The sequence below is a fragment of the Tiliqua scincoides genome, chromosome 6 (assembly GCF_035046505.1).
Source record: "Tiliqua scincoides isolate rTilSci1 chromosome 6, rTilSci1.hap2, whole genome shotgun sequence".
Taxonomy (NCBI): Eukaryota; Metazoa; Chordata; class Lepidosauria; order Squamata; family Scincidae; genus Tiliqua; species Tiliqua scincoides.
The window spans coordinates 69,429,534-69,499,537 of record NC_089826.1 but is presented as its reverse complement, the minus strand read 5'-3'; the positions used below and the strand labels follow the sequence as shown (position 1 = coordinate 69,499,537).

The following is a 70,004-nucleotide window of genomic DNA, read 5'->3' as shown; positions in this document are numbered from 1 at the left end:
CAGCCCAGCCCTGCCCTTCCCAGAGCTGTCAAACAGCTGCCAAAACATGGAATCGCTGTCAAAGCCACCTGATGATCATCCACCTGATGATCTTCTGATCTTCCATTACAGGATTGGACTGTGAAGGAAGGGAATTCTGCCTCTTGTTTGCAATAACCTGTTCGTTAACTTGAGTGCTGACAAAGACTCTGAAAACATTAGCCCCAGATTCAGCGCTGACCTAACCCATTGATCCTCAAAATCCTTTTCATTTTGCCCTTGCAAACCTATTCCTATAGAAGCTGCTGCTCAAATCTCTGCCTTCAACCCTAGAGAAAACTGAATCAAACCTGCTTGATTATGTGCTGATTATCTCCACGAAGCATGCTATAGAACCCCCTGGTATTAACATTGGCTTGGAACAAAAGGTGTCCTTCTACTGGAACGTCTTTTTTACTCAGAAAAGATTTAGTGGGAGAGCACTGCAGGACAAAAGTGACCCCACATCCAGAAGCATTCCTCCATTTACACAAGCTCTTTTCTACGAGATGTGCTTACAGTCTGTTTGATTTTCTGAGTAGCCGCCTGTATCTTCCTCATTTACCATGTTTCTTGTACTGTAACATAACCTCCAGCAGGGACATGCGGTCCAGAAAGGCAGGGGAGGCAGAGCCTCACCTGTCATACAAGGAAAATAGCCTCAGCCTTCCCTGTGATTGTGCGTGCACTCCACCCACTTTCTGAGGGACTGTGTGATCACAGGGGAGGCTTACTGCCGCTAGAATGGAGCTGCAGCAGTAGCAGCGAGAGTTCAGCCTTTCCTGAAATTGCACGTGTTACATAAAAAACAATGCAAAAGCTAGGTGACTCAGATGTTTGGTGGAGATGTGATGACATCATCACAGCACCAATATACTTCTGGGTCACCAAGCTCCATGCGCAGTGCCTCCACAGCCTTGGACCTCACCATACGTCACTGACCACCAGCGCTTTGTGGCTCTGCACTGTGAGTCATCTTCTGCTAGCACGTGTGCATGAGCTCACAGAAGAGCATGAAGGCATTTTTCTTTTTTTTCTACTAGCCTATGAATCCAAGCCACAGTGTTTTTCCTGGTAGGCGCATACTTCCTTTTGTGCACACAAAAGTACCATTCACTTTTAGCACGTACTCTCAGTCGGATTTTGAGTAGGCATTTTGGTGGCAATTCGCAACATAACTAACATGTCAAATGCTTCTGATGATGACAATAATTTGGTCCAACTGGAAGCCAAACAAATATTACAGCTGTTGGTGTGTAGAAACTAAAATCCTAGCAGGTTCTCAGTTAGAAGGCGCACCTGCCTTTATCCATCAGCTGTCACTTGAATGACTACAGTGGCAGCAAAGTCTTAATTGATTGTAAATAATGCATAGAATTACTTTGAGTTCCTTCATTCCAACAACCATTGACAGAGCTTTCAATTTTCCATCGCTGTACGACATGAAACACCTGCCTGCCAAAGGATCGGAGAAATGAAATCAATTCATATTTGCATTATTGTGCCATGGGGCTAGATATCACTTCTTAAATGCACTGGGTTTCACATTTAAATTTTAGAATATCAGAAAACAAAACATGTGCCTGATCACATGTTGCAAGTTTCGCCCTGTAGTGCATTTACAAAATGTGAAGCAGAAAAGACACACACACACACACACACACACACACACACACACACACACACAAAAACAGGGTAGGATGTGCAAGCTGCTGTGCACATTTATTATCAAGCCATCAAGAGGATGACAAACAACTTCAGATCCTGGTCAGTTGACTGTGATCCCCTGAAATCCATATTCTGGATAGTTCTGCTGTTCCAAAACCACCTTTCTCCCAAATGGTGTTATCTCTAGTCATGTTAATAAAACATTTTGTGGCCTTATGCTGCAGAATCTGCAACCCGGTGCTTGCCTAACAGTCTCAGCAGTGCCAACGCACATCTATTATGTGCCATAGCAATACAGAAATGGATGTTGTGGGAGCAAAGTGGTTACCGATGATCCCTTCATCAGGTTCTCATGCATTTAGCCTGATTCTGGCAGAGTGTTGCTCCTTGCAGTTGTGTCTTATTCAAAGTTCCTGCTCTTCTTACGACGGAATTTTCTAGAAGACTTTTTCCAATGGTTGTAAAGTGTATTGTTTGACATTTCTGGCCATTCTCTTGGGCAGACACTTTTACAGAGTAATTTGCAGGTCTTCATAAAAACAGGGGTATAACACACTGTAACGCTGATTTGTTGGTGTTTATGGGAATATTTTTATCACATTCTTCAGAGGCGCTTTATTCTCTGATGTGGTGCAACACATCATTCCCCACATTGCATTTCTAAATTGCATCATCCTGTCGTTAAACTCATGCTCAAGTACCCTCAGTAATGAATAAATCACTACTTGAACTACCTGACAGTTCTTGGGGGAATATTATATCTGACTTCATAGCCCAGATAAAGTCATAGTGTTTGCAGGATTAGCAGTGGACTAAGAAATGAATAAACTAGGCAGTCAAAACAACTCATGTAAAGACTCATTCCTGGCTGCAATAATGACTGCATTAGCTTTTAGAGTTTAATAAACATTTATACATGAAAAACTAAAATTCCAGGGAGGAAAGGGGACTGTCACTTAGTAGTGGAGAATGTATTTGATACACAGAAAGCCCTAGCATCAATTCCTGGAGTCTTGAGGTCGGGCCATCCTGTTTGAGTTCAAGGTGGTGGGAGAGGAGGAAAGGGTACAAATGCTTCCCGTTACCTGCTCATAGGCCAATCTCTGCTTCGCCTTTTTCCACACCAAGTTGGAAAAGTGGGGAAGAGAGGAGTGGGGAAGAGAGTGTCTCTGACATTCTAGCTCACCACTCTTCAGCTCCATTCCCCTCTTCCAAGGAAGTGTAGCAGAGGAAAGTGGGTGCATGGAAGTGTAAACCCTTCCCCAATAAATTACTGTGACTTAATGATGAATGGGCTGGTCCTGCCTCCAGATAAAAGAATCTCAGATAGTGGTTGCTAAGAAAGACCTTTGATTCCAACCTTAAAGAAGCCACTGCTAGGCAGAGTGTGTACAGCACTATCCTAGGAGGACCAAATGGCAGTTTCATAAGATCCTAGCCAAGCCAATTCCCTGCTGTGCTAATCTGCAGGGACCTTTCCTTGAAATATGGTGGACAGAGCAATAAAAAAAGTCATCTCTTGAGACAACAGCCCATCATCTTGTGCATGTGTGTAGACTAAGCACATACACATTTGAGTTGCACAATCTCCAACACAGTCTGCACAGCAAGAATAGTTCCTGCTCCATCCTATTCACTGAGCAAGTTTTTGGAGCTCTTTGCTCTTTGCACCTGCAGCTAAGATGTTGCCAGATAGACAATTCTTTGCCACAGATATTAAGCCAACCCCCTGTAGGAAAGCTGGTTATATCCGTGCTTCTCAACCAGTAATACTTGTACCGCTGGTGGTACTCACGGGACCCCCAGGCCCCTGCTGCCTGATAGAAAAACCAGTAATGCAATGGGACAAGCAGCACTAGGAAGCTCAGCTCAGCAGGCAGAGCTCCAGCATGCACTCTGCATGCTTGAAAAAGCCTCCCATCTGCCTTGAGCCTTCCACTGGTGTCTGTCGAGTTGCATCTAGTCTCTGATGATGGTGATGACATCATCGCCAGTTACTTCCAGTGGTACTTCCAATAGGTGGACGATGTGAAGTGGTACAGGAAGGAACAACACTGTTGTGTTGAGAAACACTGGGCTATATCACAATTACTGTATACTGCTTGGTGAAACCCTGTCCTTTCCTGCCCTGGAAGACTCAGAGGCAAAGGAACACACAGGGACTGTGGGAGGGGTTTGTGGAGGAAGAAAGGGACAGAAATGAGTCAAAGTGGGCGGTGCAAATAAGCGATGATCAATGACAGATACTTGCTGCTTTTTGAACCCAGAGATAAGAAAATATATGGACTGACAATTCAATTGGCTCTAGATCGAACGTCTGGGTTAATTTTGAGTCCTGCTTTTTTTCTCTCCCTGGACACAGAGCAGTGGCAGACCTGCCATTCAGTGAAAGGGGCAAATGCCCCGGACGTGGAGCCTCGTGCACCTCTAGGACCACGCACAAGCTTCACTGAGGCTCCTGATGTGTTTAGAAACTGTGCTTCCAGTTGGCCAGAAGCACAGGTTAAGAGTACGGGGAAGCCTCAGGAGGCTTCCCCGGTGTGTCATGGAGTCGCACGAGGCTCTAAAACAGGGGTGTCCAAAGTTTTTGGCAGGAGGGTCACGTCATCTCTCTGACACTGTGTGGGGGGGCCGGCAAAAAAAAAAAGAAAGAATTTTTTTACATTTAAAATTTGAATAAATTTACATAAGTTTACATAAATGAATATATTAAAGATGAGCTTATATGAATGAACGGTCTTGCAGTAGCTCAAGGCCTATAAAAGGCCTTGCAAAAAGCAAGGCTGGCCTTTCCTTTGCTGCTGCTACTGCCTCACAGACGTGAAACAGCAAACAATGGAGGGAGCCCTCATCCCACAGCTCACGTGAGAGGTCAAACTGTCACCCTCATGCTGAGAGCAGTTGCGTTGGGCCAGTGTGGGCTCCAACAAATCTCTGGAAGGCCCATTGGAGACTGGGGGCTCCCTGAGGGCCGCATTGAGAGGCCTTGAGGGCCGCAAGTGGCCCCAGGGCCGGGGTTTGGGCACCCCTGTTCTAGAATGTTGTGGTGAGTGGGGGGGGGGGTGGATTCGCGTACGGGGTGGTGGCGGCATCCTGCAGGGGGAGCCATTGCAGACCTTTGCCCCAGGGCATATGAGGCCCACCACAGACACAGAGAGGGAAAGACTGGGGTCAAGCACACGGCCTAATTTTTGGCGTGCTTTGGAATTGTCATCTTCTTTCATCTTTGTGAAGGAAGATAAAAGCAGATTGTGTTTGCATGAAAGTGAAGGGCACCCAAGGCATATGCACTCAACTGAGCACTGGCTTTGGGAAGGGTGGTTGAAGAGGCAAGTTTACTAGGTTAGATGTCTTGGCTGCGGACTGATTTCTCCATTTTGTTTTCCAGTTGACAGCTCTCAGTTCTGTTCCTAGCTAGACCACGCTGTGTGGCCCTTTGCCTACACATATGCAAAGCCTTTCAACAACACAAACCCCTACATCTGTGATTTTCAACTTTTTTCATCTCATGGCACACTGACAAGGCACTAAAACTTGCCACCCCATCGGTTTTTGGATAATTGACAAGGCACACCAACTGACAGCAGAGGCTTGCATCCTACAGCGGCCCTAACGAATTACCCTCCCCAAACTCCCACTGTACACCAGTGGACCATTCGTGGCACACCAATGTACCATAGCATACTGGTTGAAAATAGCTGCCCCACATGCAAGCAGTTTATAGTCAACAAAACTGAAGCTTTTCCAGTAGGCAGCTTTAGGGGCAAAAGAAGCCAGCGTTTCCATAAGTTTTTTAACAAAAATCAGCCCTAAGAGGCTGTTTTTAAGACCAAAACAAAAACTAAGAGATGACATTCCCCCATTAATCGCATATTTATAACAGGGTGCAATTGGCTACAAATTGGGTCAGATTTCAAACTTCTCCTGTGGGCTCCTCCCCTCTTATCCTTCCTCCTAAGCAGATAGAATAAAAGATCAAGTAAAAACCACATTCACTGCTCTCTATCCTACTTGCCACATGCAAGGGGTGATGGATGGGTCCCCTTTAAAGGGGAAAACAAGAAGAGCTGGAGTGAAGAAGGGCTCCCTGGGAGGTCAGTGGTTCTTAATCTTTTTAGTACTGGGACCCACTTTTTAGAATGACAATCTATTGGGACCCACCAGAAGTGATGTCATTAACCTGAAAGCGATGTCACGCTCAGAAGTGACATCATCAAGCAGAAAATTTTTAACAACCCCCAAACTACAAAATCAAATTAAGTAAATTGAAAGTTTACAATTAGTATAAATTAAAAAAATTATTAAAATAAATGATATGTGCAGAACCTGGGCTCAGCTGACTGCTGTAAATTGGCCTGAGGGGATTGTAGCCTGTGCCTTTCATGAGTCAATACAGTCAGTCTGAGTTTGTCTGAGGAGGACCAAATGGAAAACTGCTGCAGGAGAGAAGGCTGCAGTACCAGTGGAGGAACGGTTGAGGCTGCTGTGTGCAGAGGAACTGAGGCTATAAAAGGGGCTGCACCAGCAAAGAGCTCAGGGATCACCAGGGAAGCTCTGCAGAGAAGAAGCTAGAAGAGTAAGCTGAAGGAACCACCAGGGAAGCTCTGCAGAGAAGGGGCTAGAAGATAAAGCTGGAAAGACCACCAGGGATAGAGCTGCAGAGGAGCTGAACCCTGAGCTCTGCAGGAGAGCTGCTGGAAGGAGCTCTGGTAGAGAGTGCCCCTTGCTGAGAAACCAGAGGGAGACTTCCATCAAGCCTCCAGCCCTTGGCCTGCCTCAAGTCCTGCTGTCTCCTGCCTGCCTGCCTGAGGTCCCTTCTCAGTTGGGGGAATCTGGAACAAGGTGGTTTGGTTTGGTTTTTGGTTTTTGGTTTGGTTTGGTTCCTCCTAATAAAAGCCTTAAACTTAGTTTGGTGTCAGTGGTCTCTTTCGATCCTGCATAACATAAAGAACACTCCTAACCTTCCCAAGCAGTTGCTGGTCTATTTAAAAAAATTCCTCCAACATCCCAAAGGCTGTAATCCTATCCACACTTACCCAGGAGTAAGCCCCATTGATGATCATTGTTAAAAGCATATACATTGTAGCCTGTTAAAAGTATAGTTCTGTAATATTTTCCCCAAATGCAATCACATGGTAGAATCAAGTCTAATATATTAAAAATAAAATAAATGCTGAAATGAATGGAAACCCACCTGAAATTATCATGCGACTCACCTAGTGGAGCCCAACCCACAGTTTGAGAAACACTAAAATTTAACAAATTCACAGATATTGAGACTGTTAAGAATCATATTTTTTTCTTTATCGTTGTTTCTTCTGTTCTTGCCATGCCCTTATGTATTGGCAACCTTCAGTCTCGAAAGACTATGGTATCGCGCTCTGAAAGGTGGTTCTGGCACAGCGTCTAGTGTGGCTGAAAAGGCCAATCCGGGAGTGACAATCCCTTCCACACCAGGAGCAAGTGCAGTCTGTCCCTGGTCTGTCTCCCTGGCTATGGGCCTTCCTTCTTTGCCTCTTAGCCTCAGACTGTTGGCAAAGTGTCTCTTCAAACTGGGAAAGGCCATGCTGCACAGCCTGCCTCCAAGCGGGCCGCTCAGAGGCCAGGGTTTCCCACTTGTTGAGGTCCATCCCTAAGGCCTTCAGATCCCTCTTGCAGATGTCCTTGTATCGCAGCTGTGGTCTACCTGTAGGGCGCTTTCCTTGCACGAGTTCTCCATAGAGGAGATCCTTTGGGATCCTTTGCCATGCCCTTACATCAGCCATTTGCAACCACTCTGCTGTGGCACACTGGTGTGCCATGAGTGGTCTGCAGGTGTGCCTTGGGAGTTTGGGGGAGGGTCACATTAGTAGGGCCATTGGGGTATGTGAGCCCCCCATCAACAGCATGGTGTGCCTTGTCAATTATCAAAAACCTGATGGTACGCCTTGACAATTTTAGTGCCTTGTCAGTGTGCCACGAGACAAAAAAGATTGAAAATCACTGCATTACATTATAATCATGAACCATATAAAACTTGCTGCCAGACAACATCACTACCAGCCTTGACAGCTCTCTGTTGCTCAGCCTCTCCAGTGCATGCCTATTGGAGACTGGGATGGGGGGCTTGTGTTTGGCAGACCACAGCCCTACGTGTAAAACTTGCCCAAGGTTGCAATCCTGCGCCAGTTGTAGCAATTGCCCCCTTTATATAGGTGGGATTAGGGGTTGTTGGTCCATACTTTTTACCCCCCAAAAGAAATAGGTTCAAAAAGATCTGACAAAAAGAGAGCAGGTTCCCTATTTAAAAAAAGGGAGCTACAGCCTCTTTTGCTTTGAAAGCCCTCTAGCGACGCTGATTTAACAGTCTACCATTTCCGGATCTGTATTTGAACAGGACTTCCGGCTTTGTGTCAACACCAACAAGTTAGTAGCATAGAGAAGCTCCTTCCTTTTACACTTCCAATCAAAGACTTTCAAAAAGTCTAGAGTGACCGTTGAGTTAGTTACCCACGGGACTGCAGGATTACTTAGTCTTGCCAAATAATGTCCAAGGTGGCTTTTTGTCTCATTTTTCTATCTATTTTGATGAACTTTAAAAACCATCCTGAAAATGTTTTTACATTGAAGTGTGGGGGATAAAATGATAAGCCAACAAACCAGTAATTTCTGCATCCTCCCCTCTCCCCCCATCAAGAGGCAAACATTTACCTCTGACAATGTTTTGTTATACAGCCCTTCCTCCAAGGAGCTCAGGGTGGTGTACATAGTTCCTCCCCTCCTTTTGTCCTCACAACAACCCTGTGAGGTAGATGGAAGGCTTCTTTCTTACAAGGAGCTCAGGGTGGTGAACACAGTTCCCCCCTCCTTTTGTCCTCACAACAACCCTGTGAGGTAGGTGAGGCTGAGAGATAGTGACTGATTTAGACTCACCCAGGACACTTCATGGCTGAGTGGGGATTTGAATCTGGGATCCTTCAGGTCTAACACTTGAACCACTAGACCTGGCTCTCATAAGAAGCTCTGCTGCTCTCAGCTATTAGACTGCTAGGCAATGACAGGCAAGAGACAAACCACCACATAACAACTGTGCCAAAACATATAGAAGACACAGAGAGGGAAAGGGAGAGAGAGTATATGTTCTGGCTGGTAAAGGGATAATAAAAGCCTGAGGTTGGAGAGTTTCAGTTCTAAAATATTGTTCTAAAGCAGTATTTCTCAAACTGGGTTGGGGCCCACTAAGTGGGTCACAAGCCAATTTCAGGTGGGTCCCCATTCATTTCAATATTTTATTTTTAAATATTAGACTTGATGCTATCATAGTATGTGATTGTATTTGGGGAAATGTTACAGACCTGTACTTCTAGCAAGCTACTATGTATATTCTTTTAACAATGATAGTCACTCCTGGGTAAGAGTGAGTAGGATTGCAACCTAGGAGTGTTAAAAATGTTCCTGCTTGATGATGTCACTCTGATCGTGACATCACTTCTAGTGAGTCCTGACAGACTCTCATTCAAAAAGTGGGTGCTAAATGTGTGAGAACCACTGTTCTAGTGTGTTTTTATCCCATTCGCTCTTCCATACAATGGTTATCTGTCCCCCTTCCTATCTGGTATTCTTATCCCAAAAACTGCACCGGAAGTTATACCCTCTTTCAGGGCCTCTAAGAGGAATTGTACAAACTTTCCTATAGGCCCTTCCAAAGGTAAGGAGGGCAAAATGGGGAGAGGGGGAACAGTGCTCCATCTGGGTGCCCACCAGGCTTAGTCTGTTTTCCAGACTTTCATTACTTTTGAAAATGCTTCATAGAAGCAGGCCCCACCTGCTTAGTCCTAAGGAAATACTTTCCTAAGGAAAACTGTTTTCCAATAGTGTAAATTAACGCTGTAACCTCTTGAGAGGAAACAGGGTGTTGGGCTTTGTGGAGAAGAAAGTATAACTCATTGCGGTGGTGCACTTGCGCTGCTGATAAAGCAACACCCATACGATACTTACTGGGATCCGAAGATGAATGACGTCTGTAACTGTCACCTGCGAATCAGCCTCAAACCCCTCCCTCTCCCTCCAAAGCAAAAACTTGTGGCAGCCATCAACACAGAGTAACAAAGAGGGAGGGGGAGCAGAATAAAAGACAGGAAAGGCATGTATTTAGGGGAAGTTAAACTTACAGATTTGCTAAGCTTATCACTAACAGACCCTTTCTTTTGACAGGCTGAAAAAGTGCCTTACTAACCGCAGACAGACACTAGATGGAAATAGAACAGCAAGCATCGCGAAACGGTCAAAAACAAGACTTCCCTTTGAGAAAGTGGGGGCAAGTGCAAGAGAGAGTTAAGAGGGCGGGTGCATAAGAAAGACATTTTGCAAAGTTAAGGGGGGAACTTCCCCCTTTTTGGGAGACGCTTTGTTTGAATGACAACTGAAATGTATAAAAAGGTGTCACACCCCACTGGAGCCCGCCTTCTGGATTTGAGTGTGTGTCTCCCAGGGGCAGCAGGCTTGCCTTGCTGAACCAAGAAACAGCTTCCTAGCCTTCTACCTTTCAGTATCTTGCATATTCGTTCTCAGCGGCACTGGACAGAACCCACCCGTCTACCAACTGGCTATGCCCTTCCGGGCAGGGGTACAACATAACCCTTGCCGGGTGACGTAAGTTGGCTCTCTGCTGGTCCCTGTTCTAGGGCCAGATGTAGCAATGAGTGGGAAGCAACCAGGAGACAAAGTCAGGTTGCTTGATGTAGGAAGGAGCGAAGCAGCTTGTCTGCTGTCCCTGGCTGTTCCAGAGGGTGCCTGTTCCGGGCGCCAGATGTAGCAATGATGGATTGAAGCAATGAGGAGACAGAGTCAGGGTTCAAGATGGAGTGCAGGGAACAAGGCTGTTTCTTACAAGCCAGCAGCCTGCTTTATTGGCTTCTCACATGAAGCAATCCAGTACAATACAGAGGTTACTAACGGTTACTGATAACAGCATCCCTGGCAACACATTCCTAAGGTCTGAGCGCTTCTTCATTCTAAAATACTATCTCATCCTGTTTACCAGGTCTCATGCCTTGGCAGAGGCAGGGGCCCGCTCAAGGTTTGCCTAGAGTGGGGGGACAGGTGTACCTGCCAGGTTGCCACGTCTGCTAAGGCACAATGGTACTATACATAATCACTACAACCCACCCCCGTGCATGTCACCCAGTGCAGTCGGCACTACCCAGTGACACCACTGGATTGAACCCAGGAGTTTCTGCATTCAGAAACTACTACTGAACTATGCCCCACCCCTCCAAGTTAAGGTGCATAAGTAGGCTGAAGCCATAGACAGGAATGTCATCAGGTATTACTAGACCCAGGGAATGGCCTGCCCAGTAGACACAGGATCGGGTCCTGGAAGGGCATTGGTGGGACAGGGCGCAAGTTGTCAGCCCATTTAGCAGAATGCTTCTGCATATGTTGGAGCAGCAGAGGAGCAGCAAGGCATGGCACCAGCCTGGTTGTCTTCTGTGTCCTAAGCCCCCATCTCCCAAAAGTTGGGTCTCAGGACTCAGAAGGCAACCAGTTTGGTTGGGTATAACCAGGAAGGAGGAGGGACCAACCAAGGCCAGGAGACTAAGGTCAGGACTAAGAAAGGGTTGGAGACCAGCTGGACCAGGTGCCAGAGCCCTGTAAGGCTGGAGAAAGCCCTAAGGCTAAGGTGGCATAGGGCAGGGCCTCTGAGAGGAATTTTACCAGGGGGTATGAGGTTTCTTTTGGGCCCCATTGCAAAGGGGGAAGTGTGAAACAGAGTGGGGGATGGTGGTGATGGGCAAGTAAATGGGGGCAGGGAGGGTAAAACATAGTAGTGGGTGTGTGGAGACAGCTGGAAAAGTCCAGGTCTACCTACTCTTGTGGTATCGGCAGCTAGGTAGAGTAATATGAAAAACGAAACATACTCCCTAGTCTCTCTAAAATCTTTTTAGTATAGAAAATCATGTAGAAAATTAGCATCATTTAGGCTCATACTAGAATGGAAGTGTCCTGCGCATACCAAAATGTGCTTCTGCAGCAGCTGTAGCCCCGCAGCTGTGTCCCTGAACTCCTGTATGCTCCTTCATGGTAAGCAGATCCACAAGCCAAAAAGTTATTGTTGCAAGCCAGTTTCCTCCCAGTTTTGACAGTGTGTTCAGGAGTGTCATGTATGCATTCCTTGGTGCAGCATATATGGCTTGTCAATAGCTGCAGCCGCAAGCTCGTGGTATCCCCAGCATCCTGTGCGGGCAACAAGTCTGAGTAGATAGGAAAGTGTAAGATCCCAGGAAATTTCTGGGCCCCCTCTATTGACTCCTGGACCCCCTTTTTGACCCTGGGCCCAGGTACCAATTATCCCTTTTACCCCCTCTCCTAGGCCCTGCCCTATCAATTCCTGTTCATGTGCCCATTCTTCTCCCTCCATTTTCTATTGATGCCTGTTTTGGATTTCCAGCAATCGAGACCCTGCATGCACCATTGCAGCAAGCAATCAATGTAATTCAGTGGTTCCCAAACTATGGGTCCGGACCCACTGGTGTGTGGGGACCTGATTTTGGGTAGGTCACCAAAGGGTGATAGAAAGATCAGATAACTAATCGCCTCCAGCCCTATTCAAAAATCAGAAATTGTAGCTGTTAATTGCCCTGTAAAGAACTGAGCTCCTGCAGTTTGCAAGGATGTTTACATATTGGGAGATACACGTATGTGGATCTTTCTTTCTGGTTATTATTATTTATTTCATTTTTTTAAAGTCTGGAAAACCTAAGAGGGTCCCAATAGAGTGTCGTTTTAAAAAAGTGGGTCCTGGTGCTGAAAAGTTTGGGAAGCACTGATGTAATTTAATTGCCACTTCCCTTTGCCAGCAGCGAGCACCAGAATCAGGATGCTGCTTTGCTCTATGCCAGTTTCAAGCAGAGACATTCTTGCACCATCACCCCTTTAAGAGCCTGAAGCCTACAGTATGTGTCAAACTACAGTAGCCTACAGTATGTGACAGCCCCAGAAGTCAAACTGTGCGTGCTTCTCTAGTCATCTTCTACCTCTATGCTTCCAAGTCATTTCCTGTGTGCCCCCCACGTGCTTCCGTGTTGCAGATCTAAGTCCTGGGAGGCTCTGATGCTCCAGCCTGCATGTCTGCTCACAAGTAAGACCCATTATAGGCATTAGGGCTTACTCCCAGGCTGGGGGGGGGGGGTGTAGGAGTGCAGCCCCAGAGCCCAAGCCTATCCATGTCTACTCAGATGTAAGTTCCATAATATTCAATGGGGCTTACTCCCAGGAAAGTGATAGCCTTGATAGGCATGGGAGCTCCATCCCATGTACGCCGGCTCTAGCTCCCATTACAGACTCTCCCATTACAGTTAATGCATCTTCCTTCCAGTTAATAAAGGGGTGGGCGAGGCACCCTCGGGCCTAGTGAGGTCACAGGCGCAGCTAGAGCCGAGCAGCACCAGAGCCGGCTAAGCAAGCAGCAACTGACAGGCAAGGAGGAGACCGGCCTGTCAGTCAAGGGACAAGAGAGCCAATGAGCGCGCGGAAGGGGCGGGAGGAGCCTGGGCGCGGTGAGCGGGCCCCGCCTCTTAGACGCCCTGGCGAGCGCTGGTCCTCGCCGGGCCGGTGGCGGAACCCTTCGGGCCTTCGCGGCGGGTTCGAGGCGCCAGTCATTGCGGGCCGGCCCAGCAGGTCCTCGCTTCGCTGTCCTAGGGTGGCAAGCGGGAAACGGCCCCCGGGTCGTTTTTCGTCCCCTCCCGCCTGGCCCCGGCTGGGGAGCCTTCGAGCCCTGCATGCAGGTCTCCTCGGAAGCAGTCGCAGCACATTCAGTGGGCCTTACTCTCAGGAAAGTGTGTCCAGGAGCCTCCTGGCAGGTCTCCTCGGAAGCAGTCCCAGCACAGTCGGTGGGCATTACTCCCAGGAAAGTGTGTCTAGGATCGTCTAGGCAGGTCTCCTTGGAAGCAGTCCCAGTGCAGTCAGTGGGCCTTACTCCCAGGAAAATGTGTCTAGGATTGCTCAGGGGCTGATTGACCCTGGTTGGTCTGTGCAACTCCCTGCCACAGGAGGTGGTGGTGATGTCACCTGTTGGCCTAGATCAGTGGTTCTCACACATTTAGCACCCGGTTCCACTTTTTAGAATGAGAGTGTCAGGACCCACAGGAAGTGCTGTCATGACCGACAGTGGTATCATCAAGCAGGAACATTTTTAACAATCCTACAGTGCAATCCTAGCCACACTTACTCAGGAGTAAGTTCCATTTGCTATCATTGTTAAAAGCATATACATAGTAGCTTGTTGGAAGTACAGGCCTGTTACATTTCCCCAAATGCAGTCACATCCCATGGCAGCCTCAAGTCTAATATATGAAAAAAGAAATATTGAAATGAATGGGAAACAACCTGAAATTGGCTCCCGACCCACCTATTGGGTCCCGAGCCACAGTTAAAGAAACACTGAGCTAGATGTCTTTCAAAGGGGTGCTGGATGGGAAGGCTGGACAAGGGTTGCCTAGCTCTGATGGGTCTGCAGAATGCCTGCCACATGGAGTGATGGTTGTGGCACATGATGGCCTAGTTGTCTTTCAAATAAGTGCTGGATGGGAAGGCTGGACAAGGGCGGCCTGGTTCTTATTGGTGTGTGGAACTTCCTGCCACTGGAGGTGTTGGTGTTGGCAAGTGTGTCCAGGAGCCTCCAGGCAGGTCTCCTTAGGAGCAGTCCCAGCACAGTCAGTGGGCCTTCCTCCCAGGAAAGTGTGCCTTGGAGCCTCTAGGCAGGTCTCCTGGGAAGCAGTGAAGGCACAGTCAATGGGCCTTACTCTCTGGAAAGTGTGTCCAGGAGCCTCCAGGCAGATCTCAGTAGCAGTGAAGGCACAGTCAATGGGCCTTACTCGCAGGAAAGTGTGTCCAGGAGCCTCCAGGCAAGTCTCCTCGGTAGCAGTCCCAGCACAGTCAGTTTCTAGGATCGTCCAGGCAGTTCTCCTCAGAAGTAGTTGCAGCACATTCAGTGGGCCTTTCTCTCAGGAAAGTGTGTCTAGGACCCTTCTGGCAGGTCTCCTTAGAAGCAGTCCCAGCACATTCAATGGGGCATACTCCCAGGAATGTGTGTCTAGGACCCTCCAGGCAGTTCACCTCGGAAGCAGTCCCTGCACAGTCAATGGGCCTTACTCCCAGGAAAGAGGCAGGGGTGGCAGCCTCCTGGCAGGTCTCCTCAGAAGCTGTCCCAGCAGTCAGTGGGCCTTATTCCCTGGAAAGTGTTTAGGACCCTGCAGTTAGGTGTCCTTGGAAGTAGCTCCAGCACAGTCAATGGGGCTTACTCCCAGGAAAGTGTGTCTAGGACTCTCCAAGCAGGCCTCCTTGGAAGTAGTCCTAGCACAGTCAATGGGCCTTACTCCCAGGAAAGTTTGGCTGGGATGGCATGCTCAGAGCCCTGTCAATGCAGGTTTCCTCAAAAGTCAGTCCAAGGACAGTCAATGGGGCTTACTCCCACGAAAGTGTGTCTAGAATTGCAGCATTTTTTAATTGTACTGGGAGGGAAACAAATTTTAATTTTGACTTCAGTTTGCCTGTTCTGTTAGAATAAGTAGCAGGGATGTATATGAAAGACTCTAGAAAGCCCCTCCAAATGAATGCATATATACATACAAAAAACGCACTGGGGAGGACAAGGACATGGTTGTGAAGTTCAACATTATGCAGGGTATGGATAGGGATTGGATAGAGGGATGTTTTTCTTCATCGAAATCCACTAAAATTGATTGTTAGGACAAACAAATGAAAATATTTCTTTGTGTAATTAATCTGTGGAACTCCTCGCCAGACGATGTGGGGATGGCCTTTGATAGGGGAGTGGACAGATTTCTGGAGGAAAAGTTCATCATAGGTTACAATCTGTAATGGGTATGTGTGACCTCCTGGTTTTAGAACTAGTCTGTCTCTGAATGCCACATGCAAGGGAGTGGCAACAGGATACATATCTCTTGTTATCTTGTGTGCTCCCAGAGACGTCTGGTGGGCCACTGTGAGATACAGGAAGCTGGACTCGATGGGCCTTTGGCCTGATCCAGCAGGGCTCTTCTTATTGGGGGGTGGTTGCATGTGTCCATTGGCTTTATCATGCTTCAAATTACCCATGTTTTCCCTGGTTACTGAGGCATAGGGGCCAGCTGGGGATGCAACCCAGCCTAGACTGTTGATTGGAACTGCAGCTACACATATTTGCTGTGAAGGAATGGCCAACTGTAGCTTCCCGACTATGCAAAGTGTACTGTACGGTCACAGGTTGCGTGTTTGTTCTTTTGATTTTGCAAACAAGCTAGATGTGTTTCTTGATACAGCTAAAAAAGACTAGAGCATGCTGATGCATTTAGAAGAATGGCTGAGGAACACCTGCGGATTGGGAGAATGCAGTATACAATGGCAGAGCTTTGTGGATCAGACAGAAGTTCCATCTATAGTGCAATCCTGTACATTGCAGCCTTAATCCAGCATCCTATTTCCAGGGGGAGCTAGCCTGGGAAGTCTACAAGCATGGGAAGAAGTAGCCCATTTGTCCCCAGCAGCTGGTATTCAGAAGATTATTGACTTTGGGAGCCTGCTGGAGGGGGTGGATCCGGATCCTATCCTCCTTTTTCACTGTGTCCCTGTCCTTTTTCTCTCCTCAGACCTGCACCAGTGACAGCTGGTAGGTCTTAGGAGACCTATTGCAGAGCAGGAGGCTTATGGAAGGGTAAGGGGATTTAAATTCCATCTCCCCCAAAGCCTCCTGATCCCTCCCATACTGTAGTATATAGTATGTACCTTTCCAGTGTGGCTGCACCAGCAGGGGGAGGGGCTGGGGTAGGATAGGGCCCTAAGTGGTGCTCTATTTATCTTTAGCAGGGGCAGAGTAAAACTATCTGAGTTTTGTGATCATGCTCTGAGTTATATATATATATGGGTTGAACCTTGGCTCCCTGCATTATAGACATCCAAGTTATGAATGGCTGCTTTAGTGCTTTTGTGGATATGCAGTACATCCTTTGGTGGTGATTTCACGCAGACACGATAGCACCGGGCCAGCAAGAACTGAATGTTTCAACTTAAGTACATTTAAACAGAGGTGCAGACCCTTGGAACCTAACTTCTACTTAAGGAGGGGTCTTAGGGCGCAATCCTAATCAACTTTCCAGCACTAGCATAACTGTGCCAGTCAGGCACATGTTGCATCTTGCAGTTGGGGGGCAGTCACAGAGGTCTCCTCAAGGTAAGGCAAGGTGTGTTCCCTTACCTTGCATTGCTTGTCCCGCAGTACTGGAAAGTTGGTTAGGATTGTGCTCTCAGGGTGCAATCCTAACCAACTTTCCAGCACTGGCGTAGCAGTGCCAGTGGGGCATGTGCTGCATCCTGCAGTTGGGGGGCAGTCACAGAGGCCTCCTTAAGGTAGGGCAATGTTTGTTCCCTTACCTCGTTGTTGCATTGCCCTTATCTCTCTGCTGGAAAATGGGTTAGGATTGTGGCCTTATTGCTTGACCATAGGTTTGCTCTTTACAGTGGAGGACCTCAGCCTATGGAATCTGCTGCATCAAGATTGTTTGTTCTGTACTTGCAGGAAGCAGTTCCCCACCTAGAAAATATAATTGTCGCTTGGGTGCATCAAAGAAAGAAGTAAACAGTTTTAGAACAGATTAGATGTACTTCAGAAAAACTAAGTTTAAACTCCTCTTGTTTTTCACAGGCTTACGAGAAAGGATCATCTTTGTATTCTGTGAATCTTGGATCTGTCTGGCCAATGCGGAGAATGCTTCATAAAAAGACTTTCTCCATCTTTTGGAAATGTGTTTGTGTTTTGGACTCTTACTTGTAGAAGCAAGTGCCCTGATGTGGAGGAGGGATGAAGACACTCTACTGAACCAGTGGCTAAACCGGTGATGTTAGTCTAAAAGCTTGCATTGCCGTACCTCAGTCTGAATTGTGACTGTTGCAGCTGAATCATGTTTGCAGTCATGAAAAGGGCCTTGTGTCTTTGTGTCAGGCTGAAGGGGTCATATAACTCTGCATTTTTTTCTTATGTTTCTCTGCGGAAGAAAATCCCTCCTGGAGCTCTTCGCCGCACGTTCCTTAGGCAGTGTCACTCTCAGACTGTCAAGGTAACTGCTTTTTGTGTACTGCTACATATCAGTAGGGTGGAATTGATTTAGTCATTATTAAGCACTTCCCCAATTGCACAAATAATATAACTGAGACATGTTCTGTGACAATCTATAGCCAGTTGTTGGTATTACTTTGCTTTCTGAAGAAGATGACATCAGGTATCCAACTTCATCCAGGAGCATCATTGTATGGCAGGCGGTCCCCTGAGGTTTTTCCCCCTCATTGCATATTTTTGATTCGATTTCGAGAACCTTTACTGGCATTAAAACAAATATTAACCAGAACACAGATACAGTCAGTTCAACAAGGTTCTGTTTGCAACATAAAATTTAAGTTGATGGAACGCATGAGGATATTTTCCTTATAACGGCTAACAAATAGTCAGCAACCAAATCAGTGGTAGCCACAGAATTGTCTTCCAAAAGGGAATGCAGGGAATCATCAGGTGAACCAGAGAGGGCAGACAAAATTGGATCAAGAAAGGAATCATGAAGTGTTTGAAGAGCAGGACAATGACATAAAATATGAACCAGCATATTAGGTTCCAGAAAGCAGAATTTACAAGTCCTGCTATCAAGCGGAACATTATGAAATCTTCCCTCGAGGACTGCGGAGGGAAAAATATTGAATCTGGCAAGCATAAATGCCCGCCTCTTACTTGGATTGATTAATTCCTTAAAACAGTTGGCAACACGGTTGGGAGATGGTAATAGACCAAAATAATGAGGGGAGCAGGTGGGATTGATGTTAGAAAATAGTAACTGAGTTTCGACTTCAAAAAGTCTGGTCTTGATAATGGAGTGGGCCTGGTTAAGGCCAATGTCAGCAAGAGATTCTAGGGAAATATCCAAGGCTTGAAGTTTGGCTTCTAAAAGCCTGAACCAAATAGAGGTATAGGAATCTTTTAGAAGATCATGGAGAAGGGAATCAGGCTGGGAATTTAAATGAAGATGTAACCAGTATTTGAAGGCTAAAGACCACGCCATGGTAGAAGGGAGATGAATCCCAAGTTCCAAGGCCATGGTCGATAACCTGATTCAATTTGGCACGCCCAGAATGCGCCTTAAAAAAATGGACTCCACCTGATCCAGTTCATTATTTGCGGCCTCAATCCATATAGGAACTCCATACAGGGGTTGGCTGAGAGTTTTGGCTTGATATATCTGGAGGGCTGCAGGGATATATTGGTTTCCACAATTGAAGTGGAAACGAGCTATTGCATTAAGGTGAAGTGTTGTAGAAAAAAATGGCCAGTTTCCTATGGAGAGACCAACTGAGGCGGTGGTGGAAAGTGATCCCAAGATACTTAAAGGATTTTACTTGTTGGAAGGAATCGTTACCAAATTTCCATGAGACCGGTGCCCAAGACTTGGAGAAGACCAAAATTGTGGTCTTCTTCATGTTTATTACCAGGTCGTTTGATAAACAGTATGATTGAAACTCTGTCAGTAAATGGCGCAAACCTGGTCTAGAAATAGATAACAACACGGCGTCATCGGCGTAAAGCAAATAGGGAGGGGGGCACGATTGAGGGTAGAGGCAAAATGATCACAATGGGACAGCTGGGTGCGCAAATTAGCCAGGAATAAATTAAATAAAAAGGGAGCTAAAATACAGCCCTGACGCACCCCTTTGGTAACTGGAATCCTGTCCGAAAGGGATCCAGATCTATTAGTACGGATCCGGCAAAAGTTGGAAGAATGAAGTTGTCGAATTAAGAATTAAGAACAGCAATCAAGGGTCGATCCCCCATGAAGCTAGTTTGCTCCATAAGATTTCCCTATTGATGGAGTCGAAGGCTCCACGTAGATCAATGAAGGCCACGAATAGCTTGCCCTTGTAGTGGACTAGATATTTCTCTACAAGAAAAGATAATAAAAGGGTGTGATCAAGAGTGGAAGAGCCCGAACGAAAACCTATTTGTTCCCTCCCCGGCAAGGCCTTCAGCTGAGCCCAGGCGGTTAGCATTGCATATTTTTAGTGAGCATCAGGGAAATGAAACGTTTATTAATAAACTGCCCAGTCCCAAGCAGATTTACTTGGAAACGTTCTGTTTGTTTCAACAGAATCCACTCCAGGTAAGTTTTTTCTGGTTTGTAGCCTTAAACATATCATTTAAGAGTTGCTGCTAAATAACTGCATATTTGCAACAGGCTACATACTTGTGTGATGAGTGCATAACATTAACAAAGATGCTGGAATAAGAATGAAGCTGGATACATTGCAAGAAAAGCTTGGCTGGATCAAGACGAAAGAGCCATGTTGCCCAGCATCCAGTTTCTCACAGTGGCCAAGTGCTCAAGAGGGAGACCTTCCACTGTCAATACTATAGAACAGGGGTGTCCAAACATTTTGTCAGGAGGGCCACATCATCTTTTTGACACTGGGTTGGGGGCCGGGGAAAAAAAGAATTAATTTAAAATTTGAATAAGTTTACATAAATATGTTAGAGATGGAACTTATATGAATGAATGAAGGTCTTGCTCAGGACCTATAAAAGGCCTTGCACAAAGCAAGGCCAACCTTTCCTTCGCTGCCACTGCTGCATCACAGACATGAAACAGCAAGTAGTGGAGGGAAACCTCATCCCACAGCTCAGGTGAGAAGTCGTCCTCACACTGAGAGAAGTTGCTTCAGGCCAGCATGGGCTCCAGCAAGTCTCCGAAAGGTTAGAGGCTCATTGGAGAATGGGGGCTTCCCGCCGTCGCATTGGGAGTCCCCAAGGGCTGCAAGTGGCCCCCAGGCTGGGGTTTGGGCACCCCTGCTATAGAATAATAATAAACGTAACTCTCGAGTGTACGCAGGATTGCAGTTCAGGAATGACAGTACCATATTCCACCAAGTCCAGTTGTGTGATAAGTGCTCCCTCAAGTGGCCAGCTGTGAGCATTGTAACAATAGACTAGCAAATTCACATAAGGTGACATCTTTTCGTCATGAGTAGAAAAACTTAGAAATACATTTATACTCATGAAATCCAAAGACATCGTTTTAAATTTACCATTCTAAATGCATCAGCAGAGGGACACATTCCTGTGTGATTTCTCCACTGTCCTAAGGTGTTCATGAATTGAGACTCTTCCTTATTTTAGGATGCGGGTGATATGTCCAAATTTCCTGTTGAAAATATTAGAAATTTCAGCATAATAGCTCATGTGGACCATGGCAAAAGTACTTTAGCAGATAGACTGCTGGAGATAACAGGTAAGAGACTTTTAGAGTGTGGACTGTCTTGTTAACTACGCTATGTTTTGTCCTTACAAACAATGTCTTTTTTTTTTACATGTTGATAGTTGTATCGAATTAGGGGGAAACTGAAATATTTAAATTTGAATGCTGTAAAATTGTTATCTGTTGTGGCTGCTGAGAACATTTTAGTATGTTATGTATATTTAGTATGCCGTTATGTAGAACTTAGGAAGAGGAGACTTAGATTTTCCGTTCCATTGTGTGAATGGAACTGTGTTGTCCATGTAGCATTTTTGCTATCCATGGTGCCAAGAATTTTCAGATGAGCTTCACAGTGTACATCCTAGTTTTAGAAAGAGAACACATACAAGTGGATTAGTGCAGAAAAGTTCAGTGTTGACATGAAATTGGGCTGTGCATAAAAGGACAGAATAATTTCACTTATAGTGTATGTTAATTACTGTGTTTAACTCTTTAGGAGCAATTGACAAAACCAACCATAATAAACAAGTTCTGGATAAATTGCAAGTGGAACGGGAACGAGGAATCACCGTTAAAGCCCAGACTGCCTCTCTCTTTTATAGCCACAAAGGAACAAATTACCTCTTAAATCTCATTGACACACCAGTAAGTGAATTGTTGGTATTGCTGAATCCTGAGGTTAGATGAAACTAAGCAATGATATTTGCATTTTTGCCATGAAGCTGGAGCAAAGTTATGGCTGTGATTCAGCTTTCTTGATTAGCTTGGGTCATTCCATTTATGCAGTTGTTCCCTTTTCTAATAGATGAGAAAACTTTATGTGTAAGTGAAGGTGGCATCCAGACCCATGACCTGATACGTCCTATTTACAGTCTTAACTAGGCCTTGCACTATCAAGTTAAACATGGTTCCTGAGCTTCATGACTAGCCTGTTGTTCTTTTCTTGCACAGGGCCATGTGGATTTTAGCTATGAAGTGTCACGATCATTGTCTGCTTGTCAAGGTGTCTTGCTTGTAGTGGATGCAAATGAGGTAAGGTCTTTAAATACTTCCCATTGCAGTCTCATGTAAACCTAATAAGTGAACTTCAGCCTTTTGTTGTTTTTGGAAGAGCTTTCCTCTTCCAGTGGGATTAACAGTTCAGAGAAGAATACAGTCGGACCCTGGTATCTGCTGGTCTGGCATCTGTGGATTTGACTCACCATGGATGCAGTGGATACTGGGATCCGAATTTAAATCCCTTTAAAAAACATAAGGACCCCAATTTTGGTGCTTTTTTATCTTTTTGTCCCAAACCACACCATTTCCAAGTCTGTAGAGCTGTTTCTAGTCCTGAAAGACCCACTTCTAGGTTGTGTTGAGGTTCCTTTCTTCTCCCAGGTTTGTCCAAGAATGTATCGCATTCTGAAATGGAACCCTGCGGATACCAGGGTCTGACTGTCATCTGTTATCCTGGATGACTTAAATACGTTATAGAAAAGGACCAGCTCAGTGCCTGCTGTACACATCTGTTTTGTATGATATGGACTTGAGATAATTTTGTTAGGCATGTGAGCATGCCAGACGCAGAGTCCTGTATTTATTTAGTTAAAGTGGTGACTTTTCCCAGAATTCGGCCCCATATGATCTGCCTTTGGGGAACTGATTTGATTTCTCTTTTTCAGTTGATGCCTTTGGGGAACTGATTTGATTTCTCCTTTTCAGTTGATGCCTCTGTTGTAACTGAAATGCTTTATGACTATGTTTGTCTCACTGGGCACCTTTTGTCTAGTATGTGCGACATCTTTGGCGGTGTGGGACATATTTCTTTCTCCACCTATGCTTGTGACATTTTTTGTCCCCTTTTTCCACATCTTTACAAAGCTAAGCGCTTTCATGTCGGATCCCTTAAACGTGGGAGCACTCATTTATCCCTTTAAACAACAATCACAGAATTGTAAAGCATGATGTCTCCACCCTTCAGTGCTTAATATGGGGCCCATCCACTGCAGCAATCTTCTGCATACATGGGAACTGACTCAGAAAGGCAGGTTGTGATCAAACACGGTTTTTGCAGAGCTCATCCTTGCTGAATTGGAAGGACAGATTATATAACCTGTTAACACACATTGGCCCAAATCCTAACCAACTTTCCAGCACTGGCATATCGGTGCCAGTGGGACATGTGCTGCATCCTGCAATTGAGCGGCACTCACGGAGGACTCCTCAAAGTAAGGAAATGTTTGTGCCCTTACCTCAGGGCTGCATTGCCCTTATGTCAGTGCTGGAAAGTGGGTTAGAATTTCACCCGTAGTTGCATTAATGTGTTATTTGCATGTTGCTTTTCCTTTTCTCTGAAACAGTATTTTCTACACAAGTTTTAATTTTGGTTTTTTTTTTTTCTAGGGCATTCAGGCTCAAACTGTGGCAAATTTTTATCTTGCATTTGAAGCACAGCTATCAATAATTCCTGTCATAAATAAGGTAAACTCATATAATATTAGAACAGAGGTTCTCAAAATTTTTAGCACCAGGATCCACTTTTTAGAATGATGGTCTCTTGGGACCCACCAGAAGTGATTAACCTGGAAGTGATGTCATAGCCAGAAGTGATATCAATTTAGGCTTCAAACCTAAGCCACTGATAAGCCAAAAGACTCATTACACACCCTCATGCTGTTATTTTGCATAGCTTGGAATTCAAACATTCCAGCTCAGAAGTCAAAGCAGAACACAGGCTTGGAGCCTCTCTAACCACACAGCCCTCCCCCTTCCCAGTGTCCCATCTTCCCTTTGCATCTATTCAGGGCAAAGCACCATGTCTCTCTCCCACCAGAAGCCCACCCTGCCCAGCAGCTCTGTACCCTGTATTTTCAGCTCTGTATTTTTAATGGTGGCTGAACAAATTGCTATGCAACGCACCTGAAACTGACCCACCTAGTGGGTTCTAACCCACAGTTTGAGAAACACTCTATTAGAGAATTAAAAATATTGAACTTTGAGTTGTTCCATCATCCCTGGTGCTTTCCAGTGCAATTGTGGCTGAGGTTTGCCCCAGGACCCTAGGTTGTCATTCTGATTGTGTGCCATTTCTGTATTTTTCTTATTACCTTTTCCTACCTGTATTTGTTCTGAGCTTCTTCTCTCTTTACAAGTCCTTTGTAAGCTTACTCCATGCTATTTTTCTACCTTGATTTCTACTTATGTGCCCTGAACTTTTTGATGTTCTGCTCTATGCAATCTTCTGCTTGCTCAGCACTGATTATTTGACCTGGCTTCTTTCTGTGCTCAGGACTCCCTACCTCAGTTGTTTCCAACCTTTACCTAAAGGTGAGGGAATTTGTAAGTGCTTGTTGGGGACCATTAAGGGTGGCGGCAACCCAGTGATGATGTTGGTGATGGCACTTCCAGGCTTGCACTGCTGCTAAGTAAAAAAAATGGGTTTCGGACTTACCCGTGTTCGGCGGTGGCAAGAACCCAAGTTCTGCAGCGTCTCCAGCCACCGCCGCGGATGGGAATGTTCAAACCCCTCTTTTTTACTTAGTCTGTGCCAGCAGCGGTGCGAACCTAGAAGTGCCTTTGCCAACCTCCTGCTGTCACTGCTATGTCACCACCCCCCTTAAGGAGTTAAAAAATTCCTGCTGCCTTGGAGGACCACAACCCCCAGGTTAAGAAAAACTACCTCTTAATATCTCTTTTTCCTCCTCAGAGCAGTGGCAGAATGAAAAACTTGCTTATTCTAGGTTACCTTTCCTTCTGTATCCCTTCTATCACCTCCAGTTTTGGGCTGAGAATCCATATTTTCTTTTGCATTCTCCCTGACTGCCCTTTTTACATACATTCCCTTACCTTTTCAGTTATATCAGTTGATTTGGATTGTTAACCTGCAGGCAAGAAATTATCTTTTAAAAAGCGTATTGTATACTGACTAATCATTTTAGGATATTTATATAACTAAAATAGAATGCTGATGACCCAAAAGATGTTCTGTTTTACATGATGGCTCTGAAGAAGCCTTGACTCCTTAACTCCCAGAGAGTTTGAGAACCACTGCCTTATTTGTAGGTCTATTCTCAGATGGACACTTAGGTGATAAAAGATGAAAAAATGAAAAAAGAGAAGAATGTGGTAAATCAAAGACATATTTTTCAAAACACGAATGCCACAGGACTGTTTTCTGTGACTTTGGCTGCACGAGAATGAACTTCAGAGTTCTGTTGCATTGTTCGCATTGTCCTGGTTGTTACATTGTTCTGACAACATCACTGTTTTGCAGATTGATTTGAAAAATGCAGATCCTGAGAGGGTTGAAAAACAAATTGAAAAAATATTTGATATTCCCAGAGGAGACTGCATTAGGGTAAGATGTCTTTTGTGAACAGTTCCATCATGCCCCTTCCCCACCTTGGTAGCAGCTGCCTATGAGTCATGAAGGCCTGAAGTCTGAAAGGGGGAATTAAAGCCATGTAACTGGCCACAGAGTTTATCATGGGAAGGGGGTTTCTTTCATACATTTCATTGAGACATACAAAATTATGCAGGGGATGGACAGTGGATAGAGAGATGTTCTTTACACTCTCACATAACACCAGAACCAGGGGACATCCACTAAAATTGAGTGTTGGGAGAGTTAGAACAGACAAAAGAAAATATTTCTTTACTCAGTGTGTGGTTGGTCTGTGGAACTCCTTGCCACATGATGTGATGATGGCATCTGGCCTGGATGCCTTTAAAAGGGGATTGGACATGTTTCTGGAGGAAAAATCCATTACGGGTTACAAGCCATGATGTTTATGCGCAACCTCATGATTTTAGAAATGGGCTATGTCAGAATGCCAGATGCAAGGGAGGGCACCAGGATGAGGTCTCTTGTTATGTGGTGTGCTCCCTGGGGCATTTGGTGGGCCGCTGTGAGATACAGGAAGCTGGACTAGATGGGCCTATGACCTGATCCAGTGGGGCTGTTCTTATGTTCATGCTGGTGCCTCTTCCACTGGTCTGCTTGCTCTGTCCTGGGGCTGTTTTGGGTGCTACCTCATTCTTCTGAGGCAGTAACCCTATCCCATGCCCTCTGGTCTCCTCAATGGCCATCCTTTAATCACTGGCCATGTCTCCCTTACATCTTTTTATACCATCTTTTGAATGTTTGGTGGTCACTTATAAGGTGCTTGCTTCTTTGCTCAGTGACTAATGAAGTAGGATTCTGCACACAGAGGTCCTTTCTTAATATATGGGGTAAAGCCCTGGTATTTACAATCTGAGGCTGATCTTTACTGGATTGGTGTGAAAGCCAAATGAAGTAGGATTCTGTACACAGAGCTCCTTTCTTAATATATGGGGTAAAGCCATAGTATTTATTACCTAAGGCCGATCTTTACTGGATTAGGCCTTGTTTTGAAAGCCCCAATAGATGACTAGTATACACAGCTTTGACAGTACAGTGGGCACTCGGTATCCTCGAGGGATCTGTTCCAGGACTCTCCATGGATACCAAATTCCACAGATAATGAAATCTATGGGATGGTGCTGCTGCAGTTGCTTACCTGGGCAATTGCTGTGCCTGGCCCTCCAGAGGTTGTGTGTGACTCTCCGGCCTCTTCCAAAACTTCCCAGAAGTGGCTTCAAGTTCATGCCAGCAAACTGAAAGTGCCTTCCAGTCATGTCCAGGAGGTCCTCTGAGGCCCTCCATCCGTGGGCTACACATCAACAGATAGTCAAATCTGTGGGTGCTGAGCCTGCACATGAGGGCCCACCGTACCAATCACTTAGTTGTAAGGAGATTAAATTCCAGTGATTGTTAGTGCAAACGGTTTTGACAATGACCATTTGTTTGGCTAGTGAATGTATGGAGATGGGCTTCTCAATAGTAGAGCACCTGTTTTGCAAGCAGAAAGTTCCATGTTCAATTCCTGGCATCTCCAGGTAGGGCTGGGAAAAGATTTTTACCTGAAACCTTGGAGAGCTTCCACTAACCAGCATTGACAATGCTGAGCTAGATGGATCAGGGTTCTGCCTCGGGAGGAGGCAGGTTCCTATGACAGTCTTGAATGGAGTAGCCTGCTTGGATCTGTGAACTGAATGCATAAACTGAAGTCCATAGTCCATTTACATGTGCTTAAGTGCCATGTGGCTATAAGTGCATGGATCTGTCTTGCATTGCCATCGCATGCTCTCTGGATTACTTGGAGGATGCAAATATTTTTTTAAAGTCTTAATGTATAAGACTGGGCATTGTATTTAAACAATGCATACAAATGTAGAATTCATACAGTTTTGGGTAGCATTCTTTTGAAATAAGGTAATTCTTTATTTTTTTCCCTCAATTTAGATTTCTGCTAAGCTAGGAACAAATGTCGGAAGAGTACTTCAGGAAGTTATTGAAAAGATTCCTCCGTAAGCTTTCTTTGCTGTCATTTTGTACACTATTGTGAAATAGTAGCTATGTCTAAGTTTCGCCTTCAATAGGTGCTCATTGGAAGCCCTTTAATAATAACCTTAATCTGGTGAGTGTCCATGTTGGTAGATTCATCTGGTAACCCAGACTTGTGATGACAAAGCAGCATGTGGAGAGATATAAATATGTCATGGCATTCTGTGTGCCACACTGGATATGGTTTTATAATTGTTTGCTGTTGTTGCTTCAACCAGATGATCAGAGGGCTGGAGCATCTTCCCCACAAGGAATGATTGCAACATTTGGGGCTTTTAAGCTTGGGAAAAAGACAAGCGAGGGGGACATGATTGAGACTTCTAAAATGCATAGAGTGGAGTGTAGAGAGACTTTTCTTCCTGTCTCACAGTACTAGAATGAAGGGTCATTTAATGCAGTGTTTTTCAGCCTTTGTCCCCCGATGTACCACCTCTCATGGACTGAATATCTTAAGTACCACTGGAAGTAACTGGTGATGACATCATCACCAGTTACTTCTGGGTTAGGAGGCCAGATGCCTCCCAAACTAATAGGATCAGGGTGAGCAGGTGGGCTTTTTCAAGCATACAAAAACCGTGTGCTTGCGTTCTGCTCATCGATCCTCTTACCACCGTTTGTAGTCACAATAACAGACTGTAAAGGAATAGACAGGAGTGTTTGGCACCACACTAAAGGAAAATAGATAAGTAATGGGTACGGGGTGGTGGTGGTGGTGGAGAACCGCTGCTAAGTGAATCCACGGATACAGGATCCATGGATATGTGGGAGATGCCTGTGTAGATCTGAATAAAGGATATTGAATCTCTATAATGCAACAAGCTTTGGTTTTTTTTTTTTAAATTTTTGTATTTTATTACAACAGGCCTCAAGTTAGTACGTGTGACCCACTGAAGGCTCTGGTGTTCGACTCAACCTTTGATCACTACAGGGGAGTTATTGCTAACATAGCACTGTTTGGTGGGGAAGTTTGCAAAGGCCAAAAGATAGCGTCGACTTACGCACAAAAAATTTATGAAGTTCTTGAAGTAGGAATTTTGACACCCAATGAACAGCCGAAACACAAACTGTAAGTTTTAAAAGTCCCCCCCCCCAGATAGAACTTAAAGCATTATTTTTTATCTTTGCTGATGTCTTGGTTTCTTGTCGGTATGGCTGCCATGCCAGCAGCAGGAAGCCAGCTTGTCCTTCAACATTTGTCTTTTCCGTTGACATTCAGGGAAGATACAAAGCAGAGCCCAATAGGCAGAATTGATTAATGGCATTTGAGTCCCGCTTGTGGGTCCCTCTCCGTTTCTGCCTTAAATCACTTAATTTCAATCAACAATAAAACACTTGTCTTCCCTTAGTTTGTGAGGGCTGTGCGAGCATTTTTGAGAAAGAGCAGAAGCCAAGAGCAAGGTGGCAAGGGTTTGACATTATTGTAGCCAGTTGAGAAGTGTGCTGAGAGAATGGGTGATCAAATTCTGAAGTAGCTAATCTGCAAGGGGAGAGAGGTTTGAAATACTTGAAATGATACATATTTCCACATGATACCAATTTTATTTAGATATGCTGGCCAGGTTGGCTATCTGATTGCTGGAATGAAAGAGGTTACGGAAGCCCAAATAGGAGATACACTCTATTTACATAACCAACCAGTGGAGCCATTGCCTGGGTTTAAATCAGCGAAACCAATGGTCTTTGCAGGTGAGGTGTACATATTCAAAAGATGGGAAGCAGTTTAATGTGTATTAATATCAGAAAATGCCCAGGGCTGTTAAGGAATCTTAGTTCCTGGGACATGAAGCTAATGCTGCAAGGAAAAGTGACTCTCATGTATATTATAATATGTCCATTTTGTTTTAAACACCAAATGGCCCTTACATTATGACATAATGTGACTCCTTCCCATCCCTCTAGGACAGGGGATCAGCACCTTAGGGTGTCACGGCACACTCATAGGGGCACTGCGGGATATCCCTGGTGGTTCCTCCTATCTGTTCCCCTGGGTGCTGCCATCATGAATCTCACGAAATGTTGTGATATCCAAGATGGCAACATCCAAATCTTGCAATATTTGGGTGCTGCCATCTTGGGTCTTACAAAATCTCATTAGATTTGGGTGCCACCATCTTGGATCTCATGAAATCTCAGCCCAATCCTATGCCTGCCTACTCCGAAGTAAGTCAGTGAGGCTTACTCCCAGGTAAGTGGGGATAGGATTGGGCTGTAAGTCAGGAAGAAGAGGCTGTGGGGACGTTGTGACCCAGGTTTCAGAACCACTGCTCTGGGTAACGAGAGACGCTCCAAGCTATGTAGGAGGACTCTCTGCATCCCAGCTGTTGCCCAGTTTCTGGGAGGGACAGTGTTGGTGTTGGGAGGAGCTGTAAGCATAGACTCCTTTCATGATACGCCAGTGACATGGGAAGAAGCCACACTGGGCTGGCTCTCTTGCCCCAAATGTAATGTGAGAAGGAGCTGTTAATGATGGGCGATATCATATGATTTTAGGACACAGGACTCCTTCAAGATTTCATAACACATATGTGTGTTCACTGTGCAGTCCTGTCTCTGCTACTGGTAGCAAACAACTACCTGGTGAAGGAAACATTATCAGTCATTCCAGATTTTGAATGTGTCACACAATACTGAAAAGTCTGCTACACTTTTTCACCATTGTTTCAAAGCTACATGCCATTGGACCAGACAGTATTAGATGCAAACAAAGCCATAAGAAATATGGGTGACTGCAAGTATAGTCTTAAGACAGTGTTTCTCAAACTGTGAATCGAGACCCACTAGATATGTTGCAAGCCAATTTCATATGATTTGCACAGCACTTAGCTCTGCCACCATTGGAAATATAGAACTGTAAATACAGGGTACAGAGCTGCTGGGCAGGGCAGGCTCTGGGTAGTAGAGAGGTCTGGTGCTTTGCCCTGAATAGGTGGGAAGATGGGATGTTGTGTGGTTGGAAAAGAATTCAAGTCTGTGTTCTGCTTTGATTTCCAAACTGGAATGTTGCAATTCCAAGCCATGCAAAATAACAGCATGAGCGTGCTGTGTAATGGGACCTTTGGCTGATTGTGACTTAGGTTTGAAGCCTAAATTGATGATGGACACAGTGCTACCCAGGTCTACTCAGAAGTAAGTCCTATTTTGTTCAGTGGGGCTTACTCACAGGAAATTATGATTAGGATTGCAGCCGATGTCACTTCTGGCCATGGTATCACTTCCAGCTTAATGACATCATTTGATGGGTTCCAACAGTTTGCCATTCTAAAGAGTGGGTCCTGGTGCTAAAAAGTTTGGGAACCACCCTTCTAAGACATTTTTATTGGAATGAATGATTTATCTTACCTGGATGATTTTCTAAAACATTCCAGGCATTTTGGTGCATTGGAAACCTTTCAGGAGAAACACAGTTACAATTTCTGTGAAATGCAACTAAGATTTGTCCTTTAAAATCTGCTGTATGATTTGTGAGCTGCAATTGAAAAAGACATCTTTTGCACGAGGAGAGACATTTTAAGTGGTCCTGAAGAATGTGCTGAAGCAGGTGCAGGAGGATATTGATCAGCTGCTGTTATCCATCTTTTCTGTGTTTATCGGCAGGAATGTACCCAATAGACCAGTCGGAGTATAACAACTTGAAAAGTGCAGTAGAAAAACTGACCCTTAATGATTCCAGTGTTGCTGTTCACCGTGACAGTAGCCTTGCCTTGGGAGCTGGCTGGAGGTGAGCCTTACAGCATTCCACCTACTGCTTTGGGCTTCAACTTTGAGCTGTATTTGGGGCTGTGACAGTTTGAACAATGTCTCTTGGTTTAATTTGACTTGGAAGCATATGGTGAAGTCCTATTTATTCAGAAGGAAGTCCCACAGTGTTCAGTGGGGTTTGGTCCATAGTAAGTGTGTGAATACAGTGGACCCTTGTGTTACGTGAAAATCCCCTTTTGCCTTTTAGTTCTGATTTTCTCTCTATATCTGGTTATGTTACTATGGACTAAAATATCATGCAGGCTAAACTGTTCTCCCAGCACACAGGCCACATTTCTAGAACTCTGGTCAAGCCACAAGCTCATGGTTACACAACCCCCCCCCCAATAGTCACACATTATGGGAGGAAATCTGGTGTCTTAAATCACTGTTTAAGTGTCTCCTACATTACTGTATTCATTGTATTGTTTTTACCCCATCACTGTTTAAGTACTGTATGCAAACTTGAACTGTCTTCTTCTTAAATCACTGTTTAAGTGTCTCCTACATTACTGTATTCATTGTATTGTTTAAGTTTCCCCATCTAAGAACCCAGCCATAGACGCCATTGAATTTTGCTGATAACTGACATCCTGATCCTCTTTCAGTGTTTTACATACTCCAAGCACCCTGCTGTGTGGTAGTAATCAAGCTACCATCCAGCTCAGCACTGTCTCCAAACCTCTTTTAAGTGAGGGCTTCTTCTCACATGCTCTCTCTCTCCAAGGACCAACACATCTGTGTTGTGTCAGAGGGTCCTCTCCACAGGACTCCCCCCCCCCCACTGGCTCTACAGGATAGGTAACTATCTTGCGCCTGGAACTCTTCCCCTCCTTCCCCCCTTTTCTCCCCTTCTCTCCCCACCTTTAGTTAGCAGCTGGGTTTGGCAGATCAGGGACCCTTAAAATTTTTCCCTACAACCTTTCCTTTTTCTAATTAACTCAGATGCACCAAATACCCTTCACATGCAACCACCTTGAAAGCTAGGTACATTGGATTCAAGTATTAGGACCAAGAAACATACACTTATCATTTCTCCATGTGCATTATGTTTACCTTTGTGCTTTTGTAATAAAACTATAATCTTTTATTAAAAGTTATCTTTCTCTCAGTCTCTTCTTTAAGCAAAAGGGAAGTTCTCTACATTACGCCGTCTTGTTATCCAGCCTATGATCCTAATGTTCCAATAAGGGCAGTGTAATAATTCCCCTAAACAAAACAGCTCCTTTGGTAACATAATTGGAGAATGTTGGGCAGGCATGTGTTAGTTGTGCCACATGTGACAGAACTGACACAGGATCAGATGGTAGTTCTGCAGGGATCCTTTTGGAAAGTTTGGAAATGCTAGGAAAAGCCTTGCTGAGTGTTAAAGGAAGAAAGCATAGGAAGTAGGAACATAGACTTGAGAAATCCTATACTCATAGACTTGTGATATTTGGAGTAGGGTGCAGTACCTGAATGCAGACCAGGGAAAATTTTACACCCGTGGTACTGGTTAACAGTCTGCAAGAATTAGACCCTCCAGTACTCTTTGGACAGTAGTAACAGTGCAGGACAGTTCAGGACAGAAACTAATACATCTTTTTCTCCTAAACCTGCTAAAAGGAGTCAGCTATTCGCTGTTGATGAGTCAGAAAGCTTCAATAAGAGTTTCTTTCCAGTGTGCTTTAACTGAAGCAATTAGCAAGCACAGTAAGCATATATAAGAGAGGTAAAGCAACATGAAAATTAGTGGTGAAAAGGCAGAAGGTAAAGAAACTCAGAGCTTGTACACAAGCTCAGGAATTAATTGTCTGGAGAAACGGTTAGGGAAAAAACGACAGAGTCCTTGGGCATTTGGCTGTTTTGAAGATGAAGATATTTGTGGAAAGGTGATTCATCTTTGTGAGGAATATAAAAAAAGAAAGAGGAGAAGAAAGATGCTGTTTTTGCCCATGCTTTGTGGAATGGTATTTTGACATTCCAGAAAAGCATAAAAATCTTAAAGAAGGAGTTTGATGAAACACGGAATCAGTGGAATAAAGAAAAAGAAAAGAACAATGCCCAGATAGAAGAATTTGCAATGCTCCTTTGTGACCAGTTCTTAAAGCAGATGGAGTGACCTGGCGAATGACAGTAGATTTTCAAGCCCTCAATGCTTGTACTCAGCAAGTCACACCAAGTCACACCAGTAGTTGCAAAATACATTCCAGAACCCCCTGTGAATACAGAATTCAGTGGATAATTAAATTTGTGGGGGAGGGGGGCACACGGCACCAAAATTATTTATCTGAGGGCTACAACTGGCCCTCTGGAGGTTGTGTGCATCCTCCCTGCCTCCCAGATGAAACTGGAAGTCACATGACTCAGAGGTCCTCTAAGTCTCTCCAGTCATGAGCTCATCATATGCAGATATTCAAATCCACAAATGCTGAGCCCAAGAATAAGAAAGGCCCACTGTAATTATGTAGTAAGTAATTAATTGCAACCTTAATGTGCTTGGCTGGCATTCCTGGTGAGCTTATTGATTAGCACTATGTAATTTACAGTGCATTTTGTTAACTTAAAAGTATACAGTATAAAGAATACAGTATAAATGTTCTGTTTACAGGTTGGGTTTTCTTGGCCTTTTACACATGGAAGTTTTTAATCAGCGTTTGGAACAAGAGTATAACGCATCTGTCATTCTGACAACACCCACTGTTCCCCATAAGGCAATTCTTTCTTCACCAAAATTGATAAAGGTAATGTAGGATTTTTTTTTTAAGGCTAAAGTAACAAGCACACACAAAATGATACATACTAAATGGATTCAGGGAGTAAATTGTAGATAAGAAAATATTTTTCTGGGTTATATCCAAAGAAAGTGGACTAAGTTCTCATTGAAATGTGACTTTCAACTCAGTCCTGTGCATGTCTATATAGAAATAAGCTCCACTAAGTTCTGTAGGACTTACTCCCAGGAATGTGTATAGGATCGCAGCATAACCTACTTCACAGGGTTGTTGTGAGGACAAAAGGAGTGAAGGAACCATGTACACCACCCTGAGCTCCTTGGAGGAAAGGCAGTATAAAAATGTGAAATATTTTAAAATATTTAGTTTTAATCCAGAAAGCCTGCCTTGGCTATCACGTTTAGAAAATGCTGCAGTAGAAATGGATGCTCAGGGGTTTTGCCATCTCATAACTTTAACAAAGGTTTGAGCCACTCACTTTGGATAAGAAGCATGCCCAGTAGCCTGCTTAAAATGAGGCAAAATGATTTCTTTCCTGTTTTGCAGGCATATGGGAAAGAGGAGGTGACCATCATAAACCCGTCTGAGTTTCCTGATAAGTCCACCGTGGTGGAATATTTGGAGCCTATTGTGTTGGGCACTATCATAACACCTGATGAATATATTGGGAAGATACTGACTCTGTGCCAGGTTAGTTTATAATTTTAAAGTCTGTGATTGCTTTGTATTGTTTGGACTGAAATTCAATTAAAAGAGGATACTTTAATGAACTAAAGATCACCTCTGTGAACTTAGTGTAGGCCCTGGAATACACCTGACATCCCCTTTGGCTGTCCTAGGCAGGACAGCTTTATCACAGAAAGTCAAGAATTTAGCAGTTTACAATCTCAGTTATAGCTTCTCTCTTCTAATACTGACAGTGCAATCCACTGCATGACTACTTGGAAGTAAGATTCATTGAGTTCAGTGAGAGCCCAATCCTTTGCATGCCTACTCAGAAGTAAGTCCCATTGTAGTCAATGGGGCTTACTCCAGGTAAGTGTGGATAGGATTGCTGCCTTACTCCCAGGTAAGTGCATATAGGATTGCAGTCTTGTAGCTAGTTGTTATCCAGCAAGCAGAGTGATAGGTGATCAAATCAAGTAATGTTCTGTAATTTCCATAAAAATACTGTTATCTTCGCAATAAGAAAAGTAGTTTGCTTGGAAATTTGGTGAGGAATAAGAGCCATTGAAGACCATGCAGACCAGTTAAGTTAGCAAAACAAATCCTTCACAAAGAAAGAAACATTGGAGCATTGATTGCTTGGTTATAAATTAATTGCCAGGACCTTTCTCTCAGTCTCTTGATTTGAAATGGAGGTTTGGTGGAGGTTCCTCCCAAGGGAAATTCTGGTTAGCTCTCAGTCTGTTGTGTTTCATTGTCAGACTCGAAGGGCTGTTCAGCAAGAGTTGCTGTACATCGATGATCACAGAGTCATGCTGAAGTACCTCTTTCCACTGAATGAAATTGTAGTAGATTTCTACGATGCTCTGAAATCCCTCTCCTCTGGATATGCCAGGTAATGTAGCTTTCATAACACAAAATGTTAAGCAAATACTGGAAATCACGTTTCCAATTCCCATTGACTTTCAAGATTTTGAGGAAGGGATGGGCTCTCTCCCAGCTCATGATCTATTGTGGGGATCTTGTCTGTCTCATATGGAGCAGGATGGCAGTCTTCTCCATCAGTGTCTATTCCCCAGATAGACCTACATTTCCGAGGGCAGGGGGTTGGACTAGATGACCTTGTATGTCTCTTCCAGCTCTGATTCTATGATATAAGGCAGGTCGCCCTGGGGCGGTGCATCCATGAGGCAAGCTGATGTGGGTTGTGTTGGTGGCAGATTATGGGAGGGCAGTGGATTTTGGATGCTCTTTGCCCTGAGACTGCTGCCACTGCATCCTTCCAGCCCACCACAAATGGAGTTGCATTGATTTGTGTGGAAGTGGCAACGGGGTGGAATTGGGTGGTATTCCTGGTTATGCAAACCCTGAGACTGCCTTTAAGGCCTTTAGATCTTTTTCTTCCTGTCTGTTTACCATGTTGGTTTTGAGTCCTTGAGTAAACTTCTAGCTCCTGCTATTTTAAAAGGAAAACAAACCTCAACCCAAACTTCCAGAAGGTATCTTGCATCCAGTATAGCAAATGAAGGAGCAGTGACTCTGGCTGAACTACTCAGGAGCGTATGCGAAACTTGTGGCTGAATTGGGAGTAGACTTATATTGGTTCAATAATTTTTCTTAATATGTCTTTATGATTCAGTGATCGAAATGGGAGCATTTTACTGATGGAAATGGTTGTGCCCTCATTCAAATATTAAAAATGCTGGTTTTTAAAAATTTTCATCAAGTTAAAATAGTGAGTGCAAAAAATTGGGAGTGGCAAATTTAATGTTTTATTTTTTGTGTCTTCAGTTTTGACTATGAAGATGCAGGATACCAAGCAGCAGATCTGGTCAAAATGGACATTCTTTTAAATGGAAGTGCTGTAGAAGAACTAGTAACGATTGTACATAAGTGAGTAAAAAATAAACGGAACAAATATCCTTTTTTTAAGAGAAAGAAAGTTATCAAAGACATCTCCTCCTCAAATGACTTGGGCATCTCTTCCTCTGTTGTGTGTGTATGTGTTTTAAGAAACACATTTGTTCTGGTGAAAAAGAGTCAAGCATTTTTTAAAAAAATAACTATGACTCTGAAATAGACATGGCAGAACTATAATGAAAAGCTTGTATCCAAGTTTTCTATGTAAGTGTGATTTCCTGATCAAATCCAAGGTTTTTTGGGGCTTCCTGGGGTTGTGATGATCTGATGGGAGGCACTGGGAAGGAACATCTGTGAACCTGCACCCTTAGGTCTCTTAAACGCACAACCATGCAAATTACAGTTGAGGATCAGGGGTGTCAAAACCTGTTTGATACAGTGAGCCAAATGGCATTCATGGCACCTGCTGAGGGTCGGAAGTGACATGGTTTAAGCAGGAAGTGATATCATTAAGCAAATGATGGTCAGAAATAAATAGCGTTCTTGCACAGAATTTCATTAGCTGAAAATGACAGAGGAATGAAAATGTGCAAATCTTTATCATATTTTCAAGATATGGGAGAGCCAAGTATCACGCGGGCCACCCTTGTAGTGCTGCTTCTGAGCATTACTTTGCAGCTCAGCAGCTGGAGGGTGATCTGGAAAGTGACACCTTGGCAGAAGTGGTGCTGCTGAAAGGGTGGCCCATGTGATAATCGGGCTCTTGCAATACCTCAGGAGCATCTCTCTCTCACAACTCTTTTGATCTGACCTTTCCCCTGTAGCATTCCTTGTGTTCTGAAGCCTCCTTCTGTCTCTCACTCCCAGAGCCTTGGCAGAATCAGGTCTGCTAAAAGGGCAGTGTTGGGACAGCCCAGTTATCACAGGGGCCAAAGAACTTCCTGGGGCCGCATATGGTTCTGCAGGCCTTATGTTTGACACCCCTGATCTTGTTGAATTGGTAAATTTAACAGAGTTAAATATGTTTAGTGATGGGATTAAACTTTGATGTCAGGCTGCAGAATTCTCACGCTTTCCTTTTTTCTTCCCCCAGGGACAAAGCATATACTGCTGGTAAAGCTATATGTGAACGTTTAAAAAATGTTATTCCAAGACAACTTTTTGAAATAGCTATTCAGGCAGCTGTTGGGAGCAAAATAATTGCAAGAGAAACGTGAGTTATTAGTCTTGACTTACTGTTTGTTTTTAAAGGTGGCCAAAGGGTAGCTTTTATTCCCTTTTTCTCTAATAACTTTTTAAAGCCATTTCTAATATTTACTGTGAGCTCCCCGACTGCAGTTAAAGAAAAATTCATATTATACAAGCACAAAGCAGTTCAAGTCAACATGACACTTGATTTGTTCTTTCTGCCCTGCTTTTCCAGTCAACAAGGCTACAAAGAAGCTTGTAATAATGATAAATTATAGAATGATAAATATATTTAAAAGTCCCGTTTTCCAAAAGAGCATAAAAATATGTGAATAATACGCACACACACAATCCATCAATTTAAAAACTTTTTAGATTTCTATACTTTTCAACAGCCCTGTTCTGTTTCCTTAAAAAAATAAAATTAAAATACATAGATACATAGAAAGTTAGCCCTTTGAACTTCCAGTGCATCCCACAGATGGGATGCTAGTACTGGCTGGGCTCTTATAGAAAATGCCAGCCTTTTTTCAGACAGAGCAGGGCTTCATATGAAGATCATAATGTATGTGAAAGAGGTGCTTGCTGGGATACCTTGGACTTATGCTATTTTATCACTAAACAAGTCAGGACCATCTCAGCTCCTTGAATTTAGGCTGGAGACTCATAATTAACCATTGAAACTTCCTCTATATAGGAGTAGTGTGGTTTAAGAGGCTGGTGCCAGTTAGGTATTTTATTGCTGATATTCTTCTGGAAGTTGCCTGTCTTCAAAGACAGCTCCAAAAATAACATTGCATGGGGTACAACTGAAGCAATAACAAAATAGCGCTCCATTTCAAATTAAAGGAAGAAGAAACGCAACTTATTTCTCTGTAGTACCCTCTTGTGCATAGGAAATGTGTAGTGTAGACTGTGTACCCAGATTCTCTCAGCCCACTTTGAGACATAAAAAAGAGAGATGTTGTTGTTCATGTTGACTCCCAGTGGAAAACAAACCGGAAAAATGGGCTGTAGGACATTCTTGCCTTTACTAACATTTAACTAATTGTAGCTGCTCTGTGCCAAAGGGTATTGGCCATCTGAAGGCCTGTGTTGAATTATTCTTGAGTCACGTAGCCAAATCATTTGGCATATATAACACTGACTTGCATAGAATGGCTGTGCAGAATGCAATTGGAGCTATGCATTGAAACATTACGGAACTTCTTTTTCAGGGTGAAAGCTTATCGAAAAAATGTCCTGGCAAAATGTGTAAGTGTCTCTTTTTGCATTTTATGTTGGCAAAAAACTCCCCCCTTCAGAGGCTTCCTTGGGCCTCAGAATGCCTAATATGTCCAAAAAAGTTGCTTTTGGTTTCCCTTGAGAAACAAGAAGTCATGGTTTTTAGCCAGACATGGCCGATCTGAAGCCTGCAGTTGCAGTTGCCGAACACTCCACTCCGGTTACCTTCGGAGGGCTCAGGAGACACTTGCGTCGAGCAAGATCTGCGGATATGGAGGCCCTACCTCTATTTTTTTCCTCTTCCTTAAATGATTTAGTTCTTGAGGGAAAAAAAGGTGCCTCATATCTATGATTACAGCTTTATTATTGCTATAAAATGTGGAAATATTATAAATAACTTTTTTAAAAACAGTATGGTGGTGATATTTCACGGAAAATGAAGCTTCTGAAGAGGCAAGCAGAAGGAAAAAAGAAGTTGAGGAAAATTGGGAACGTGGAAGTGCCGAAGGATGCATTCATAAGTGTTCTAAAGAGACAGCCTGACAAGTAGTTAATAAGTCCACAAATATTTATAGCTGTTATTTGTAAAGCTAAAGAACTCTATGGTGGGCTAGTGCTGTTTACAGGATGGGTGTCTTGAGTGTAATATGTATGCACATTCAATATCATCATGTAAATATAAACCTTAGTAGTGCTCTAATTTAATAAAACGTGTATGATTGTATAACTCAATTTTAATATAACTTGAGTTTACATACTGGATTGTCTGTTTCAATAAAGTGTTCTACCTGGTGGTTGAGAAATTGGGGGCTGAATGGTTTTCAGGCTAGCATTACATACCTCCTCATCCTACTGCTAGCACTGCAGTCATGTTCTTGATGCAGTTTCCTTTGAGCAGCATATTATGCTCTCTGTGTGAAGTGCCATAGACTGTGTTGTGCTTTAAAAAGTGATCCATCTCTGTTCTTCATAAATACTAGCTGTAGGATCCCACCTCCCTGACACTGTGGGGTGGGTTATGCCAGCCTCTATGAAAGTTCCACACGTGCCAAAGCTGCTGTTTGCGCTGAGAGAAATGCTTCCTCCCTTGAGCAAAATAGTAGTGGGGGGCAAGTGGGATTTTTATGGATACTTTTCTTCCTAGGTGCCACCCATCCAGCTGCTGATATCAAAGTGTATGTATGTTCACTCTCTCTCAAACACACACCATTTAAATACTTCCTAGTTCAGTTCTCTGTTGAAAAGGATAAGATCTTCCATATGTAAAAGGACACCTTTAGGAAAACAAAAACTAATTTTATTGCAGGTACCATTGCATACCCTCTGCAGGTAGTTTCCTTTACCTGTAGGTTTATTTCCTTTATTCCTTTATTTCTGTAGGTTTTAAATCAGATTCTGTGACTGCACAAAGTAGGTGGCCTTAAGTAGTTAGCATTTAGTTAGTAATTATATACATACATTAACTCAAGTGATAGCTGTGGGCCTGGAGATAGTTTTAAATGGATTTAGGCTCAGTGCTAGCTTTTGCATTTGTTCAGCTAAAACAATTTAGAACTAAATTATTGCTTTTAAAAGCAGGGTAGTCTCAGCCACCCACAGAATTGTTTTTTCTAAGCAGGTTTCACTGACTGGCATTATGTGAAGATTGGTACGTTAAGTATGAGCTGATTGCACAACTTCCAGATGCCTCAAACCATGCTGTTTAATGGAGCTGGTTCTTCCATTCAGCCGCAGTAATTAATAATTCTGCCTTATACCAAATCAAACTATGGCTTGATCTAGGTGCATGGGCCATGGAACTAGGCTTCTCTCAAAGCTACTACTTCAGATCCTTTAACTAGAAATAACAGGGCTCTTCTAAGGAACCCACTTTTGACTGCTGGGATATTGCCCCCCCCGCCCCCCCCCGTAGTCAAGTGATTTTATCTGCATGGATAGTAACGTGCTTCACAGAATGGTGCTTTACAGAAAGTTAAGCATTCAAGAAACTATAACAAAATTTGAAAAGGAAAACATTTATTAGTAGACTGTGCAATGAGGTACAATGGAATAGTTTCTTTTCCATTAGCACACATCCTTCAAATAAAACTGCCTCATCAGCAGCTCTCCCTGGGATGAAACACCACTAAACAGAAAGCTTCTTTTAAAAGCAACAGTGCATAGTTGAAAAGCAACAGGATAGCCATGTGAGAATTTACTGGACCTAGAACTACAAGACACAAAAACTGATGAGAACTTCCCAGGTGTAGTGGCATTCAAAATAGGAAGAATCCACTCATCTCTTTTTCTCCTGTTGCCAGAGAAGTTCTACAGGGTTAGTTTTGGCTTACCTCAAATTTTTTAAACTAAAAATGAATGTGCTGTTGAATGATACGGGTGCATCCAGCTGTATAAGAGAACAGGAGGTGCCACTGGCTTTTTCATCGCATTGTCACAGACTGCCACTCCTTTAGACTTTTGAGGTATAACTTCCAGAAATGAACACTGAGAATATTGTACATCTACACACTGGGATCCCAATCCTATCCAACTTTCCAGTGCTGATGCAGCCCCAGTGTAAGAGAACAAATGTTCTCTTTCCTTGAGGCTTCTGTGCCTGTGCCCCTCCACTGAAGGATGCAGCGACTACCCTGCTGGCATGGCTGCATCAGTGCTGGAAAGCTGAATAGGTCTGGGCCCTCATCTACGTGATTAATCAAGAGGTATGGTGCTAAGGCCACCACCTATGAAAGTTAGGGGCTGGGTGCGTCTGTGTATATTTCACAGTAAAATGCCTGATTACTAATCCATAGGTTTACAAAGATCAAAGCCTCCCCGTCCCCACTCAAGACAAAACAGAGTATATGTATACAGAATGTTTTTCTCTCCTAGACAGCTTGTATATGGCTGTGTTCTAAAATCAGGACTGTTCCAGTGGAATGAAGTACAGCTAGCATGGAGCAGTCAAAACAGATCTGAGCAGGAAAGCAGGATACAATTTGTAACAGTGCTCGGAGGAATGTCGGTGTGTACATTTGGACCGTTTTTTAAAAAAATCCTCAGTACTCAAGATTCTCCATTTTAGCCAGTTTTCAGCATAATACAGAGAGGTGAATTCATCTGCTCCCCTGGGTCAGCCAGATGGGACATTTCCAGGGTCAGCCAGATGGGAGTCCAGGTTTGGCTTCTTCAGTTTTGCTCTTTCATACTGTGCAGGGGCTCCACAAGTTTATTGTGCACATGCATTAAACCTTGAAGAGAAGAGAAAGTACCGGTTAGTAAGAAAGAGCACATACAGGATCACATACTCTTACTCTGGATTGGTTAAATGTGGAAAAAAACAGCCACTCAAGAGCTTTAGGTAGCTTACTAATAGTGGAATTGACACTCAGGTCCACATTTCAACAATACTCGTGCATAAATAGGCAGTCCCTATTCAATCTTATGCAGGTTAATTTTACTTTAATGCTTCTGTCATGTTGCAAGAAAGAGGGTAGTCTCTTGAATACAACTATCCACTCCTCCGCCCCCGCTAGTGGTATGAGAGCAGTGATATCACTAGGGTTTGCACCACCTGGTACGGGAGGCCAGCATGTCACCCCATGCAGTGGGTGACGCAAAGCCCAGGGTGGTGAATGTGGTGATGCACCATTGCCCCGTCCCCGCTGCTTTGGGGCTATAACCTTGAATAGAATAGAGATATTTCAAGGAAATTTGTTTCATTGCATTCTGCATGAAATTGTGCATTCAATTATATTTAACATGATGGCATTATTAGAAAATACCAAGATTTTAACAATTTTGGCTGGTAGTGGTGTCATCCCCCTGAGCATGTCATCTGGTGCAGGCCACACCCCCTGCACTCCCCTAGCAACACCACTATATGAGAGGCAGAGATTTTGTACCATAGCCCTTTCCCAAGATAGGGGTGCCATGACAGGAAAATAGATGTGGCTGGGCACAGGAGCCCAGCCAGAAATTTAGTTGGGGTCATTTAGGAAAATATTTGAGATCCTGGATTCCTACAATAGCAAAGAACTCTCCGGTACTAAAAAAAAAAATAGCTTAGCTCTCCAACATTCAGAAATCATATGCACCCCTGAAAGAGCGGAATTGCAACTGGCAAAGACAGACATATGATATCTGCTCAAACAGAAGTCCTTCAAAATCAGTTCACGCATGCGTGAACGAGTTCTTAGACTACTGCAGGACAGCACTCACCTTTAAAATATTTGACTGTTTTAACTCTTAGTTCTAAGGTAGCATCTTCATCACAGACAAAGATAGTATGAGGATGTTGCTGAAAAGCAGAAACGGTCCACATGTGATTGACCCCTTCTTCAATGGCCTTGTACAAAGCAAATGCTTTGTGGGCTCCTGTAATTAGAATCATCACCTGGAAAAACAGCAGGATATATATATATTATGGTCCTCAAACAGCATCACTTTTGTTATAGTAATTCTGACTATTGGTACAGCAGAAATCAAATCATATCAATATAAACCTTTTCATAAAAGTTACAGGAAACATGTACTTTAGACTCTTGCAAAGAGACTCCCAAAGTCTTCTTAGTCCAGGAAAAATGAAGTTTTGATGGAATTAAGATGGACAACACGTGCCCAGTAAAAGCAAGCATTCCAACTTAAATATGTCTAGACTGTAATTGTGGAAAATTCTTTTGTCCTTTAAAGCAGAATCTTCAAACAGGTGGGCTGGGACCCAGAAGTGGGTCACAACTTGACCTCAGATGGGTTGTGGCAGTGCTGTTGCTGTGGTATATTAAATAAAGGTTGGACCTCATTATCCACAGGGGATCTGTTCCCAGGCCCCACACTGATACTGAATCTGTAGAATGTATAAAGACCGAGATCCATGGGGAGGTGGGGGAAGCAGATAAGGAGGACACTCTATTCTTAAAAAAAAAAAATTCATTATCCAGATAGATAAAACATTCTTACTTCTCTCGCATCCATCACAGTTCCCACACCAACTGTTAATGCCATTGTTGGAACTTTCGATAAGTCTCCATCAAAGTATTTTGCGTTGGCCAGAATGGTATCCATGGCTAGTGTCTTCAATCTTGTTCTTGATGCCAGACTTGAGCCGGGTTCATTGAAAGCAATGTGACCATCTGGACCAATGCCTTGAAAGAGAACACAGAATAGGGCCAGCTCATGTAGCTACATACCATGATAAACTTAGGGCTCAATCCTATCCAACTTTCTAGAGCCAACGCGGCCACAATGCAGCCCTGAGGTAAGGGAGTAAACATTCCCTTATCATGAGGAGACCTCCATGACTGCTTCCCCCCAACAGAAGCATGCCCCACTGGCATGGCTGCATCAGTGCTGGAAAGTTGGGTAGGATTTGGGCTTTAGAAATGACTTTAAGGATAAGACTTATAACACAGTCTTTATACATTAGCAGTTTTTTTGGGGGACAACGACAACTACTTGCTTTCAGCCTCAGAGCGATTAATAAAATTGCACACAAAAGCGTATCAGAATGAAGATACTAGTAAATTGCACACTTTCAGAAGCCTTGTAATACTAATGAATCTATTTCAGAATTTTAGTTCGTAAGTTGTGCCTGAAACATCTTGCTGCAAGTGGACCAGTTTCTGAGTTACTCTAAGAGGCATGTCTGATCTCTTTCCTGCTTCCTTTAGATAGGAGGGTAGGCTGGAGAAATGAGGCTGGGGTGACAAAACAATGAAAAGTAGAGAGATGTCAGGAAAATGCATAACAAGTGTGTTTGCTATATCTTAACAAGCACAATAAATATAAAATTATAAGCTAGCAAGAGAGATTCATACTTTAAGTGTGCACTCCTATACACACTTACCTAGGAGTCAGTCCCGTGCATAGGACTGCATTGCTAGCTTAACCCCTTCTAAATGTGCAAAGAGGCACCTTATAGCAAAATGAGAGCAACCCTCCCTATCTACCCCAGCACAGCATCTTTTCCATAGCTGGTGTGCTACCATTTCCCTTCTTTAAGAACGTGAGCTTTTTAGGGACACGGAATTATCTTCCTGTGCTTTTGCTATGTAAAACCGAATTGGGAACAATTTTTATTTGGATGAGAAGCTGATACTCTGATAATAACGAGTATTATGTATTTTATACAAAAAAACTCAAAGTTCAGAGAGAAAGAAGTTAGAACTTCTTTTTACTAAGCTAGACTGTGTAGATGTACATGTGTAAGTATAAGCAGTATAAGTGTGGATGAGAAGGAGCAGCAGAACTTACTTGCCACTGTACCCATATCAAATATTTTCACCTTTTATTTCCTCCAGTTAATTCATATTAGTACTAAGTGGTCTGACTGAAAAAGGAGGAAAACCATTACTTGTAGGCCTTGATACATTCAGAGTTGGGGTCAGCCAGTCTGGGCTAGTTTGGGCTGGTTCCTCAAAGAAAGTGTTCCTCTGCTGTAATGTGAAGATGTTGTAGAGGGTATTGATTGGATTGTTGGATTTTGTATGCATGTGATTGGGTGGGCTTGAAACTCCTTGTTGGGGTATATAAAGATTTGATTGTTGTGGGCTAGGGGTAAGATGCATGTAGCTTTTATGAGCATCTCACTTTGATGCATAAAGAAACCTCTTTTGGGGGGCCTATTTCTTGCACCTCAGCTGGTTGGACCTGAGCAAGGGGTGAAAATTCCCCTACATGATCACTCTGAATTTTTTTGTGTGTGTGTCTGTGTGTGGTTTTTTGCCTCTGATGGGTAGCCCAATCCTATCCACCACTGGCGCAGCAGGACTGCATAGCCCATGCTGTATCCTACATTGGCTAGGAACAGGCTGAAGGTCTCCTCAAAGTAAGGGGATACTTGTGTAAAGCCCTAGCCTGTGCAATAGGGCCACTTGCATGTGCACCAGCAAAACAGCTGGTGCAAGTCCTAGGAGCCCTATGTCAGGCTTTCAGGCACAGAAAGAGGAATAGGATTCAGCATATGCCAGGACTGCTGATCCTGCCCCCCCTTGAGCCAAATTAGCCCCCCTCTCCACCCTTCCCCATTACGCCCCTTCCTCACCCTTCCCTTGCTCCTGCGCCACTCAGCAGGAGCTTTCCTGCTCTGTTGGGCCTGTAGCCTGGATTCAGCGCCAGCAAAACAGCACAGGCCTTCCCACTAGTGCAGTGCATTCTCCGAGTGATGAAAATGTGCTTTATGGCATGGCTGCAACCCCCTGGGCTGGCACAGCGATTACTGTGCCCTGGCAGGAGGAGAGATTAGGAACGCGCCAAAAATTTGCTTACCTCCAACAAACAGATCTATTCCTCCTGCTTCTTCTATCTTTTTTTCAAATGCATCGCACTCGGCCTTTAGATCAGGAGCGTTCCCATCAAGAATGTGAGCATTGTTTGGGTCTATGTCAATATGCTTAAAAAAATTGTTCCACATGTAAGAGTGATAGCTCTCTGGGTGACTTCTGGGAAGACCTGGAACAAAGATTTATCACAGAGATCAATTCCTTTTCCAACTGGTGCTCAACTGTGGGCCAGCAAACAAGAATGTCTAGATTTACATCTAACCATAAAATACAGACATATATGATAAAATTGTATTTACAAAATATAAACCAGCCCCACCTTATTTTACCTAAAACAGATTTGTGGCTCCCAGCTTTAAATCAGAGAAGCAAACATGCAGACAGACGTACCTACATATTCATCCATATTGAACGTTTTCACATATTTGAAAGAGAGATCACCTCTTTTGTGATATTCTATCAGTTTTCGGTAGCACCCCGAAGGTGTACTTCCTGCATTAAAGCAAGATATTTCGTTAGGATGTACAGGTCCAGCCTATTTATAACACAGATTTTTTATACACGGATTTGACTCAACACGAATGGCCCCCCTGCAAATGAGAAAGAATGTGATCCCTGGAGAAGAAAAATGCATCCCTTTAAAATCAGTTTTAAAAACTGAACAGTCCTTTAACAGCCTCTTTAATATGAGAGGGAGAGAGAGAGAGGGCAACAGGCTAACAATCCATCAATCCTTCTCTCTCCTGCAGACCCCTCCCTTCCCCCAGCATGTGAAAGAAAGGTGATAATTTTGCATTGGTAAAGGGAAGGGTCTGAGTGAAGTGCTGATGGATTGTCTTCTTAATGACTCTTATCTTAGAGTCAAAAGGTCAGCAAGGCTGTTTTTCAATCACTGGAGCAAAGAAACTTTGTTTTTTAAATTGATTTGCTATAGTGCGGTTTTTTAAATCCACCTGAGTGCTTGGAACGGAACCCATGCAAATAATTAGTCTCAACGTGTATACTAGAAAAAAATACCTTCACTGTAATTATGAAGTGAAAAATATTGCCACAACTTCATCTGTATTACATTGATCTGCAAATCTGTTGTTGTTTTGCATGGGGGAAAAACAGTCTTCACCACTTCTTGAGAAATGAATTCTGTCTCTTTCACACACACATTAAAATATCCAAACTGCAGTAATTCACAGAACATTGCATTTTATTCTGCAAAGCATTTAAGCTGCTATAAACCAAACTCTTTTCTTGACAAGTGCAACAGTTTTGCTTCTGCAGATTGGATTCCAAAGAACTGCATGGCTTGTCATTCACATCTAGCAGTTTTGAGAAACAGCAGCCCTCCATGCCACATGGCAAACCTCTCAAAGTAAGAAGTTTCAGAAATGGTTTAGTGGGAGATGGATAGTCCAAAGAAACTTCCACTGGACAGCTCAACTCCCTGGGATTGCCTGAAGACCTTTTTAAAAACAAACAAACAAAATTCTATCATATCACATTGACAGCCAGTGTGCTATAATGGTTAGTGAGATGGACTATGACATAATGTAATTAAACAATGTAATGTAATTAAATGTAATGTAATCTTTCTACATTACACAACTGAAAAATCTATGTACTTTTAGGGACTGAAAAGTGAGGAATAAATACTTGCATATTTTTCTTTTCACCAGTCCTCAAGGAATAAATAAATTTTTCTCTCTCCCTCAAGGTTAAAATACTTTGGTATTTTGAAAACTTCTCTTACACATTTTGTAATCCTCTCTCCTTCTATCATTAGAAGATAGAAGAAGATAGAAGACATCTTAACATTCATTTTTCTCTGCTGTATGTAAGGTTGCCAACTTTTCCAACCAGGCATTGTTGCTGTGCCTTTGACTGCATCATTGAAAAGGTGAAACCTCTCATAGCATGGAGACAGAAAGACATGAGGCTGGGATAACTCTGGGATAGCAACCAGGATAGCCTTCTTAACGTTCTGCCTTCATAACAGAAGGATCTTTTTAGTTGTAAACTGCTGCATAATGTAAAAACAAAGCAAGCGTCTATCAAGAGTGGCAAAACACTCCTGGAACCCCCCAAATGGGAACAGTCACGTTACTGGGGCAGTAAAAAGAAGAAACTGCATTATCGTATTACCTGTTGGTAAACCAAGAGTAAAATACCTGCTTCGACTTGGCTTGAACTTGATGATGCGGTTACAGATGTACTTGGCTGCCCATTCGCTAGCCAGATCATAGTTATCAAGGATGACTAGTCTCATCCTTGTGAAAGAGCGATCCCAAGGCAGACTGGAGTTAAACCATAGGGGAGAAAGACACAGTTATTCCAATAAGAACGCAGATGACATTAAATAAAGCCAGGCCTGTTCTGCTTGTGACCCACCAAGCCAAACTGAGCCCACACCACTAAAAAGGTGCTTAGCGTTGGACATTTGTCAAAGATCTTGCAAACACTAGCAGCAGTAGAGAATCAGTCAGGGGTCTATATGTTTCTAAGACATTCTTAAAAGCTGTTGAACATTATGGTACACACACAGATCTGTTGAGACACTTGCATCCACAATTGCAAGCATTTATATGGATTATAGAGAGGAACAGTCATAATTACCTTTTGGTTCCAGCCATAGGTTGTAATGGCTTTTGTAGAGAACAAGACAGGTACAAATAAAATATTATTTGTTGGTTTCTTTGACATTATAAAAAGAATCTGCAGGCTTTCAAGTGAGACAGAACTCTTCTACTTGTAAGCCTGCTAGAGCAGAAGTTGGTCCAAAACTGATTTTATGTATTCTGGATTTTTAACCCTTGGGGAGAAGTCATTCTACTCACCATTTAGGTCCTCATTAACCAACTACTTATGGTCAAACAAGTTCTAATGGCCCTGTAAATTGTGTGTCTTGATTGAAACAACCAAATGTAGGAAATGCAGGTAAAATCGGCAAAAAAAACTGGAGGTTGTAATGCACTATACTGAAATTAGAGGCAGGTAACTGTGCTCTTAGTGGCTGTAATCTGTCACATGAGAAGGTTTATTATATTATTCACAAATGCCAGCAGGACTTACAGCCTATTCTGGCTGTTGCAGCTGGAAGGTGTATAGCTGACAGCTAGCATAAAAAGACCCCATGGCCTGCAATTTTCAAAGTGCAAGACTCAACACACCAGAGGTTTGTATTAGTCTTCCAAGTAGGTGCACTGGCTGCCTAGCATGAGATGTTGGATAGTGCAGTAAAAGAGGAAAGAGCTGGAGATGGGTACCAGCAAAGCTAAACATGCATTGGTCAAGTTTCCTTTGGCAGTTCTTGCAGAACCTACACAGGCCATTAAGATTACATTAAGATTCACTGCAAACTGGATAAAATCCTTAGACAGAAAGCACATTGCAGTTTTCCATACCGCACAACCTATACATGAACTGGCACACGTGGACAGAAAGCAGGTATGTCAGAAGCCTGTACTGAAAGTTGCAGCATCCCAGGGCATACATACCCTTGCAAAATAGGTACAGTTATCAGAGAGAGTGATCTACACATGATTCTCTACAGAGAAGTAATTTCTGTGCAGGAACCTGATCATAGCTGAAAAAGCACTGGAAAGCAGACAGCCACAAGTGTGTCATTAGACAGGCTTTAAACATACTATGTCCTTCCCTAATTAGGGACAGTATTGCATCTAGTCAATCTAGCAAATCCAACATGGCACCAAAATCAAATGTGTCAGTTTGTGGAAGATGTACAAAAGCCTTTGCTTTGCAAAAGCACAACTGAAAAATCACTGGACTAAACAGAAATGCAAGTATTTTCCACATGCAAAAGTGTGTGTGTGTCTGTGTGCTGCTGTTGATTCTCATGAAAACAACCCAGAAAGTTTTTGAAGGGTAGTTATCTCCTGCAACTTTAAATCATGATCAGAGATAGACTAGTAAAGTACTCAAAGCTTCAGATTTCTACAAGCTTCCAGCATCTTTCTGACTTATTAACCAGTTAAGCAAAAGCTTTAAAACAAAACACTTTTCTCCTTTAAAAATCATAACTCCACAAGTCACAGAGAGCACCAGAGAATTGTACTACTTACAGTTTGGCACCCTAACTGCAATTCTATGAATGTCTACTCAGATGCAAGCCTCAAAACTCAACAGAGAAGTACATCCAACTGTGGTTCTCTTCCAAACATGGCTATAGGATATGCATCGACTTGCATTCTCACCCAACATGTTTTAGGCTGCAGTCCTATCCCTGATTACCTGGGGGTGAGCCCTGCTGACTATAATGGGACTTACTTCTGAGTAGACATGCCTAGGATTGGGCTGTCAGGTATACACCTACAAGCTTAATGTGTGTGTGTGTGAAGAAGTCCTGAGACACACTTAACATCATGTCCATTTTCAACACCAATTAATAAAATGGGTATGTGGACGATCTGGCTGCATCATCAACCTTATCATAACATGCAATTATTTGTGAAAAACTCAAATTAAAACAGAAAATAAACCTCAATTTAGTCAAGAAAGTTGTTAGATCACCAGCAGACCAAACAAACTAAAGGATAGCAAGCTTACTCGGAAATAGGTTTCAGTGTGTGTTTACTGAGATTTAGGGCACAATCCTATGCATGTCTATTCAGAAGTCCCATTATAGTCAATGGGGTTTACTCCCAGGCAAGTGTTGATAGGATTGCAGCCTCAGAACCCAATCCTATGCATGTCTACTCAGAAATGAGTCCCATTAGGTGCAATAGGGCTCACTCCCAGGTGAATGTGGATAAGATTACAGCCTTACTCTCTAGCAAAGTGAGTTCAGGATTGCAGCCTTACTGCCGAGTAGACATGCACAGGCAGGATCAGGCTGCAGACAAAGGAGAACTGGGTGCTCAATTCAGCTGCTGGTGACTACAAGTAGAAACAAGGGGGGGGGGGAGAAAGAAGAAGAGGAAGTCCTTCTTTCATAGGCAAACAAAAGCCAGCCTATTTCTTCCTCCTCTGGGCATTTATTGCAAAAAATACAAGCCCAGCAACCCAGTCACCTGAGCTTCCCTCCCCCCCATGCACTGAGTCACTCACAGGATAAGCCGCGCTGCAGATAAAAGCACCCAGAAAGGGAACACTGTGCCTGCTTCAAGGATAGCCGGCCTAGGCAAGGGGGCGGGGTTAGAACGCTCAGCACAAACACAGAACAGCTTCAGCAAGGGGGCGGGGTTAGAACGTTAAGCGCACAAGCCCAGCTCCTGTCCGGCAGGGACCCAGGAGTGGGCGGAGCTTCGGCAGCCAGGCTGAACAGGGGCTGTCTTGGGAAGAGACATGAGTGTTCCGTTGCGCATGCGCCCCGTGGTCTATAAAAGCAGAGCGCAGTTGGCGCCTTCTCCATTTTGTGCTGAGCTGTTGAGAGGGTGTGTGTGTGGGGTGCTAGGAAGGGTGCCTTGGAAAAGGCAGGAGGGGGAAGAGCTTAGCCAGATTAGGGCAAAACCTTTTGTATAAAGTTACGCACAAGTCATGCTCCCTTTATTTTGGGCAGCCTTGTACCTTTTCTAACTTTTTGGTAGTAGCACACCTAGCAAAGTAGAAAGCAGGGCTGCTTGGACTTGGATTTATCAAGTGCCTATTTATTTTGGGTTTTTTTTTTAAAGGTGTTCTTTCTCACCTCACACAACGCCAGAACCAGGGGGACATCCACTAAAATTGAGAGTTGGGAGAGTTAGGGCAGACAAAAGAAAAAATTTCTTTATGCAGTCTGTAGTTAGTCTGTGGAACTCCTTGCCGCATGATGTAGTGATGGCGTCTGGCCTGGATGCCTTTAAATAGGGATTGGGCAAGGAAAAAAGTCCATAGGTTACAATCTCCTGATTTTAGAGGTAGGCTACCTCAGAGTGCCAGGCCCAAGGGAGTGGTGTCAGCATGCAGGTCTCTTGTTGTTTTTTTGCTCTCTGAGGCATTTGGTGGGCCACTGAGACACAGGAAGCTGGTCTAGATGGACCTTTGGCCTGATTTCTTATGTTCTTAACCACTTTGATATCTCTAGTTGGCAGTTATCTGAGAACAAGTTTGCAGGGGAACTTTGTGCCAGTAGTTTTTTAAAAAGTGCATTTTTGGGGATCTCGATGGAGGTTGCAAATATGGTGGAATTACAATTGTTATAGGCTAGTAGTTCCCAAACCTTTTAACCCTGGGACCTACTTTTTAAAATGACACTATTGGGACACACCTAGGTTTACCAGATTTAAAAAAAAATGAAAAATGCTTATTTACAAGTAATAATAAACAAAAAGACCCTCATTTATTGTTCTACATTTACTCGTGTTTGTAAACTGCAGGACCTCACTCAGACCCTTGCAGGATAACTAGCAGCTATCTGAATTTTGAATAGCTTCAGGTCTTGAGGTAATTATCAGATCCTGCCATCACCCTTATGGGACCCACCAAAAATCAGGTTGCAACCCAGAAGTGGGTCCCAACCCAGTGTTTGGAAACCACTGCTGTAGGCTATTAGTAGTAGCTGGAGAAACATGTAATCTGATAAAAGATTCTTTTCAAAGACATCTTTTGTACTTGTGTAGTTTTTTCTTCTCTGCTATTAACCATTAACCTTATTAACCTCTCTTATTAACCATTGGTTCTGACAAAATAGCTTTTTGTTTAATTCATAAGTTGAAAGCACTGTGTAACATCAAGCTGTAAAATACAAACATTGGCATTTAAGAAACTGGCTCCCGGCAGGGTAGAAATCTTTTAAATAAATAATCCAAATTTGTGGGGATGGATAGAAGGTGGTTCTGAAAAGTTTGTCTTTAGCAGATAGGTGTTTGCCATATTCAGTTTGTTTGATTTTATAGAAGTGAAAGTGCCATAATGAACATAGTGCTAATTTTTAGTTTGTATTGGCCTGTTTTGTCACTTGCAGCCTTAACTGTGAACATGTGGGGGGGGGGGGGGTTGGTGGAATTTTAAGGATATTATGCAGTTGAGGTTTATTCTAGATCAGTGATTCTCAAACTTTTGGGGGGCCACTGCCTAGTCCTCCCCCACCTACACACACAATAAAAATCAGAATAGTGGCTTGCACGACTAAGGAAGATAACTTGCTGTTCTGAATTTCATTTATTGCACATTTATTCAGAATCTAATTCAAACTTTTTAGTCTAATAATTCAACAAAATCTGTGAACTTATACCTTGCTTTGTCTCCCAAAGGGCATTCAAAGTGCTGTATATATAAAGTCACATAAAAATATAAACATTGAAATCTCATTTTAAAAAAATCCTTAAAAATACCTCATCAAGAAAACAGAACTAGTAGCAGTCAGTAAGAGGGCAGACCTGTAGCTCTAATCATAAAATCCCCCTAGTTGAAAAAACCCCTAGGCTAATCTAATCTGGCAGTGAATTGCATCCAAATGATGCCTGTGACTTGAGTTGATGCTGAATTGCAGAAAATCAGCATTTTCACAGTGTTTTTACAAGTACCTATCTGTGGTGCTGCCATCTTGCTGGCCCTGTGATCATAGAATCTTGCTGCAGTTGAGCTCATGAGGCCCTGCTGAGCTGTCTCATAGACCCTGTCAGAACACTCCTCTCCATGGATTTTCAAATTTAAGATTTGATATTTCTCAGCATCAAGACTTTGGTCTGTCAGGGAATCCTTGGACAAGCATGTTCAAGCAGGAATCAAGTCTCTGATTCATCCATGCCTTGGACAAAGTCCGTTTTACCACCAGAAGTAAGGTGATGAGTTAGGGTGTGTGTGAGAAGTGCTTAAAAACAAAACACCACTGTTTTGGTGTTTAAGATATTTTCCAGAAATAGATTACTTTCTCTAGTTAGCAATAATACTGTATCTACTTATGCTATATTTCCTGTCTCTAGTACGTTTTTAAAGTGATTATAATTTATAATTATGATTTCTTGAAATGTGCCCTTGGATTAAAAATGCATGAAACCACAATTTGTTTTTAATAAGAAATTTTGGGGAAAATATCCCAATATCCCAACGCGCCCCCCCCCATAATGAGTTACAGTCTGACGTGTCCACATGTTTTGGAATGGTGTGTTTCATCTCAAGAAAACGGGTCAGTCTCTGAAACAGGTGTTGGAAAACATCTGTTCTGTTGAGAGAAGATGTTGCTTCTGATGTATTTGCTTTATAAAAAGTCTTTATAAAGACTTTTCCTTGGTTGACCAAGACATATTGGGGAGGATTATAATTGTTCCAATATTTCATGCACAAAGTCGACTTGTATACCCTGAAAGAAAAAAGAAGAAAAATTAAAATTAACAGTTTTATTCAAAGATTTGTGGGTTCTGTTTTTTTGGGGTCATCCTGTATTAACTCCCTAGGTGGCTTTAGGCCAGCCACTCCCTCTTGGCCCCAGTCTTCCTCATTTGCAATATGGGGATAATAATGCTTATTTGCAAACTCAGTAAATGCTACACAAGTGCTAAAACTTATTTTACCAAAATTCTATTATCACAGGTTTTCTTTATTCCTGCCTATAGCTCATTTTGCAGAAAGTGGCGTTGGACATTTTATGGTGCCATCTATGCTAGTTTGCTTAATTGCTTTTATCTTTACTGCTCAGTTCATGTAGATATTCATGTTGCTATTTTATATAAAAGAAGCAAGTGCATCTGAGTATATCAATAATACTATAAAAGCAGATCCTGTTGCAGTAAGCTTTATTTCAATCAATGTTAGTAGGACATCCCCTTGATTTAGGTGGGGATAAGTAATTAAATAAACATTAAAATGGGAAGGGTGTGTAGTGGAGTATAAAGAGGTCTAACCATGTTATGATTTTTTCACGATTACTTCTATGCTGTTTAAGGTTCTTTCTACACTCCATGCAATGGTATGGCCTTTTCTCTAGGCAGTTGATGCTCAGTATTCATGGCACCACCTCAAAAGAAATTGCAACTATTATTCTATTAATTATAGAAATTACTTTTAGATGAATGTGTTTCGTTGTGTTGCTTCGCATATTTATTTATTTATTTATTCGTTTTATATTCTGCCTTTTTCCCCGAAGGGCACCCAAGGTGGCTAACAATCAGGGTAAAATACAACAGATAAACATTAAAAATACAAAACAATTAAAAACAATTAAAGCAAGATAAAATACATAGATAAAATACATGGCAGCAGATTGAAAACACGCAGTAAAAGACAAATTTATAAAAACAGCCGTTACAGTGCCTCAAAGGCTTTCCTGAATAAAAAAAAGTCTTCAGGCCCTGCCGGAACGTTAATAATGAGGAAGCTGCTCTCAATTCAAAGGGGAGAGAATTCCATAGTGTAGATGCCACCACCGAACAGGCCCTGTTTCTGGCCGCCATTCCCTTCACCACTCTTCAATGATGGCACAACCAACAGGGCCCCTTCTGATGACCTTAGAGAACGGACCGGATTATACGGAAGAAGGCGGTCTCTCAAATACGCTGGTCCCAAGCCGTTTAGGGCTTTAAAGGTCATAACCAGCACCTTGAATTCAGCCCGGAAATGAATGGGCAGCCTTTGCAGCTGCCGGAGTAGCAGCGTGACAGTCAAACCGCCGACCCCCAGCAACTACATGAGCCGCCATATTCTGCACTAGCTGTAGCTTCTGGACCGTCTTCAGGGGCAGCCCCACGTAGAGCGTGTTACAATAATCTAATCTCGATGTCACTATGGCATGGACCACTGTGGCCAGATCCGCCTGAGACAGGTACGGCCGCGGCTGGCACACCAGCTGAAGCTGGGCAAAGGCACCTCTGGCCACAGCTGACACCTGGACATCCAGGAGGAGCTGCAAGTCCAGGAGAACCCCCAAGGTACGAATCTGCTCTTTCAGGGGGAGTGCAACCCTATTCAGAGCAAGGCGATAGTCCAGCACCCGCATTGTGGATACCACGTAAAGCAAGGAGCCACTTTGACTGCTGCCTGGGAGGCGCTGCTCAGGAGATATCTCATCCACGGCCCTGGCCATCTCTGTATTCCAGAGATCAACCAGAGCCTCAGATGAGTCACTGGCCTTAGCAGCAAGAAAACCCCCAGAGCCCTCAAGAAACCATTTGGATCCATCAGTCTACGGGGCAAACCAAACAATAAGGTCCTCTGCCTCTGCGGAGACAGGAGGCCGCAACAAGTCTAATCCTTACCAGGAAATGATCTGTCCTTGACAATGGAGTGATGTTGATCTCCACATCCAGATCACTGTCCCTTTGCCCAGACAAAAACACCAGGTCTAGCATGTGTCTAGCCTCATGGGTTGGGGTAGAGATCTTTTGTGACAGGCCCACGATTGCCATGGCGGCCATGAAATCCTGAGCTGCACCTGCCTCTGGGGCCTCGGCGTGCACCTTGAAGTCCCCCAGCACCAATAGGCCGGGGGCCTCCAATGCAACGTCTGAGATCCAGTCAGCTCAGGCAGGGAGACTGTTGGACAGAAAGGCGGACGGTACACCAACAGAATCCCAATCCTGTCCCGCCCTTACAACGAGACATAGATACTCAAACCCAGTGAATTGCCAGATAGGGCTCCTGGCAAGGGAGATGGATAGACTATCGCGACCCCCCCTTCCCGTCCCTGCAGTCGTGGCTGCTGCACTACCCGGAAACCTGGAGGACAAAGCTGGGAAAGATTCACTCCTGCTTCATCCAATCAGGTCTCCGTAATACAAGCCAGATCAGCACCCTCACCCAGGATTAAATCCTGGATGAGACAGGTTTTATTGTTGACTGATCTGGCATTTAAGAGCAGCAGTTTCAGACCCAGGGCACTACTGCCAAGGCCCCCCAGTCGTCAGAGAACTGGAGGGAAGGCTGGAAAGGGGCGATCTGTCTACGATGGACCCTCTTTACCCTGGAATGGCCAGGCCTTGCTCCACCACCATATCTTCCACGGCCCATCACTCTGTGAATGGTGGCACTATTCCCCTCCCCATAGCTCCCCTCTGAAGATAAACACATAACTTACCGGCGAGGCCCGCCCTAAGAGCCACTATAGCAGTGATGGCAAACCTTTTAGAGACTGAGTGCCCAAACCGCAACCCCAAACCCACTTTTTTATCGCAAAGTGCCAACACGGCAATTTAACCTGAATACTGAAGTTTTAGTTTAGAAAAAAACAACTCCTACATTAACATCTTTTACCTACTATTACTTGTAACCCATAATGAACTTTTCCTCTAGAAATTTGTCTAATCCCTTGCATCTAGGCAAGTTATCATCACTGCTTCCTGTGGCAAAGAGTTCCACAGGCTAATTACATGCTGGGTAAAGAAATATTGGCAGGGAGGGGGTGGCTGCAAGACCTTGCCACTGCTCATTTTCTCAAACAAGAAAATATATTTTGTTTTTAAAACCCCACCCACAGAAGTGGGCTCTAAGGCTGCAATCCCAGCCACTCTTTCCTAGGAATAAGCCTAGTTTACTCTAATGGGGCTTACTTCTGAGTAGACACGCACAGGAGCAGGCTCCAAGGTTGCAATCCCAGCCACTCTTTCCTGGGAGTAAGCCTCATCCACTGTAATGCGGCTTACTTCTGAGTAGACATGCACAGGAGCAGGCTCTAAGGCTCCAATCCCAGTCGCTCTTACCTGGGAGTAAGCCTCATCCACTGTAATTGGGTTTACTTTGAGTAGACACGCAGGATTTGTCTCTGCCTGTGCTGCTCACCCCCAGCTGCGCCTGTGCTGTGGAAGAAAATCCTCTCCTGGCACTGAGTGGGGAGCTGCTCACGGAAAGGTGGGCTGCAAAGGCTCGCAATGGCTGGGGAGGAGGGCGGCTCAGGATTGGCTGGTGGTCAGCCAGTGAAGGGCCCTGAGCCATTCCAACAGAAAACGCCAGGAGCCTGCTGGATGCTGATTGGCTGAGCCTGCTGGAGAGTTGGGGAAGGGAAAAACAGGGACCTTAAGCCTGCAGAGCAGGCAAAATTGGAAAGGGAAACAAACTCGGGGCAGGGGGGCAATGGAGCGAAGGGAGAGGAGGGCAGTGAGCTCGGGGCGGAGGGAAGCAGCCCGCCCTCCCCATACAGGGAGTCTCGGAGAGAGCCTCAGTTTTCTTTAGAGCGACAGCAGCTTCAGCGCCCCTCCAGGCTGCCTGGCTCAGTGCGCGTGCCCACAGAGATGGCTCGGAGTGCCCTCTCAGGCACACGTGACATAGGTTCGCCAGCACTGCACTATAGCAATGCACCTGCTCAGAATAGAAATTTGACACTAAAAAAGTCAACACCCACGCTTAAAAGCCAGAGATTTGGAGGGGGGAGTGAGGAAAGGCCCTGGTCTGCAAGGTCCAACAACCCACTCCCAAAACCACCTCTCTTGTCCAATCCAGTCCCGATAGCAGTGCACCACATCATTCCCCACCCCTCTCACACAGAGGTGCAATCTCACCCACTTTCCGGCTCCCCTCTCTCACAGGGGCAGCCCTACGCCTCTCTTACTCCTGCATTAGGACTTGAATATAAGACAAGGGAGGAGGGGGCACCAACTCATAACATTCCCCAAAGGGTGCAGACCAGGCCAAGAACAGGGCAACAAGTAAGACACAAGTAAAAGACTAACTGGGGTTCTTCAATCAGGCTGCTTGGTCACGATCCACCAGGCGAAGAGCCACGGGCAAAGAACCCTTTGGCTCTTGCCCTTCGGCTCACGCCTCTGGCAAGCCAGAGGCCCCTTGTAGGCTCATCTGAAGGGAGAGAGCAATGGGGCCTTCAGAGCTGCTACTGCTTTCCAGCACAGGTGTTCCAAGGAGCAGGCTCAACCCCACACCCCTCACCTGGCAGCCTGACTCGGCAAAACTGAGTCAGCTGAGTCGTATCCACAAACGTAGACTTGACTCAAGCTCAAAGCTCAGCGCGAGCACTGTTATAGCAGTTACCAGGGAAAAAACCTAGAAAAATATCATGTGCCCCTCCACATCATGCCAGAGGTCTGTGCTCTCCACACTGGTACCTCCCTCTGCCTCAGGAAGGCCAGCCTCATCTGCCTCAGCCTTGCTGTTTGACCAGTCCTGGGAACGGAAGTCTGCCCTGAACGTTTTTGCTGTTTGTCACCATGTACCATACCTTTTTTTGATCCAGGAAGGTGCGAACCCCTTCAAAGACCTTGTAGATGTTTGTGCCAGTATGCCTCATCAGAAATTATTGGCAAGCAAGCAGTCTGGTATTCAGCTGATAGTCCATGATCATGTGTGCTATCACCCTGAGGAAGCTGCTCATTGTCTGGTCCAGGCACATGTCGAGGGTCAGAGCCACATTGCCTGCCTGGGTCAGAAGGCCTCAGACTTCAGTTTTGGCGATGGAGTACTGTCTTTATTTCAGTGGAAACCTGTTTTAGTTAATTTGTCAACAATGAGGGTTGAGCACCTTGCAGAAACATCAAAATTGCGGCCTCTCCACCAACGATGGGGGGGAACAATTAACCCGATAGTTCAGTGTTTCTCAAACTGGATCGGGACCCACTAGGTGGGTCAGAAGCCAATTTCAGGTGGGTCCCCATTTCAATACCATGGTATGAAATGCTACCATGGTATGTGACTGTATTTGGGGAAATATTACAGCTTTGTACTTTTAACAGGTTACTATGTATATGCTTTTAACAATGATAGTCAATGGGAATGACTCCTGGGTAGGTGAGAGTAGGATTGCAACCTAGGTTTGTTAAAAATTTTCCTGCTTGATGTCACTTTTAGTCATGATATCGCTTCCGGTTGGTCCGGAGAGTTTCTTATTCTAAAAAGTGGGTCCCAATGCTAAATGTGTGAGAACCACTGCGATAGTTTAATCCGAATTAAACCAATAATTAATTTGCAGATGACAGACCTGAGGTTTCTCTTCTGCTTCGGGTTGGCCACATTAAAACCATAATGTGGTTTTAATTGACTAAGTACTGTGCCTTGCCAATACATAATTTGTATTGAATCTTGGTAAGATTGCCACAACCCTGGTTTTGCCAGTGCCTCAAGCCAGGGACTCGGAGATACTACGGGCTTACACCAGCCCATGCAGGGCCTGGGCTCCCTCTGACTTAGGGACCCAGGTCTGAATTAACATATCTTTGGGAGTTCGACCAAGCAGCTAGACTGGATAGTTAACTCCTGTTGCCAGTACTCAAGACTGTCTCAGGTCTGTAAAATATATTTTGGTTTATTAAAGTTAGGGTTACACATTCATACAACAAGGCAGCAATTGCAGGAGTTAAACTTCCAGAAATATGTCACCTTTAAAATAATAAAGCTAGCTTTCTGACTATACTTACTACATAGCTATCTTTCTTCTGGGTCCTCTGACCACTGGAGAACAAACGGCTCTCAGGCTATCTGTTGGGCTAGGCAGTCATGATGGACAATAGAAATGAAGAAACAAGCAGCAGTGGGGGCAGTGCTCAAGACGCATCACCTCAGGGAAGCACACCATGCCCCTGGAGGGTCTGTATCTCTTTATGTTAATTATAATTAGCCGACCAGGTTGCAAGAACCAAAAATTCTAGAAGGGGTTGGCTACTAACGGTCTTTTTCTCTTACCCCTACCAACTAGAATTACTGCAAGTTGGTGAACCCACAAGATCTAAACTTCTTCCTCCCTGCAATAACTCATTGCAAAGCAAGGACTGAGTGGGCAGTACTAGGTCTGTCTGACCTTGAAAGTGGGTGGTATGGGGGTGTAATGGAAGTTGGCCATTGCCGGGGAAGAGGAGCAGCTTCTCAGACTTATTTTTATAGACAACTCATTTTAGACCCCACACCAATCATAACTTCCCAATTATGCTGAGTCATGTTTGGTCGGCTCATCCCCTTGACCAATCAGAATCTTTCCAGTTACTCCTCATACTTGGCATGATCTCCTAAACTTGCACCTCGGTGTTATCTTTTGGTCCTCTTTCTAGGACATTTGGCATCTCACTTGCTCTTCCGTATCACTTCAAAGTTAACCCTTCTCTTTCTGTTAACACTTCTAACACATAACTTCGTAGCTATGCAGAAATTTATTTCATCACGAATAGCCAGGATATCTCTTCACATTAAAAGATATCTCATGTCGTCCCAGATCAAAGTACTCATCTCCTCAGTTACATTTCTAACTTCTACATTTCATATTATTAAGTCTATAACACATTAAAATAAAACCCACTCCTGTAACACCAGCAGTGGCTGGCTGATAATAATAGAGATAGAAACAAATAAACAAATCTGATGACCAAAGAAAGGTGGTATATAAATACCTGTATAAATAAATAATTAAAATAAACTACAGGCATGCATCCCTTAAACGATGGGGATACGTTCCAGGAACCTCATCGTTACAGGATATTGTGAGATCACACTCCAATGTGTTTTTTTCGGAGGTTTGCAGAAAAGCATCTCTCGTCTCATTGTCAAAATAGTGATTGTAGCACAGTATTTACGCAGTGTTTGCAACATCAGTGGATTCATCAAACTGGATGGAAAAGTAAGGTGTCTGTCTCAGTGTCTCACACAGCTGATCTCAATGTCCTTATTCAAACACTGGATGCTGTACACAGTTGTAGTGTCAGGCCTAGCACTCTTCTCTATGTTTTTCTTAGTGTCTCCCAACTTCAGGGCATCGCAGACATTGATTCATGGTGCAATTAGCTTCTTCATTGTTGTGAAGGATTTGCAGGATGATGTAATACACCATACGACTTTGTAGGAAGCAAGTAACTGCACCATGAACTGGGCACAACAATAAGCAGATTTTTTAATTTACTGACCTGCTGTTCAAGAGCAGCAGTTTCAGACTTGGAGGATCGTTGCCAAGAACAGCAAGGATCAGAGGGATGAGAGAAGGACCGGTCTGTTTGATTGCCCCTCGTTTTCCTGAAATGGCCTGCCCAACCCGCACTACCATATCTTCTGTCACTCTACTGCTGGTGACCCCCCTCCCCTGCCCTAGACTCTCTCGAGGTGTCAAACACCCTGGGGGTTCCCAACTTTTTCAACTGACAGCTCCTTGACCGTACTGGGTCATTGGCTGTGCCTCCATATTAGGGATGCAGTCCTATACATTATATAGGGCAGTGGGTTTTTAATGTGAGGATTTCACGGCTCCCAGGCTGGTTGCTGTGGCTCCCCATTTGGGAACCATTGATTTACTCTTTAGTGGAGCCCACCTCCACAATCACACAAACCTCGAATCCTCACAAACCAACAGAACTCACAATTACCACCGATCACTATCAACTCCTTTCCTAAAAACTCTTCCTTCTTTCCTGTACACTCTATATGAGCCACCACTCTCAGAAGCAGAGGTCGCCACATAATCCTTGCCCTCCTCACAAAGGCCAAGGTTAATTAATCCTCTATCCCTCTCACAACCCCGCATACCATATCTCCAGAACCATCCACGCTTGATCCCTTTAACAACATACAATCTTCTCTCTCTGTCTTGATGATGACATGATTCCTCAAAGACGTTCTACCGCTGCACAGGTAAACATTGCTCAAGGGAGAAAGGAAGACTAGCAGTTGATGATCCAAAGGGCGTAGCTTGGGTCCACGCCTTGGGACATAGTTGTCTAACTTCCTGGTTCTTTGAGCCTTTGGGCAAAGAGCTGAGAGATAGTGACTGGCTCAGGGTCACTCAGGAAGCTTCATGGGTGAGCTTCAGTGATTTTCCAGGTTCAAAGACCGACTCTCAAACCACTGCACTAATCCTGCCTCTCCTTTTCAGATTCTCTTCCCTACCCCTGTGCACACCCCTCACCGTCTCACTGCTAGGGAGAGTTGGAGCACACATCTCACTGGTTCCATTGTCCTTCCAGGCAAATGCATCTGGGCTGGCAAGGTGGCTGTTCTCCCTTTCCTATGGAGAGATGGCCAGAGACAGGAAATCAGCCAGTCCTGCCTGCATTCCTTTGGCAAAAGTGTTTCAGCTGATTTCTTGCTCTATCTCTGGCAAGCTCTCTGATGTCCTCTCTACTAGAGAGTGAGTGTGTGTGTGTATACACAGTCGTGCTTGGTTGCTCTTGGAATGCAGATAGCTTGTCAGAATGAGATTGTCTTGCGCTTCTAAGATGTATAGCCTCAAGTACTGAAAATGTTGCTGCTTAAAGGGTCCCATTTTTTCTTCCCTCTAAATTGCATGGCTGCAGTGTCTGATGTGTGTCTCCTCCTCCACACCTTTCCCCCAGCCCAATTTGCAGCATCTATCATTTTGCATGGCTACTATCAATGAATATTTAAAAGTTTATGCCATCTGTGGGGCTATAGTTCAGTCCACGCTTTCTGGTTTTTACAAGGTATTGTTTTGAGAGGTCTTTCTTTGTTAGCCATTAGATGTCACTGTAGGAGTACTTTTTAGCTGGCCTGCACATGCCTGATCTTGTCTGATCTCCGAAGCTAAGCAGGGTCAGGCCTGGTTAGTACTTGGATGGGAGACCGCTTGGGAATTCTGGGTGCTGTAAGCTTATACCATATAAATGCATCCTTTACCCATTTAACAACCAGATCAATGTCTGGTTTTATCAAGTTCCCTCCTTTAGTTAACTTGGCTTGACCAGAGCATAACCATTTCCTCCACATAGTTCGCATTCAGTCCTTGAATGGCTTGTTCAGACAGACATCCAGTGGCTGTAGAACTGATGTGAAGCTGCCTGGAATAACTGCAAATGTAGTGGCCATTCTTTTTGCTTCTTTCTTTATGTCCTCTGTTTTATGTGCATGGAACTGATCCCACACCAGTAGTAATGGGCGTTTTCTTAGACCCGCACCTGTTCGCCTATGCCACACATCACGCAGCCACCATTTAGTCCATCCATCCAGCCTTTAGGATGGACACGTACAATTACTCCAGCTGGAATTTTTAAGTTCTTTGGCATGGTTTTCCTTTTGAAAATTATCACTGGACGCAGCTTTGTGCCACCTGCCAGACAAGACAGGACAACAGTGAAGTGGGTTTTTTCATGACCGGTCGTTTTCACAAGTACAGTCTTCTCACCAACACTTTTAACAGTTCTGTTACCAGGCAGATCAAAAGTCATTGGGGTTTCATCCATATTGCCAATGTTAGCTGCATCAAAGGCATTCTTTTGTTTCTGATTTATAATGAATTGGTGGAATGATGTCAACTTGTCATCCAGTTCTTTAGGCAGCTTCTGTGAGATCTTTGTCCGCTGGCGAAGGCACAGTCCATATCAGTTCATGAACCGGGTGCACCAGCCAGAACATGCTACAAACTGTGCAATGCATAGTTTTTTCCTTGAATGTTTGGTCCTTTGGCCAACTGAAGTGCCGAATACTGTATCCGAATGCTGGAGCGAGTCACTGTATAGCCATTTTGCCTGCATTCCATGACCCAGTCATTCAGATCCTTCTCCATGGCAGGAAAAAGTGAAGATGCAAAACTCATAGCTTTCTTAGACTGTGGCATTGCTTGCAGTTCAATCTCTTTTTTTCTCCAGTCTCGAACAAGTTTTTCAGTTACACCAAACTGCCTTGCAGCCACAGAATTACTGCTTTCCTTGGCATGTTTATTAACTTTTAGTTTGAAAGATGCCCTGTAAGAAGCTCTCCTTTGGATACTAGAACTCATTTTTAGGACTGGAGTGGACAAAGTTGAACTGGTCTGGAGACGTCTAGTCACTAGGGACCTGGTTGCTCTGCTGGTCAGAATAGCTCCTAACTGGCCTCCTGTATCCTCTCTGCACAAGTTGCCAGAAAAATTCGTTTCTCCCATGATGTTAGGAGTAAATCACTGCAGTGAGGGGAAAGTGAGAATGCTGCTTGTGAGGAAGAGATGCAGCTTGCCCTTTCACACTAAGAACAAACACATGGAAGTGGGGGGGGGGCAGATCTCTATACATACCAGAACAAAAACAGGGAGAAGGTGTGGGGGAGGGAAGATCTTTATATAGACATCACAGCAACACCAGTGCAAAACCCCTTGCACACTCAAAACCAACAAATGGAAGTGGGCAGATCTGCATACGTACCAGTGCAAAAACGGGAAAGGTGTGGGGGAGGGAAGATCTCTATATAGACATCACAGCAACACCAGTGCAAAAGCCCTTGGAGCCTAATCCTATGTATGTCTACTCAGAAGTAAGTCCCATTATAGTCAATGGGGCTTACACCCAGGAAAGTGTGGTTACGTACCTCTTTAAAATGTAGATAGACTTTGTCTTATCTTTATAATGCAAATAACCAGAACAAAAGCACAAGGGAGGAACACTGAGTGGAAGGAAAAGGGATTGCCATACCCTACCTTCCAATCGGAGAGCACAACTTGGAGAGATTTCTATACAGCCACTGCTACTACCATGTGTAACTCCTCACTTTCTCCTTAGGCAAGCCTGTCCATGTGGTACTCCCAGTCCCACGCTCCTGCAAAGTCTTGCAAAGCAAGGCTTTGCAGCTTGTGTCCATGCTGGGGCTGCAGCCTGTTTCTTTTGCAGAACGAAAGAGAGAGCTCCGGGGTCCATGACTTGCTCCCGTCATGCGTGCAAGTACAGGCTGCAGTCTCTAGCAGCCAAAGAAGCACAGCAGCAAACAGAGGGGCGCTGCAAGCCAGAGGGAAGCTCCTCTGGGCTTCTGATAGCTGCCGTGATACCTTTGAACCACCCAAGCTCGTTAGTGACCTGGAGATAAGACGAAGGGGCAATCCAGGCTGGATTTCAAGGCATGAATTTTTCGCCTTATAGGCGAGTATCTACGGTAATTTTCAATTTGGCTTAGTAGTATATTTCTTCTTCATGTGACCTAACACTAAACAGTGATCTATGATAGACACTGTCTGGTGGAAACCAATTTGTTCTGGTCTTAAAATCTTTTGCTCCTTGTTGTGTCACAGCTCCTCCCCACTGGGTATCGTGCCCAAGACTTGCTGAGGACCAAGGGGCTGCTATAGTGGCGGGAGGCTGCTGGCAGGAGAGAGGACCTCTGAAGGTTGAACAGGCGAGCTACCCTGGAGGTGGGGTCCAGCAGGACTGCAGTTCATTTGTTGGGGGAAAGATGGGGAGCTAATTTGCTTAAAGTGGGCATAATTGTCCAGGCAGAACTTGGACTGGGGATTTGGCAGAACACTCCTCCATCCAAACAGTAAGTTTGGACAGAAGTTGTTTTGCGTAAAGTTTACCCGGTATTGAGAGAAAACTTATTGGTTGGTAATTTGCCGTATTTGATTGGTCTCCTTTTTAATGTATTGGCACCACCAATGCATTTTTCCAGTCTTCTGGGATTAGGCCTGTCTTGTCAATTATTGTAAACGAGGCAAGTAAGGGAGTCCACCATTCTATATCAGATTTTAATACCTCTGCTGGAATCACGTCTGGTCCAGGGGCTTTCCCAGGCTTAAGTGAAGAAATCAGCTCTTTGATTTCTTCTGTATTTACGGGGGCCAATTTGGGGCATCCATCAAACCTATATCAGAGGTTCCTGTGCTAAGTTCTTCACCCTGATAAAATAGGTTTGAAAAATGTTGCTGCCACCTCTGGGGAGGGATTACAGATGGACCCATAGTATTATTTCTGAGAGAACACGAAACAATGGCCCAAAATAATTTGCTATCATTGTGAGTTACTGCCCCTAAAAGTCTCCTCCATTGAACCATGGCAAATTCCTGTCTTTTCCTTTTCAGGAGTAATTGGAAATGTTTTTTTAGATCAAAGTAGCTAGCTGGGATGGATACTACCCCAGAATTCTATATTGGTGGTAAATCTCACGAATACGCATTTTCATCTCTACACACTCCTCATCAAACCAGGGGTCATTAATATGCTTCTTTGTATTCCTGGTAATTCTGGGCTTGTGACTAAGTTCAGCGATCAAATGGGTCATTAGTGCTTCATATGTTTTAAGCACTTCCTTCGGGTCCCTCACTTTACTTATCAAAGATCTGTAATTGAGATACAACTCAGAGTAAAGTGTCCTTTGTAACTGCTGCCTAAGGTCTGTGTTCCAATTGATCTTTGGTAAAGTTTCCAATTTGTCAGTTCTTTCAAATGAGGGGTAGGATAAAGATCCTCCACAATCAGTCTCCAGCATTAGCAGAAAATGATCACTTAAAATACAGTCATTGACTCTAAAATCAACTACACAGGGTTGGAAAGCTGTTGGGATCAATACTAGACCCTCTGGAAGAGGCATATGTGAATTCCCCTGCATTGTTAAACACAGTCAGGCCATTTAGCCAATATATTTAAGCTTTTGGAAGATGGCCAGCATAGTTCTTGCAGTAGCAGTGCAATGCTCCGCCATAAGATTTGTAAACCGCCTTGTAATGTGTAAACTGCCTTGAAATAAAGTCTGAGGAGAAATCTGGAGACCATGAAAGACGGTATATAAATACCTGTATTGTATTATTATTATTAAGATTTAACATCTGCTTATTAGTTGATTCCATAATCTTATGAGCTTCTGGATCTTTATCTTTATATTTAAATGTTCCTTCAGTCACAGGGGACTGCTGAGAAAGTAGTTTAGTTGTTTGAGCACAGCTTACCCCAGAAATGGAGTGCGCCTGTGATACGCAGGTATCTGCATCTCTTTCCTCAAGCTCTATTTCATTCTCCAAAAGGCTAAACTTATTAGAGGAAGCAAAATTAGTTTCACTCACAGTCCCGGACCAAGTTGTTAGTTGCTCTAATCGAAGCTGTTTGGCAGCTTTAACAGGAGAGCCGCGGCTTGAGGAAGTTCTCATTCTCTTCTTTTTTCCCATGGTCTTAATCCAGATCAATCCTCCAAAATGTTCGGTCTCAAAATATTGTTAAAAGCAGTAAAATCTAGACCAAATGTCACTCATCACATCCAGCTGCTAGGCGAAGAATAAAGCCCCCTCTTTGGCTCTTTGTACAGCATCACTTGGTGGATTCCTGATTTGTGGTGAAGATTTTGTGTAAATTTGGTCATATAGCAGGAACACTTGGTAATAGCTGGAAATCAGAGTGTATATATTCCCCCCCATGTCACTTGGATTCCTTTGGCAAACCTGCGTTCTAAGCAAAAGGGTTTTGAGTCTTCTGCCTGAAAGGCATCCAAGCCGGCCCCCAGATAAACATGCTACAAACACACCCAGAGTCTCTAGCGTTTTAAGGACATTTCATTTATGCCTTTCTTTATTTAAGGACGCTGCATTTTATTTATCTTGTGCTTTTTTGCTTCTTGGGGCCTTCCTTTTGTTGAGCTGTCTCACAGATGCTCGATTTGTGGTGGCCTGCTCCACTAACGGGGTCACATCCTCCCGCAGCATCTCCTCGGCCTGTTTTTGGCTACGCACATCCTTCAAATATCCCTCCAGCATTTTTTCCACGTTACACAGCAGCTGGGCGTTGGTTTGCTGGGCCTCAGTGCGACGGATGCTCAGTTCTGGACTTTGGGGCTGGCTGGTGGAAGGCCCATCAGAAATGGGGTTAATCTCCGCGACATCGTGGCATGACGACTGCCAGAGGAAAAAAAAGCGAGCACTGTTGAGCCATTGTACACTGCGGGGGTGGGGGGTGGTCAGAGTATTTCAGCTTCCTCCATGTCTCTGCCATCACTGCCTACCTGCTTTGACCCACGTCCTCCCTGTCTTTGGGGCAGCATCCCTAAGTGCTCTTCCCCATCACTCCCCCCCCCACAAGTAGGATGCAACACCAGATTGGACTGAGCTCCAAAAAACCTCCCTGGTCGAGTGTAGTCTGATGACCACAAAAGCCTTGGCTCTACAGAGCATAACATGGTTTGCACTCTTATCGGACATGGACTGCTGGGGCCAAGTCTCTGGGGAGCCGAGAGCAAATCCTGGCTCAGGGGAGGGGGCTACCATGGTTCACGCCTGCACACCCCTGATGGTGCATTGGGTGCTATCCCTGGCACTGGGACAGCCTGGCACTATCCTTGCAACCACTGCGCAGCCCCTGCCTCATCCTGATTTTTGGGAGATAACAGGACATTTGATGTGTCATCGCAGGATAGAGCCTGCTTCATAAGTCCAGCTGTCCTAATGCGGTGCCCCCCCACCCCCTGAGCAGAGTTTGTGGCCCCTGACCAGTGGCCCACACCCCTGCCCCATGCACACAAACCGCACTCCTGCTTACCTGCCCAGACTGACTTTGGCCCTCTGTGGACAGGGCTTTGCTTCCCCAGAAGTAACGGAGACCACAAGTGATAATTATGCAGATTACACCAATCGCACACAGCACCACACAAAGCATGCAGTTGCTTCCTGGATTCCGGGACCCCAGGGAGCATGGGATTGCCTTCTCCACTTTCTTCCACCTTTGGGGAGAACGGGTTCAGTAGTCTGTCTTGTGAAGTGGGGGGGAGGGGTGGAACTGGGCTGAGAAGCAATATATAATCCAGCATAGAAAGGAGGGGTAAAGTACAGTATACAAGTTGTAATGGTAGCCTAACCATTACAGGGAAGAACCCCATAAACAAATAAAAAGCCAACTGAAATAAGTTTTCGATCCCTGCCAAAATCCTTAAAGAATTAGATGTCCCTAATTCTTGCATAAAAGAGTACTCCAGAGAAGTGATGCCACCACCAAGGTGACCCTGCTTGTAGGCCACCATATCTGACCGCCTCCAGAGGCGGCACTTGAAGCAAGGCCAAGCTTGGTTGATCTTAAGGAGTTGGGTGGGTAATATGAAAGTAGGCAGTCCCTGAGATTAACTAGTTCCAAGCCATTAAGGGCTTTAAAAGGTAAACAACCAGCACCTTGAATTGGGCCAAGAAATGAACAGGCAACCAGTGTCGGTGCTGGAGTAGTGGTCCAGCAGAGTCGGACCACTGAGCTCTAGCAGCCCCTTGTGCTGTGGTCCAGCACATCAAAGATAGGCATGATTGTCCTGGAGCATCCACAATAGTTTGATCAGCTTGTAGTTCCTCTATAGCTTCTTGGTTTTGCTCCTGCGTACTTCTAGGTCCTTTTGGTAGTAGCCCATGTCGTTCTGCTTCTCCAAAATATATTACAGTTGGGACCGGGATGGGAGATACTTGGATATTCCAAACATAGAACCTGTGGGTTAAAGAAACCCACGTGCTTCCCATCTTTATGTCTGCTTATCCCATGTACCATGTGGATTTCTGCAC

General features: G+C 44.2%; 2 protein-coding genes across 3 annotated transcripts; one reads left to right on the top strand and one right to left on the bottom strand.

Moving 5' to 3' along the window:
- The first annotated feature begins 12,756 nt into the window (after positions 1-12,756).
- Positions 12,757-39,553, top strand: GUF1 (GTP binding elongation factor GUF1). 2 transcript variants are annotated; one of them, XM_066632169.1, is made up of 19 exons: positions 12,774-12,805; positions 13,790-13,900; positions 17,366-17,777; positions 20,873-20,984; positions 21,448-21,596; positions 21,903-21,983; positions 23,337-23,414; positions 25,207-25,290; positions 27,259-27,323; positions 28,223-28,426; positions 28,907-29,046; positions 30,955-31,078; positions 33,689-33,821; positions 34,359-34,502; positions 35,240-35,373; positions 36,270-36,371; positions 37,432-37,551; positions 38,744-38,780; positions 39,163-39,553. In XM_066632169.1, exons 3-19 carry the CDS (start codon positions 17,622-17,624, stop codon positions 39,298-39,300), a joined length of 2,001 nt encoding a protein of 666 aa, XP_066488266.1. In that variant the 5' UTR covers positions 12,774-12,805; positions 13,790-13,900; positions 17,366-17,621; the 3' UTR covers positions 39,301-39,553. The 2 variants fall into 2 exon arrangements, with proteins under 2 accessions (XP_066488265.1, XP_066488266.1); XM_066632168.1 differs by lacking the exon at positions 13,790-13,900 and having other exon boundaries at positions 12,757-12,805.
- Positions 39,554-40,749: 1,196 nt separating this feature from the next.
- GNPDA2 (glucosamine-6-phosphate deaminase 2) lies at positions 40,750-51,140 on the bottom strand. Its single transcript, XM_066632073.1, has 7 exons — positions 51,068-51,140; positions 48,146-48,297; positions 46,400-46,501; positions 45,996-46,178; positions 43,689-43,873; positions 42,951-43,125; positions 40,750-41,980 (listed from the first exon to the last, which is right to left on the bottom strand). Exons 2-7 carry the CDS (start codon positions 48,267-48,269, stop codon positions 41,919-41,921), a joined length of 831 nt encoding a protein of 276 aa, XP_066488170.1. The 5' UTR covers positions 48,270-48,297; positions 51,068-51,140; the 3' UTR covers positions 40,750-41,918.
- Positions 51,141-70,004: the final 18,864 nt, after the last annotated feature.

Excerpts from the sequence above, each read along its gene's own strand:
- GUF1 (XM_066632168.1), top strand. The coding sequence starts at position 17,622 with ATGTTTGCAGTCATGAAAAGGGCCTTGTGTCTTTGTGTCAGGCTGAAG. Across the intron at positions 29,047-30,954 it reads GAAACCAATGGTCTTTGCAG|GAATGTACCCAATAGACCAG; the intron begins GTGAGGTGTACA and ends GTTTATCGGCAG. Across the intron at positions 38,781-39,162 it reads AAAATGTCCTGGCAAAATGT|TATGGTGGTGATATTTCACG; the intron begins GTAAGTGTCTCT and ends TTTTAAAAACAG.
- GNPDA2 (XM_066632073.1), bottom strand. The coding sequence starts at position 48,269 with ATGAGACTAGTCATCCTTGATAACTATGATCTGGCTAGCGAATGGGCA. Across the intron at positions 46,502-48,145 it reads TACTCTTGGTTTACCAACAG|GAAGTACACCTTCGGGGTGC; the intron begins GTAATACGATAA and ends GCTTTAATGCAG. Across the intron at positions 43,126-43,688 it reads CTGTGATGGATGCGAGAGAA|GTGATGATTCTAATTACAGG; the intron begins GTAAGAATGTTT and ends CTGTTTTTCCAG.